This window comes from Aptenodytes patagonicus, chromosome W (assembly GCF_965638725.1).
Source record: "Aptenodytes patagonicus chromosome W, bAptPat1.pri.cur, whole genome shotgun sequence".
NCBI lineage: Eukaryota > Metazoa > Chordata > Aves > Sphenisciformes > Spheniscidae > Aptenodytes > Aptenodytes patagonicus.
The window spans coordinates 101,061-164,625 of NC_134981.1; the positions used below are offsets into that span (position 1 = coordinate 101,061).

General features: G+C 42.3%; 2 protein-coding genes across 2 annotated transcripts; both read left to right on the forward strand.

Annotated features, from left to right (window-relative positions):
- Positions 1-7,251: 7,251 nt before the first annotated feature.
- LOC143172287 (protein ERGIC-53-like) lies at positions 7,252-32,767 on the forward strand. The gene is made up of 14 exons (XM_076361542.1): positions 7,252-7,477; positions 9,063-9,217; positions 9,307-9,414; positions 12,748-12,809; positions 13,525-13,624; positions 18,095-18,218; positions 18,593-18,651; positions 19,264-19,396; positions 21,075-21,268; positions 21,381-21,451; positions 27,119-27,272; positions 28,010-28,131; positions 29,765-29,833; positions 32,154-32,767. Exons 1-13 carry the CDS (start codon positions 7,264-7,266, stop codon positions 29,799-29,801), a joined length of 1,533 nt encoding a protein of 510 aa, XP_076217657.1. The 5' UTR covers positions 7,252-7,263; the 3' UTR covers positions 29,802-29,833; positions 32,154-32,767.
- A 2,140-nt stretch (positions 32,768-34,907) lies between these two features.
- Positions 34,908-55,846, forward strand: LOC143172059 (complexin-4). The gene is made up of 3 exons (XM_076361292.1): positions 34,908-37,978; positions 41,014-41,101; positions 55,130-55,846. Exons 1-3 carry the CDS (start codon positions 37,812-37,814, stop codon positions 55,355-55,357), a joined length of 483 nt encoding a protein of 160 aa, XP_076217407.1. The 5' UTR covers positions 34,908-37,811; the 3' UTR covers positions 55,358-55,846.
- Positions 55,847-63,565: the final 7,719 nt, after the last annotated feature.

Here is a 63,565-nt window from a genome sequence, read left to right on the forward strand (position 1 = left end):
ACTTCAGCTGCTCCAGTTCTTAGCCCAGATTACATTTTGAATGTATATTTGTCAGCAGTTTCCACTAAGAAATTTATCTGAAGCTTGAGCACACCTTCCTTTTCATCAGCTCCACTACAGCCATTATGACACCTTCAAGCACCAGAGCAAGCTTGCCCAGAGGTTTGAGGCATTTGCTTTGTTTTAAGGCGGAGACAGATCACATAGCTGTGATGATCCTGCCTGTGAAGATCCTGCTTGGCTAACCTAATCTCATTCTATGACAAGATGACCCACTTAGTGGATGAGGGAAAGGCTATGGATGTTGTTTACCTGGACTTCAGTAAAGCCTTTGGCACTGTTTCTCACAGCATTCTCCTGGAGAAACTGGCGGCTCATGGCTTGGATGGGTGTACTCCTCGCTGGGTAAAAAACTGGCCAGATGGCCAGACCCATAGAGTTGTTGTGAATGAAATTATCCAGTTGGTGGCCAGTCACAAGTGGTGTTCCCCAGGGCTGAGTATTAGGGCCAGTTTTGTTTAGTATCTTTTTCAATGATCTGGATGAGGGGATTGAGTGCACCTTCAGTAAGTTTGCAGACGACACCAAGTTGAGCGGGAGTATTGATCTGCTCGAGGGTAGGAAGGCTCTGCAGAGGGACCTGGACAGGCTGGCTCGATGGGCCAAGGCCAACTGTATGAGATTCAACAAGGCCAAGTGCCGGGTCCTGCACTTTGGCCACAACAACTACAACGCTACAGGCTTGGGGAAGAGTGGCTGGAAAGCTGCCCGGTGGAAAAGGACCTGGGGGTGTTGGTCAACAGCCGGCTGAACATGAGCCGGCAGTGTGCCCAGGTGGCCAAGAGGGCAAATAGCATCCTGGCCTGTATCAGAAATAGTGTGGCCAGCAGGAGTAGGGAAGTGATCGTGCCCCTGTACTCGGCACTGGTGAGGCCGCACCTCGAATACTGTGTTCAGTTTTGGGCCCCTCACTACAAGAAAGACATTGAGGTGCTGGAGTGCGGTCCAAAGAAGGACAGCGAAGCTGGTGAAGGGTCTAGAGCACAAGTCTCATGAGGAGCGGCTGAGGGAGCTGGGGTTGTTTAGCCTGGAGAAAAGGAGGCTGAGGGGAGACCTCATCGCTCTCTACAACTACCTGAAAGGAGGTTGTAGCGAGGTGGGTGTCGGTCTCTTCTCCCAAGTAACAAGTGATAGGACAAGAGGAAACAGCCTCAAGTTGCGCCAGGCAAGGTTTATATTGGATATTAGGAAAAATTTCTTCACTGAAAGGGTTGTCAAGCATTGGAACAGGCTGGCCAGGGAAGCGGTTGAGTCACCGTCTCTGGAAGTATTTAAAAGATGTGTAGACGTGGCGCTTAGGGACATGTTTAGTGTGGTTTAGTGATGGACTTGGTAGTGTTAGGTTTACAGTTGGACTCCAGTTTACAGCTGGACTCGATCTTAAGGGTCTTTTCCAACGTAAATGATTCCATGATGATTCTATGATGGAATATTTCTGTTTTGTAAAACATGCAACTATGGTTCACTGCTGGCTTCAAGTCAATAGCAAAAATTCCACGGATTTTAGTGGAAGCATGCTCTGATCCACGGTAATTTTTTATGTTGCTGCTAAGTATTGATGTTGGAAAGCTGTTGGGAGCTTTCCATCCAAAAGCAAGTAGGTTAATCCTGTAATTAATGTTAAGAACTACATTTTGCCAGTTATTAATCATAAGAACTCTTTTCGTCCGAGTTTTAAGGAGTCTGCTAGTGATCTATCTAAAGCGTAAGGTGCAAGGTCCTGCACATGGGTCGGGGCAATCCCAAGCACAAATACAGGCTGGGCGGAGAATGGATTGAGAGCAGCCCTGAGGAGAAGGACTTGGGGGTGTTGGCTGATGAGAAGCTCAACATGACCTGGCAATGTGCACTTGCAGCCCAGAAAGCCAACTGTATCCTGGGCTGCATCAAAAGAAGCGTGGCCAGCAGGTCGAGGGAGGTGATTCTGCCCCTCTACTTCGCTCTGGTGAGACCCCACCTGGAGTACTGCGTTCAGCTCTGGGGTTCTCAGTGCAAGACAGACGTGGACCTGTTGGAGCGAGTCCAGAGGAGGGCCATGAAGGTGATCAGAGGGCTGGAGCACCTCTCCTACGAAGACAGGCTGAGAGTTGGGGTTGATCAGCCTGGAGAAGGCTCCGGGGAGACCTTATAGCAGCCTTCCAGTACCTGAAGGGGGCCTACAAGAAAGCTGGAAAGGGACTTCTTCCACGGGCATGTTGTGATAGGACAAGGGGTAATGGCTTTAAACTGAAAGATGGTTCACTATGAGGGTGGTGAGGCACTGGAACAGGTTGTCCAGAGAAGTTGTGGCTGCCCCATCCCTGGAAGTGTTCAAGGCCAGGCTGGATGGGGCTTTGAGCAACCTGGTCTAGTGGAAGGTGTCCCTGCCCATGGCAGGGGGGTTGGAACTAGATGATCTTTAAGGTCCCTTCCAACCCAAACCATTCTATGATTCTATGATAAGGAAGGATGTGCAAGCCACAGATTGCAAGAGCACTACACTGTTCAATCTAGGAAGAGAGAATGTAAATTATTTACATGGTAGAAAGGAAAGACCACCTCCCTTGACCTGCTAGTGACGCTCTTCCCAATACTGCCCAGGATGCTGTTGGACACCTTTGCCGTGAAGGTGCAATTGCTGTTTCACGTCCAACGTGTTGTCCACCAGGACCCTAAGGTCCTTCTCTGCAGAGCTGCTTTCAATCTGGTTGCACCCCAGACTCTTGTCCTACACATGGTTATTCCTCACCAGGTGCAGGACTTTACATTTCTCTTTGTTGAACTTCACGAGATTCCTGCTGGCCCATTTCTCCAGCCTGTCCAGGTCCCTCTAGAAACAGACCCACTGTTGCAACCCAGGCCTAGGAAACAGGTCCACTTTCTTCTTTCTTCTTCTAGGTGCAATAGGGCTAAGAATGGAAATGGGAGTGTGCATGGGGTAAGTAGTGAAACTTTGGTTGTTCATGATACTCCATATTCTGAACATTTAAAGCCTTAGCTGTGCTGAGTGTTGCCTTTTTCATTTTGTAATCCATAGAGGTTTGTTTCTGTTCTTGAATTGGATAGACAAAAACTTTTAATCAGGAGGAAAGCCTGAAAAAGCCATGAGAATAACACTTACAGAAAAAAAGCAGTCTGTGATTTTCCTTTTTCCAGAAAACTAAGTATTTTGAAGAATTCTTTCTGCCATTGCACAGCCATGCATAAAAAGCTTGTCAGGACCACTGGTCTATTACTTTCAAGCATTACCATAGCCACTGACAGAGAGTAACTGAAACACCTGCATGTTTTCTTTGCAAAGTCTTCAAATACTTGCACCTCCAAATTAAAAATTCCCTTTTGGAAAGCCGATACATGATTAAAGCCTGGCTGTTGGAGTGTCTGTGGCTGCCTGGAAGTGAACTGAGGGCTCATCTAATGGATAAAACAAATTATTTTTGTGTTTGAACAAATACAGATAATGCTGACAAATACTTTCCTTATCATGGGTCTAGACTGCAACAAGCACAAAACTCTGCAGAGAAAGAAATAGGTGATGTTGCTGAAGGATGGTAAGAAAAGGAGAGGAGGGCCATCAACTACCAAGCCATTCAATGCAAGATTAATCTTAAACGAAGGTATGTATGATAGACATGTCTGCTTCAGACTTAGCTTGCTCTACCATCGATATGAGAAACCCAGTACTTCCATGGTAGTTGTTCAATGTCTTTTAGGCATCCACTTAAGATGAGCTGACCCTTGCCCTTTTTAGTACTCACTTCTCTGTCCTAGCTATACAAGGAGCCCAGGATGGTCACAGTAGAGGTACCTGCCTATCCTGCAGATGTAGCTGTCTAAAAAGTAAGGTGAGATTAATCTACTGTGTAACCATATACAAGGCACTTACTACCTACCTTAGGTTACGACCACACTCCAAAACTGTGACATGTGATGGGGTCATGTCCTCAACTAACAGTTATACTGGGCCACATTCCCATGTGTGTGCGATTTTAACCCGCAAAAACCTCTTTTGCTAAGTTTAGTGATAGTTTATGCTGTTGAAGAAGATGGCTTACATGCATTGGTAAAAGTCCTTCATGCTAGTAAAAATTGTGCATAGTATTGTGCATTCTATAGAAAAATTGGAGTGCAATGCCTTTGGTACGATGATAAATAGGTCCACGTTAACAGAACATTATACAAACTGCAGTGTATACTTGTAGAACTAGCCTGCTGAGAGACATCTCTGGCAGAGATCATATTTTCTGAGATAGAAGTTATCTCAGGGAGACCACAGTGATCTTGACAGTAAGCATTGCAACAACATGGGCTTTAATGAAGACTTTTCATGCAGTTTGCACTGCTGGGAGGCTTCCCAGAATAGCTACACGGTTACACACATGTTCACATGTATGGGTCAAACTTCCTCGGCATTAATCAAACCTCCTTCGCACCAAGGATGAGAGTTTAACAGTGTAAGTGCAAGGGCCACAAAGGGAAGAGATGAAGAAAACTGGTCATTCGCTGCCTTTTTAAATCAAATATTTTAAAGTTTGATGTCCCTAGACTTTCTGCCACTTAGCCAATGTATGTTTAAAATATATATTTGTACATGTGCAAGTTTGTGTGCATATACACATGGACATACAGTTTGATTAATTCATTTTCTTCTTCAACTGAGGGAAACGAGTAGCTGAACTGAGATAGTTATTTTAGTGTAGAGGAGCCAGTCAGTAGAGTGATTATACACAAAGTGGAGTTTTCCTTTTTGACAGTATGGTAATTAAGAAATAACCATATGGTGATCTAGGAAATCCTGTTCCTTGACTATGGACTGCTGTCAAGCAGTCTGGAGTTTTGCATGCTCTGTGACAATTATGAAACAACCATGAAGTATTATATAAAACAAAGGGGCACAATCAGTCAAATGACAGAAAAGTTGATAGCAAGAATGATATATGCAAAAGTAGCTGCATAATGTTCTATTTTACCTCCTAATAAGTTGAGACAATTTAATATAACATCATAAAGTTATGCAGTACAGTGTTTGTTCTCTTAAATCATGTATTGCTTCTATGCTAGTGCCTCTAAGTGGCAGAATTTCAGACCTGCTTATGTGTGTGGGTGAGTGGGTAAGAGAGAGATTTGTTTCAAGGCAAATTTTTGAAAATGAAAAGTCATTCATTAAAGCCCATGTTGTTGCAATGCCTACTGTCAAGATCACTGTGGTCTCCCTGAGATAACTTCTATCTCAGAAAATACGATCTCTGCCAGAGGTGTCTCTCAGCAGGCTAGTCCTACAATTTTTGGTTTTCTACTCTCTTTCAGTGTGGTTCAGTTATTTTATTGGCATGGTAAGTTCCAAGATCACTGCCAAATGTATGAAGTAGACAGGATAGAGCTTCATGCTGTTCTGTTTGGATCTCTGAGTCATACACCATTTTATCTTCCTGAAGTAATTGCAGCATACTGTATTGCTCCAGTATTCTAGAATTTTACCTGAAAAATTACCTTCTAGATCTTTAAAGAACAGAAAAACAGCTGAGTTTTGTGTGTCTATTTAGCTACCAAGAAGAGACTCACAATTCCCTTAACATGTCCCACAGATGTACTCTAAAAACCAAAATATACTCTTAAATTAGAGATATTTTAGAATATAGTTGGATGGAAGACACTATACAAAACAAAACATCAAGTACTTCTTTCTCTATATTAACAAGTATTAACTTATCAAGAATACTCAAGATAGTTATATAAGTTACTCTAAAATTTATCTCAGAAATATTTTGCTTGCATGTCTCAGGCAATCAATATATTTGCTTAATCCTTTGGGTAACTGAGAAAGAGAATGTACCTTTACCAGTGAATATGTAAGGTTTTTCTTTCATCCATGCTGAAGTAGATGTGTGCCATTTTTAAAAAAAGAACTTAATCTCTCCTGAATGACTCCAAGATCATCCTCTTCTTCAGCAGGCTCTGAACCTACTTACTGACTCTTAAATTGCTCATACTCACAGATTAGGTAAGAGGAAAAGAAGGGATGTCAAATGGACATGAAAAGGTAGAACAAAACACAAGGGTGGAAAGAAACTGAAAAAAACCACGCCTGATAATTGTTTTCTTCTGGAATGAGGCTGTAAGGCAGAGCGATAGATGGTATTTAAACATGAAAAAGGAAGTTCTGTTGGTTCAGTCATCGATTTAACAGGGGCACACTCTAGTCAGGTGGACTGTCGCTCCAGTGAAACAAAGCTGACACCCCTGCTCTGTGATGCTGCACACTGACAAACCTCCGTATTTCTCACCTTTATAAATCTGACCCTCTCTGAAGCAGCGTCCGGATCACTAACCAACTTTCACCACTGTCAGCTCTCATAATTGAGGGCATGAGTGTCACCAGAGGTTTGCTTTGCTCACTTCCACAAAAGAAGGTTGGTCTCGTGAGAAACTACCATTTTTTCTGCAGAATTTCCGACTGTTCTAAAAATGAACAGATAGAGCCTGTGCAAGTGGGATCTTTGCTAAGGAAGTCATATTGAGGGAAAAGAACAGATTATTTACCCTTCAAACACTCTGCAGACTGTTAATCGCATGCAGCCGCGCAAGAGGCCGCCGTACAAGAGAGAACGCACGACCGCCGGAGGGTCGGCTAAGCCCCAGCTGCCAGTGGAGAATGCCGCCAGCCTGTAGGGCATTCCCACAGCCGCTCGCACCGCCGCGGCCCTGCGGAGCCTCGCGGGCACCCCTGAAGGGACGGGGAACGGCCTCGGCAGCGCCGCTCCCCCTGCGGCTCACGCGGACCCGGGGCTGCTCGGAACCGCTAGCAGCCCGGCCTCCTCCCAGATGCCGAGTCTCGGGCTCTCCGGGACCCCTCCGTTCCCACAGAAGCGCCGTCCCGCCGGACCGCTGCAGCGTGTGCCCACCCGGCTGGAGAGCGGAGGCCTCCCCCGCGCGCGGGAGGCGGAGGAGCCGGAGGCCCAGCCCAGCCCGCTCCACTCAGAAGCGCCACGGCCAGCCTCACCTCCCCGGGCCCGCCCCTCCGCCCCGCGGGGCCCGCCGATGGGGCGGGAGATGCGGGAGCCCTTTGCGGCGGTGGGCTGGGGGCGAGGCCCAGCTGCCGGCGTCGCAGGGCCGCACCGGCCCGGCCCGGCCGCCGCGCCGCCTTGCCCTTTGCCCGGCCCCCGCGCTCGGCCAATCGGGCGGCGCCCTGTTGGCTGTGCCCGGCGTCCCGCAGCACGGTCCAAGATGGCGGCGCGCGCGCAGCGGGGTGGCCTGGCGGCGGCCCTTCTCACCGGTATCCTGCTCGCTTTCGGCCGCCTGCCGCTCGCCATCGGGCAGGCGGCGGCGGAAGGCTCGGCGGCAGCTCTGCCGCACCGCCGCTTTGAGTACAAGTACAGCTTCAAGGGGCCGCACCTGGTGCAGGCGGATGGGACGGTGCCGTTCTGGGTGCATACGGGCAGTAAGTGCCGGGCGGGGGGCGGCAGCGGCGGACTGCGAGCGGGGCCGGGCTGCGCCATGTTCCTGCCGTGCAGGCAGCTGTGGCCGGCCCCGTGGGGGGCACGTAATCCTTGTTATTTGAGGAAAAGGTGCGGGAAGGAGCCGCCACAGGCCGGGGCCGTGGTCGGCGGGACTGGTCAGCCTTGGTTGGGTTCCGGGGGCCGCCAAGGCATGGGGTGAAAGCGGCGGGAGCTCTTGCGGCCTGCAGCTGCCGAAAGGGAGAAGAGCCGGACTCGTCGCCCCCTGTCCCCCGCGCCTTCTGCCTCCCTCGGCAGAGCCCTGCCGCGGGCAGGGGCGGACCGAGCGCGCCGTTACGCTCGAGCGCCGTCCGTGCTCCCGCCCCCGGCTCCGCGCACCCGGCTCCGCGCACCCTTTGGGCCCTGTCCTGCGGATTTCCACGTAGCTCCAAAGGGACAGAGGAGATACGGTGATAGCGTTAAAATGTCCGCAAATTCTCCCCCGGTTTCTTTGACGTGCGGTTCGAAGTCACCTGTGACCTTTCTCGTGATGTGGTAGCTCCACTGGTGTGAGGAGTTGACTCAAGACGGTATGAAACTCTTCTTTGTGAAGTGATGATGTGTCACTGGTGGTCAAAATGAAAGTCGGCCTCACACCGGTACGGTGTACCTAAGACAAGCCACTAATACTTGTGTATGGCTAGAAATCCTGTTGAATTTCGTAATATAAAAACTTGAAATGGAAATTGTGCCTTAGCAAATACGACTTTATTGAATGTAGTTTATGCAATTTATGTATCCTGTGCAGTATGGGTTAAGGACTTGATTGTACTCAAAAAGGCATCTAGTCTTCCGTAAGTCCCCCCCCCTTGTAAAATGTATTGATATTTACTGTACATAAGGTTCTACCTTAGTATAGTTTCTCTGCAGTAACTTCTGCTGTGTTTTTATTTTTTTGACAGACTTTAATTTAGCTTATTTTGGTTAATTCATGAGTGTTAATTTTTGACTCTTACTTGACATTATGCTACAAGTGACATGAAGGAAACTATCTATAGATGAGCTTTTTTCCCTGCTTTTTAAAGCAGATAATCACAAAAATAAATGTTATTTAATACAAGTGAATGAATCTGTCCTTCTAAATGTATGCCTATTATTCTTTTAAACTATTAAACCAGAAAATTAGAACATCTGTTTTTAAAAAGCAGAAATCTGATTTGTAAAAAGTCATGTGGGATACAGCAGAAAGCTAGACCTAATTTTTTTATTATTATTATTAATTTAGTATGTATCTTAACAGCAAGACCGATGTTCTATTTAAGTTGTGCATTGTGGTCCGAAATGGAAGGTGATTAAGTCTTCTGTAAAGCAGTAGTAATCAAGTTGTTGAAAGTAGGGGTGTAGGGGTTTGGGTTTTTTTCTTCCCCTCTCAAGTGGTTGAGTACTCCACTAAAAAGTTATTTTGAAAACTGTTCTCTGGTTGAGGAGACCAGAAAATTTTGTGAATTTACAGGATTTGTTAATTGGCTAGTTAAGCACTTGCAATACTCCCTCTTTCATATATTCAGTGTTGGTTCCTTTCCTTTCTAGATGCCATACCAAGTGCAGATCAGATTCGTATAACAACATCTTTGAAAAGCCAAAGAGGATCAGTGTGGACAAAAAACAAGTCAATATTTGAATATTGGGAAGTCGAAGTGACCTTTCGAGTTACAGGAAGAGGCCGCATTGGAGCTGATGGATTGGTATTAAGAATTTGACCTAACTGAAAAAAAACAGACATGCTTTAAATAGTGAATCTTGACTTACGACTCTTACTTGCTTTCTGTAATAGGCAATCTGGTTTACAGAAGAGCAAGGCTTGGAAGGTCCTGTTTTTGGGGCAGCTGATAAATGGAATGGTGTTGGAATTTTCTTCGATTCCTTTGACAATGATGGAAAGGTTAGTCGGAAGCAAACTCTTCTAGCAAAGATTATAAATCAATTTCCTGCCTGTTTTGTACATATAACTGTGGAAAAAAATAAGATGTTATTTTCCTACTCTCTCCTCCTTCATTTCGAAGGGATAAATTAAAATAGTCAAGTTTCCCTTATAGATTTTTTTACTAGACTTTTTCACATTTTTTTTTTTAAGCTTGAAAGTTGAAGCATAACACATAATGAATCTCCACTGAATGTTGGTTCATGTGTTAGGTTTGGAGGGAAAATGCCATGTACATATGTACAAGCTGAAATTTGGAATGTCCATGCACAATTTGAAATGTTGATATATCTGAAGATGTGTGCTTTGGAAGAGGCATATTGTACCAAAATATGACCCTGTGGAACCACAAATTTCTATGTCTCTCTTCAGAGATGCTCTTTTTCTTGCAACAAACCTGTCTTGAGTAGTTCAGCAGCAAAAATTCTGTAGCAGATGGGGGTGAGAGTTGCTGTTTTGAATTTCCAGTTTTCCAGTCCAGAATGATCCTGGGAAACTTTTAACATTACATAGTAGCTCTGTTCTGCTTCTGTTGCTTTTCCTGCACTACTTTGGCTTGCTTTTAGATGTTTTAGATGTATTTTTGTAGGTGTACAAGCTGTTTCCTGCAGATGGCTTTTGATATACAGCAAACTTCATCATATATAAAAGTTGAAAGACTGAAGGTGACGTTTATTTTTCTGATCTTCAAAGACAAGACACAGAATTAGAGTATTGTTCAACTTACTAAGAATTTTTAAATCCTTCCCCCCCCCCCCCTTTTTTTTTTTCTGACTTCTGGAATGAGTATGGACGCTGGCGTAGTTTGGCTGGCTGAAGATGCCATCTATCAAAAATTGCGTGTGGACAACACTGTTTGCCAGAACATTGATAGCACTGGGACTCTGGTCATGACAAGTTTAGTCAGTGTGGTGTGAAACCCTTTTTTTAGAAAGTGATGATGTGTCACTTCTAGTCAAAACAAAAGTCTTCGTCATGCCTTCATTAGTCTGACATGTCTTAAATACTGGAGTTTGTAAGACTTTTTTTAATGACAACCTGTTACTTTCTTCAGTCCCAGTATGGAGGAGTTGTTCTTTGTGCTGTTTTAGTGTGTTTGCTGGAAGATGTTTGGTGCTGTAACTGGTCTTCAGCCTAACATGCTAGCATCCAGAAGTAGACTTCATCTAGTACTGCCAACTCAAAACACCGTGGTTATGATGCTGACTGGAAAACTGCAGAGCTTTTTTTCTCTAACTCCTAAGGCTGTAGGTTGTACTAGAGTTGAATTTTTATTTCTCTGTAGAAGTAGTGACAAGAGCTTTTTAAAAAGAGAAATACAATTGCATAGCTCTGAACACCTGAAATTACACTAAATGTCACAAGAGTTTACAGCACATCTTTCCTGTGACCTCTGGAAGCAAAAAATTGAGAAGTTATTCCCCACTTTAGATTCTCTACTATCTTTCAAGCTCTTGTATGTGCTTGGATCCAGACAAGATCCCCAGCAGAAACTGGACCGCCTATTGACCATTAGCATTGAATACTTTTGTTAGTAGCTGTCTACTATGCTGTAAGGTAGATTAGACTTGAGCTGCATTCATGAGTGCTTCGAAATTGAACTGTTTGTACACGCTTTGTGCAGAATATATGCAAGTATGCTCTGAAGTAATTCAATACTACTGTTGTTAAACTGAAATAAACAATAAGAAGATGACATTAAAGTATTCCAGTGGTACTGAGCAGGTAATACTGATGTCAAAGCAATTAAGCTAACGAAACTCCATTGCTGAGAAGTAGAAACACTGGTGTATTTCTGTATACTGATGTACTGTTCTGTTATTGTCACAATCTGTGTAATGAAGGAAAAGATACAGATAGTTTGGTTGTAGTGTTTTTTTGAAGACAAAGGACCACCCTACCCCACCACTGTGCATTGAGAAGGACGTTATTTCGTGACTTCTTAAAATCGGCGTCTTGTTGTTTTCTTTTCTTAAGAACTGGTAATCTGTCTAGTGGGACAGTATATTCCTTTATGTTGTGGTTTAACCCCAGTAGGCAGCTAAGTATCACACAGCTGCTAGCTTACTCTCCCCTGGTGAGATGGGGGAGAGTATCGGAAGAGTAGAAGTGAGAAAACTCGTGGGTTGAGATGAAGACAGTTTTAATAGGCAAAGCAAAAGCCACGCACTCAAGCAAAGCAAAACAAGGAATTCATTCACTGCTTCCCATTGGCAGGCAGGTGTTCAGCCATCTCCAAGACAGCAGGGCTCCATCACGTGTAACAATAACTGGGGAAGACAAATGCCATAACTCTGAATGTTCCCCCTTCCTTCTTCCCCCAGCTTTTATTGCTGAGCGTGACGCCATATGATCTAGGTATCTTTTGGTCAGTTGGGGTCAGCTGTCCTGGCTATGTCCCCTCACAACTTCTTGTGCACCCCCAACCTACTTGCTGGTGGGGGACTGTGAGAAGCAGAAAAGGCCTTGAGGCTGTGTAAGCAATAACTAAAACATCGCTGTGTTATCAACACAGTTTTCATCATAAATCCAAAACATAGCCCCATACAAGCTACTATGAAGAAATTTAACTCTATCCCAGCCAAAACCAGTACACTTTAGGAGATGATGAATTGAAATGTTGAAGGGGGAAGGGAGATTAACTCTGAAATATTGTGCTTTTGTAAAAACTTGAGTTCACTTCATAAACTCCTGGAGGCAACCGGAATAGCACTGTAAATCTGTTAAATCTGTAAAATTATCATTTTAGCTTGTTCTCATCCTCTAGCAATTTAAATAACTGGGGATGTGTTTAACAGACTTTGTTTAGTCTCTGACAGATAGCTCCTGAGGCTTTTCTAATGAGTGTGACAAGGTCAGTCGGATGTCAACATAGTGTCTGTTCGGATGTTTTTCCCAGTGTTACGTAGCCAAAGTTGGATGTATTAAGTCATCTATTAGTTTTAAGATCTATATCTTCGCTACATATGAATTTTTCCTATCTGTGGCTTTTGTATTTCTGTATTTGTTGAATGATGGTAATTGGTAGTATATCCAGAAAGTTAATTTGTGTGGTTTTTTTCACCCCTAACTATGCAAAGAATGTAGCAGTCTCTTGCAAAGCATGCAGCGTGACACAGTGCTACTCAGTCATTTTGCTTATGTAATCCTGAAGTACAGAAAGAATAAAAACATCTGTGGTGTATCTGTAGTGTAATGACTTCAGGTGCTTTATCACAGAAAGGCTATCAGTGATGTTACTTATGTTTCACTTCGAATTAAACTATTCCATTTGTCTGCTATTTCTTTTTCTAGAAAAACAATCCTGGAGTGATTGTTGTAGGCAACAATGGAAAACTTCTGTATGACCATCAGAAGTAAGTTTATTTTCAGTGTTAATGATAAATGTTTGCTTTTGAATGATGAAATGTTGCATGAAACTCTTTGAGAAACATAAAGGTTTCTTTCATGTTAAACTTTGTTTCCTTTACATTTGAGTTTTTCTATTTGTTAAAACACTGGGCAGTAACAGCACAGAAATTGGCAACTGATGGATATTTAAATGGCATGTGTTCTTTGGGATGGGTGAACTCAGATAAATGGAGGTACAGACTTTTTACCGCTTCATTGCTTATGGGTATCTTCCACGCACAGCTAATAACTGACAGAAGTGACTAACTGAAAGCTAATTGCCTGTTACTAAAATTAATTGGTTTAATTTTGATTTCTGTTTGCTTATTGTCAACAGCACAATTGACAACTTTTGGGATTCTCTGAGAAGAGAGGTGTCTAGCTTAGTTCGTGCAGTCCAGACTATAGCTTATTTCCATCTCACTTCACAGGTGTAGGAATATACCTTAGAAGCAAACAGATTTCCCCATTACTGCATTCTATCTATATTGTGTCCTGTGTAAAGCATGTAGTACTGTTGATCCCAGACTTCAGAAAAGCTCAGTGCAGTTGTGGGACAGCTTTTGAAAAACTTGCATATTGAAAAACTATCATGATGTTGCTTAGTGATACATTGATGCTTTTTTGTCTTAGCTGATAAATCATAAGATATAGTTTTATGCAAGTTGTCTTCTTGCATAGTGATGGTTCCACGCAAGCATTGGCATCCTGTCAGAGGGACTTTCGTAACAAGCCCTATCCTGTTCGAGTAAAGATAACATACTACCAAAAAACATTGACTGTAAGTACTCTGAAATAACATCATTATTCATATTTCTCACGTTTTTAAGTGTGAGATTGTTGCAACTATTTGAAAACCCAAAGACCCCATATGTTAATTCCAATATTCTTGAAAATGTTGAGCTCGGTAGCAGAAATTGGAAGGAGGTGCAGTATGTTCAAATTCTAGGCAAGTTCTTTTAGCTATATTAGTGCATCTGTAGTTTCCTGAGCTGACTCAGCAGGTATTGCTGATTTTTCTGATGTTACTTAGGAGTCAGTTGTGCTAACATACTTGTATGTGCTCAGACCCTTCTGTTGCTGTTGATTTGCCTGTAGAGGTGTCCCAAAGCCAGCATCTGTTCCTCAGCTTCCAAGCAGTTGAGCAGCTCCTTAACTTGAGCTGATCTGAGAGCTGCAGAGGGTTTTGTAGCTGATTGTAAGAGGTTCTTGAAATGTGACTGAAAAAACGAAGCTCGCTCTTTGACAGTAGATTTAAATTTGCTACTTGAGGCTTCCTACCTCCAAGAAATAGTAGGGCTTTGAACACTAGAGAAGATGGAAAACAACTGGTATGAGAGAGTCTTCAAGACTTCTTAAATACTATTCAGATGACTGTGAATTCCTTCTAGATAAAGAGAGAAAGATACTAATGTGGTGCTGGGTTACGACAGTTATGAAGTATGTGTTTCTTGGCTTCTGATTTCTTCTGAAAAGGTGCTATTCATAGGTATTAGCCATAAAACACATAGCTGTCATTTTGTAGTAGAAGTTTCTCTAAAAGTAAACACGCATGCACCTAAAAGAGGTGGACCTTGTACTGTGTTGTAATAGTAAAAGCTATCTGTTACTCTTGAATGAAAATTAAATTTCAGACTCCAAGGCTGCTCTCTTTCTGAATGCGCCTGGTCCCTGATGCCTTATCTAGGAACTCCTCTGGCCCAAATGTTGCTGCTAACCTTAGCAGTTCTGCAAATGCATCCGTGGAAGGAAGAGAGAATCTCTCTAAACTTAGAATCAATCTAGGAACAGTAAGGGATGACTCTTCTAGATCAGACCAAAAATTTTTGTTGCCCAGAACCTTATTCGGATATGTACTTTCTATAGACTAGCCTTTAATGATCCCTGAGTCAAGGATTTCTTGAACCAGAATTGATATTATTACGCCATGATCAGTTTTAGAATAGAATAGAATAATTCCATTTGGAAGCGACCTACAATCATCATCTAGTCCAACTGCCTGACCGCTTCAGGGCTGACCAAAGGTTAAAGCATGTTGTTAAGGGCATTGTCCAAATGCCTCTTAAACACTGACAGGCATGGGGCATCGACCACCTCTCTAGGAAGCCTGTTCCAGTGTTTGACCACCCTCTTGGTAAAGAAATGCTTCCTAATGTCCAGTCTAAACCTCCCCTGACGCAGCTTTGAACCATTCCCATGCGTCCTATCACTGGATCCCAGGGAGAAGAAATCAGCACCTCCGTCTCCACGTCCCCTCCTCAGGAAGCTGCAGAGAGCAATGAGGTCGCCCCTTAGCCTCCTTTTCTCCAAACGAGACAAACCCATAGTCCTCAGCCGCTCCTCACAAGACATGCCTTCCAGCCCTTTCACCTGCTTTGTTGCCCTTCTTTGCATTCAAGTACACATTCAGGTACCTAAACATCCTTTTTAAAATTGTGGGGCCCACAGTACTCAGGGTGAGGCCGCACCAATGCTAAATACAGTGGGATAATCACCTCTCTTGACCAGCTGGTTATACTGTGTTTAATGCAGCCCAGGATGCAGTTTGCCCTCTTGGTTGCCAGGGCACACTGCTGACTCATATCGAGCCTACCATCAATCAGCGCCCCCAGATCCCTTTCTGCAGGGCTGCTCCCTAGCCACTCCTCTCCCAGTTTATACTTGTTTCCAGCATTACTTTGTCCCAGGTGCAGAATCCAACATTTGTTCTTGTTAAATTTCATGTCATTGATGATTGCCCAATGCTCCAATCTGTCTAGAACCCTCTGCAAGGCCTCTTGTCCCTTGTGTCAACAGCACCTCCTAGTTTAGTATCATCAGCAAACTTACTAAGGCTGCGTTCAACTCCTGCATCCAGATCATTGATAAAAATGTTGAACAGCACTGGCCTTAGGATTGAGCCCTGAGGAACACCGCTGGTGACCAGTCACTAGCCAGATACAGCCTCATTCACTGCAGCCCTTTGAGCCCTGCTGTTCAGCCAGTTCTTTACCCAGTGCACCATGAACCTGCTCATCTCACAGTTGGACTACTTGTCCAGACAGATACTGTGAGAGACAGTATCAAAAGCCTTATTGAAATCCAGAAGAAGTACATCCACCACCTTCCCTTCATCCACTAGGTGGATGACCTTATCGTAGGATATCAAATTAGTTAGACAGGACTTTCCCTTCGTGAACCCATGTTGACTGTGCCTGATGATTGCATTGTTCTTTAGATGCCTTTCAATAGCACCCAGTATGATCTCCATAATTTTTCCAGGCACTAGACTAACAGGTCTGTAGTTTCCTGGGTCTTCCCTCATGCCCTTCTTGTAAATTGGAATAACGTTGGCTAGCTTCGAGTCCGTGGGGACCTCCCCAGACTCCCAAGACCTTTGGTAGACAGTTGAGAGGGGTCCTGCTGTAACATCCGCTAGCTCCTCCAGTACTCTAGGATGAATCCCATCCAGCCCCATGGACTTACGAACGTTCAGCTGGTACGACTGGTCCCTTACAATTTCAGTGTCCACAAATGGGAAGTCACTGCTCCTGCAGCTGTGGTCCTCCAACTCGGAGAGGACCAGGCAGCCTAAGGTCTATCAGTATTAGTACAGACTAAGGCAAAAAAAAGAGTTGAATGCCTCTGTCTTTTTTTCATCCCTATTTGTAAGGTGACCATCTTCAACAAGTATTGGTCCAATGTTTTCCTTGGACCTCCTCATGCTATTAACATACTTAAAAAAGCCTTTCTTGCTGTCTGACACAACACTGGCCGGTTTCAACTCTTGAGCTTTGGCCTTTTCTGTCTTCTCCCTGCATATGCGAACCACAGCTCTGTAATCTTCCTGCAAAGCCTGACCTTGCTTCCAGAGATCATACAATTTCTTTTTCCTTTTGAGTTCCAAGAGGGGTTCCCTATTCAGCCAAGCTGGTCATCTGCCCCACTTGCTTGACTTCTGACACAATGAGATTGCCTGTTCCTGTGCGAGGTGGTTTTTTTTTTTTTTAAAAAAAAAAAAGGTGGTTCTTAAAAACTGACCAACACTCATGGACCCCTAAGCCCTCAAAAGCAGTTTCTCAGGGAACACTGGTAGCTAGCCCCCTGAGTAGCTTAAAGTTTGCTCTCTTAAAATCCAGGGTAGCAACTCTGCTGACCTTTTTTTCTCATCACACCAAAAATTTTTACATCAACCATTTCATGATCTCTGTGGCCGAAACAGCCACCTGCCATCAGACCTCCCACGAGTCCTCCTCTATTCACAAACAAGTCTAGGAGGGAATCTTTCCTAGTTGGCTCACTCAGTACTTGTGGCGAGAAATTATCTTCATCTTCAGGAATTTCCCAGACTTGCTTGTCACAGCAGTATGGTATTCCCAGTTGATGTCTGGGAAGTTGAAATCTCCCGTAAGGACAAGGGCTACTGATCCAGAGATTTCTCTAATTGCCTATAGAATAACTCATTATTGCTATCATCCTGGCTGGGTGATCAATAGTGGATGCCCACAACATCTGCTTTGTTTTCCATCCCCCTAATCCTCACCCAGAGGCTCTCAACCACATCATCTCTAACTGTAAGGGCTGTACAGTCAAACCTCTCCATTACATACAGTGTGACACCTCCACCTCGCCTGCCCTGCCTATCCATCCTGAACAGCCTATAGTCCTCCATCCCAGCACTCCAGCTGTGGGACTCGTTTCACCAGTCTCACTAATACCAATGACATCGTAGCTCTGGGAACAGACAAATGCTTCCAGTTTGTCCTGTTTGTTTCTTATACTGCATGTGTTGGTGTACAAGCATTTCAGGTGTGCTCCTAAGCCCTCAGTGCTCCCTGGAACAGCGTAAATGCTCCCATTAGCACCCTCAGGCAATGCCATGCCATCCCTTGGCTTACCTTCATGTCTCCTGATGGTATCCCTTTCCCCCATGTGTTCCTTTCCACGTACTAATTTGTCTTGCTGCTTCTTATAACTGAAATGAACACATTTTTATATGTGTCTGAATTCTATGTGGTATGTTCTCTTAGGTGATTAATAGAAAATGTTGAATTTTGTTCACGCTGAACTTTGAATCAGGCCTTTTTTTCCTTTTTAAAATAGAAAGCTCATGCATTTTCTTTGTAAAAAGTGTCTTTCAGAAAAGAAATAGTTTTTGGTTTCTAGTATCAGCTGCTGAATTATCCGATAAGTTGTATTTGTGACCGTTACTGTAAACTGACAAAGCAATTAACACAGATTTATGTGGTAAAATCTGTGTTTATCCTTTTAGGTATTAATTAACAATGGCTTCACTCCAGATAAAGAAGACTATGAATTTTGTGCAAAAGTGGAAGATATGGTGTTGCCATCACAAGGATATTTTGCAGTATCTGCAGCAACAGGGGGACTTGCAGGTAGCAAATGTTAAAAATTGTGACAAATGGTATGGAGAATTGCAGGGCTTGCAAGAGAGTTGGGTTTTTTTTTTACTGCTAGTGTTGATCCATTATACCCATTTTTGACATGATGACGTAATTAATCCTCTCCCATTCCGAAATTACTGATACGGTTAGGCCTTTTCCTGTTAGAGCAGAAGGACTTTCAATCTGTCCTGACAAGACATTGTGCAGTCTCATTCCCCACTGCATAAACTCTTGGGGGGACTTTGTGAGGATGCAGTTGCCTGAAGATCCTTTGCAAGTGCAAGGTTGACTTGGGAAGTACCAGGATTTGTAACGTGTAGCAGTAGCAATTAACAGTGTTTTTTTGTTTTGTTTGTTGTATACAGATGATCATGATGTCCTGTCTTTTCTGACCTTCCAGTTGACTGAGCCTGGAAAGGAAACAGTAAGCATCTTTATGCATAATTAGTAAAATATGTTATTGTATATGTTTTATATGTAGCACCAGATTATGGCATTTCCTCTGAAGTCATACTTGGCATCCCTGTTTCAGGATTTTGGCACGTAGCTGTGCTGTCATCTGTTTTAGAAAAATGAGACTAATACTCTAATGTTTTGGTAATATTTTAATTAACGTTTTCAAGACCAGAATTCTTGAAGCAACGCTGAATCAACAAAAATCCTGATGTTAAAACAAAACATGCAGAGAAAACAAACTAAAAAGTACACTTTGTTTGGAAAGTGGAAAAATAATCTGTTCTTGCTTTCAACTTCCCATACCTCTAGAACACTTCTGTACTGCTAAACAGCATCTATCTTTGTAAAACTTGATTTCTTTTTAATCGCAGAAAGTACACAGGTATCAGGAAAAAGCTATGGGTCTCCATAGGAATGTCTCGTTTCTCACTCCAACTTAATATATTAATGTGCTCCACTAATTGTGTTACGTCTTCAAATCTGAAATCTGAACAGCCTTGCTGGAAAATAAGTTATATAGGAGTGGTGATGAACATGAAAAAATCTCCCCCCCCCCCCGCCCTTTGATAATGTTTTAAAGCCAACACCAGATGCAGAAATTCCTCAAAAAGATAAAGAGAAGTATCAAGAAGAGTTTGAACACTTTCAGCAAGAATTGGATAAAAAGAAAGAAGAATTTCAAAAGGAACATCCTGATGTGCAAGGACAGCCAGGCAAGTTATTTGAGCTATTTTTCAGTTGTCAAGGAAAACATTAGCTTTCCAGGATATTCAGAACTAGGGCCTGATACTCTGACTGATCTTACTAAGCTCCTACTGATGTTACTAACTTTATTTAAGAATCTTTTGTCTTTTGTTTGTGAAGTATTTTCTGAAATATAAAGTCCCTTTTGTCATGTCTGGATTGAGAACAAAACAAATGAACGGAAACATGATGGGAACAATGAGAATCTGTATGGAACAGTAGAAGGGAGAGAAGGTCATGAATCCCTCTGTAAAGTGATGATTAAGGAAGCATGGCCTTTTTGGTTATTTGAAAATAAATTTGAAAGGTCATTTCTTTGGTCTGTTTCTGCACATTCATAATAAACATTTTTTTTCCATCTTGTTTTATGGATGGTTATTAAAGATGGGCTAGTGGATGTGCTGGAACATGTGTTTACTTGGAAAAACTTTTTAATGCTTGCCTAATATTGGACATGGGTTGAGTTCTGTCAATTTCAGCACCACAGCATTAGCAGGCGTTCAGTATTGGTATTTGGGTTGGCTAATATCCGAATTTCTAGCTTGATGTTGTTAAAAACAGTGGCCTTTATTTTTACATTTTAAGCTATTGATAAGAAATTTAAGTTTGGCTGGGTAGGGCAGAATTGCCTTTTCCACTATTGATACCACACATCTGCAGCTCTCAGCAAGCATTGGTTTAAAGATATTTCAGACTGAACAGCATTTTTCCACTGATTTCAAATGATATTTAATTTAGGAAAATTATAATAATGACTCTTGCCCACTTTTTTTGAGTGTTTAGCCAAAGTGCTTTGACTTTGATTGTTCTGCTGTGGAACATGGTGGGGGTTTTGTTTGTTTGCTTTGATTGTTTTTTTAAATTTTTTTAAATTTTGTTTTTTAGAGCTGGGCAAAAAAGAATCTGCTTATTTGAAAATATAATGGAAGCCAGTCTATTTCTTACTTTTCTGGATTGAATTAGCTGTATTTGAACGCACCCATATCAGGAATGTACTTTAGGCATCTAGACCTGAAATTTCAGGTTGTCATCTTTTTTTTTTTTTCCCACAGTGATAAGTTATGATTGTTCTAAAGGTCCTACACCATTTTAACTTCATCTGTGTTTTTGAAATATTGTCCAGCCTTCCATTGATAAGAAATAATAATCTTTTTGTCACAGAGTCTTTTGGACTTTCTTCTTTCCTATGTTGAAGCTGTGGAGGAACTCACTCAAAATGTACAGTCACTTCTCTATTTCAAGCTACTTTTTAAAGCTTACTTTTTCTAAAAAGTAGCTGTTACCTAATACCTGGAAATCTCTTCTGAAGGATAGTTGGTAATGTAATGCTAGCTTACGCAAAGATAGTTGCCTCCTAATAAAATGGAAACAGGATGCTGTTATTATGTTGCACGTTATCCAAGTATTGAAGTAGGAACTCTAAGATGGAGTCTGGGTTTGAATGTGTGGTTCTCTCTGTTCAATTCTTCTGATCCCATTTGGGTATCCTTTGCCATGGCAATGGTGATAAATAAACACCAAATATGTCAGATTATGGGGAAAGAAGTATATCCATGTGGAAACTTTTAAGGGTGCAAGAAAAATGATACAATGCAACTTATGAGGAATGCATATATGTAAGAACTACCTGTGCTTTTTTCTTATCAGCGGATGATCTTTTTGAAACTGTAAGTGATCGTGAACTGAGGCAAATCTTTGAGGGGCAGAATCGAATTCATCTTGAAATCAAACAGCTTAATAGGCAATTGGACATGATTCTGGATGAGCAGAGGAGATACGTCTCTGCAGTCACAGATGAGATTGCTAAAAGAGGCACTGGTTTTCCAGGTCAACAAGGACAGGTAAATAAATGAAAAAAAAAAAATACTGTGATTGATAGCTCAGCCTAATTTCAGCAGCATGATTGATTTGCTTTTTCCAAGATACGTTGATCTTTTTCTCCTCCCCCACCAGGTTTCCCAGCAAGAGATTGAGACAGTTGTGAAAACTCAAGAAGAGGTCATTAGACAAGTAAATGAAATAAGGTAAATGCTTTGTAAATATTAAGGCTGTGTTTTGAATTTTATATTATTTGCCACCTTTTAAATCCTATTTAGTATTTCAGTAGGAGAATATTGACAAACTTGAAATTTCTCTGTGTCAGTTCCTTAGTGATTGACTCTCTGCATACATTTGATTTCTATAATAAAGTAAGTTCATGTCCCTCGGGTGGCTAAGCCCCCTAATTTGCCTCTTTTTTTCATCATGAGATTCCACTTCAACAGGTAAGTCCAGTCCCTCTAAAAACAATCGATTTCTGCTAATGTGATAACCTGCTACCTCATGGAAATTTGTTGCTCTGATTTTGGAGTATTGATAACAACATGAGCATAAATGCCTTTGATTTACACCTAGTGAACCTAAAAAAGAAAAGGTGTATTGGAGTCTCTTGTCCATATACTCAGTCTACTCCTGATATAATGATTATATGAGTTTATTATTATGTAATATTACGAATAAAATCTATAATATCATATTTAGATAATATTATATGAGATATATTTGGGGTTTTGTTTAGTGTAAACAACCTATAAAGGCATGTAGGTAATTCTGAGAAGCAGTTCTGTACAAATGAAAATGTCTGTGCATGTAATAAGAGTTGTTGAGATTTACTGCTTATTCTTGTAATTATTATTTCTTTTTTTTTAAAAGTAGTTCACTTTCTTCAGTATAGACATACATTTTGTCTTTGGGTTTTTTCCCTAATTTTGCTATGACTGCCTAAAGCTCATATATTGTTCCACGGTAGTCTGTTGTGTTACTGATTTGGATATCACAAAAAGTATTTACAGTTTTATGTCAAGTCTCTCAGAATTCCAGTGTGTACAAGCCTTTGAGAGGCCTTTTTTTTTCCTTCTCCTCTCTCTCTCCCCCCCCCCCCTCCCCCCCCCCTTTTAATTTCCATTGTAGTTTAACCTTTTTTATCAGTAGGAGTAGGGCTAGGCTTTGAGAGAGCATTGCTTCTTGATGGCAGTTGAAACAAGGGCCAGATCTGGAAAACATTTAATATCCTCTCTTGACCTGAACTTTGAAAAATAAGGGGGCAAAACGTGCAGTTTCCACAGTCCTGCACCTGTGAAGCAGTAACTCCATCCATCAGTACAGCCAGGGGACTGATCAGCTGGAAAGCAGTTTTGCAGAAAACAACTTGGGAATCCTGGTGGACAAGAAGTTGGACATTGGACAGCAATACACCCTTACAGGAAAGACCACCAGCAGCATCCCAGGCTGTGTCATGCAGCGCATTGCCAGAGGGTCAAGGGACATGATTATCCCTCTCTATTCAGCACTGGTGACACCACATCTGGAGTCCTGTGTCCAGTCCTGGGCACCCCAGTACAAGAGAGACATGGACATACTGGAGGGAGTCAAGTGAAGGATCATGAAAATGATTAAAGGGTCAGAGCATTTGTTGTACAAGGAGAGGCTGAGGGAGCTAGGATTGTATAGCCTGGAGAAAAGGCTTGGGGGTATCTTATCAATGGGTATAAATACCTGATTTTGGTGGTGGTGAGGGCGATAGAGACAGAGCCAGACTTTTCTCACTGGTACCCAGTGACAGAATGAAAGGCAATGGGCACAAACTGAAATACAGGAAATTCTATGTAGACATGAGAAAAGAAACTTGTGAAGGTAGTTGAACACTGGAATAAGTTGGTTGCCCAGGAAGGTTTTGCAGTCTCCATCCTTGGAGATATTGGAAATCCACTGTGACTAAAAATTCCTTGGTTTGTTAGGTGCTAAGACATACTGTCATACAGCACTTAAGGGGAGGGGAAAAAAAAGGGGGGGGGGAGCACTCTAATTTTAAATTACTGTCACTTACTTTGCATAGTGAAGACAGAAATGTGTTGGGGTTTTTTCATGTGCCAATGTGTTGTGTAGACCATTTTGGTAATCTTGTCCCATTTCTTGTAGGATAGAGAAAAATGGGAAAACATTTTTAAACTCTACTGTGATAGAAGTGCCTGTTTGTTCTTTACACATGGACTGCATGCTCTTACTTTAAAAATACTTTTGTTATTCTAAGGGTGTGAATATTTTATGGTCTAATTTTTATTTACTGTGTGCAAACCAGGACTATCAACTGATATATCAATGTCTTTTGTAGCAAAAGATAATCACATTAAAGGAGACTGACAGTTGCAGACCCGTTTTCTTGCCTGGATGAATTCAGTTGTGTGGCAATCTTGGGTAACTTACTGGAATCTAACCGTACTACATTAAGACTCCTGGGGGTTGTTTTTTTGTTTGGTTGGTTGCATTTTTGTCAGAGGACTTTCTGCCAGTTAACTTTCTCAGGAAACTTCTGTATGTGCAGGGACACCTGCAAGTTCCCAAGTGATTGATAATTTTTGCTTTTCAAGGTGCAGTTTTTAAAATTGATTGAGAGGTATGCTGTACCTTTTCAAACTACGTTACCAAATGAAGTAAAAATCTTATCTTGAAGGTGCTATGCTGCTAAAATGGATTTGAGAAAATTCCTGTGTTTGATAGGAGTGTCTGTGTACTGCTTCCAAGATGTTTTATGATTGCTGTCTTTAGCAGGAATGTCTTTAAGTTGGTTTAACCCTTCATTTACAGTAGTTAAAACATTCCTTACCTTGGGCTTAAAAAAAGGAGAAAAACAATTCCTACAACTTGATGTAGTACATAAGCAGTTGTGGTTTTTTTTCTTGTATTAGTTCAAGGGCAGCTCTTGTGATTTATCTAAGTAGGTCAGTTTTTTGTAGAATGAAGATTAGAGTGCTTCCATTTTTGCACTTGTTCTTCCATTAAAGCTTTTGTATTAATATTCTTGACAAATCTTTATACCTTGCAAGCAAATTAAATTTTCTTGTTAACATTGGCAGTCTGCCCTTTTAGTGACTACTTATTAGGTATGAGTTTGCGTAACATCATCTTAATATTTTTCTTAGATTAAAGAAATGCTTTATTTATAGATAGAAATGAACAGCCCGCTGTTTCATTGCTGGTCATCCCAGAGGAGAAGGACTTACTGTCTAAGTAATTTTCTTGTCAAGATTTGTGGATTTCTTAATCATCTGATTACAGAAGAATCTTGCATGTTCATACGATAGAAACTATCAGCATGGTATTGTTCATGCAAAAGTAAATGTAAATTAAATTTGATACAGACCATGTCTATTTAGGGAGGTTATTTTGCTTTTAACAAACAGCGGATCAGTCTGGGGGAAGGTGGGTGTGCAGATTTCTGTTAATTACATAGGGATGGTGGTAATAGGAGGAACAAAATGAGTGTCACACTTGTGTTCTAGCACTGAAAATAGTGGGGCAAGATAAACAATGTGATGGATGTGGATAGACAGAATTACTATCAGCATTTATTAGGCAGTGGTTGCATGGTTTGCATGGATTATTTAAGAAAAAAATCTTCCAGTGAAAAATTTACTTCTAAAGTAGGTTATTATAACACTAATTCAAAGTACAGGTAAATATTATTCAATTTACTTTAAATAATCTATACAATGACAATACAAAAATATAAAATAATTTCTGGATAACGTACATGCTGATTTAAGTTAGGACAGATGAGTGGTTTTTTTGTATAAGTTCCAAACCAGAAATGTAGAATGTGAGAAGGTGAGAGCTGCTTTGATTAGTTTTGTTTGCAGTGGCTTACAGAAGCAAACAGCTGTTTTTTGGTAACTCCTTTTGATAACTTTGTAATATTAAAAACAAGCTTATTGAGGTAAACATTGAGAGTTTTGTAGAAATCCATGGCTAACTCTATCTGGCCTAGAGTGCAGTACATTATCTGGAATAACCGGAAATGTAACTGTGAAAAGTGATTGATCTTCTAATGTGCTGGAAGTGGGATTGAGCTTTTACAAAGATGACAGGAAAGGGTGAATTCTTGGAGCTTTTGTTACTAAAAGTGAAAAGAATTTTTTTTGGTTATGTGGGAAGTATGCAGAATACTGGTAGTCTAGTATGTTAAGTTGATTTGTGTGTTAAAGTGATATTTTTAAGAAAAACTAGTAGTCTAGTTTGAAGAAAAGTATATTGTTAATACAGCATTTAGTAGGGGCTGTAATTACTAAATGCCCCTTTGTTAAAGTGGTGTATTTGCAACTTGATATAATTGTGTAGATTAATTTAGCGTGTGGCTTTGACTTAGTATGTAGCTGCTTCAAGTAGTTTAAACATGCTGCATAGTTCTTATAATAGAGCAAAAGCTGCAGTAACACTAATGTAGCATATCTATGCTTGCAGTTTTTACTTCTGGAGAGTTGTCATAGGGCCTTTGAATAGATATGTACCTCACTAGTTTTCTCTTTTCTCCTGTTTTATTTTTAGTTCTGTGTTTTTTGAATTTTAATGGCATGAAGAGCAACTGATGCGAAGCTAAAAGATGGGCAACATCTTTATGAAGATTATTTGTAAACATTTAAGTTTTGATACTTAACTTGCTGTTTTCACAATGAATATGAGCCATTTAAAAATCAGTAATTTTGTATAACACTTACAAATATGATTATATGTTGTTGTTGCCAGTTTACTCAATGAATAGTATTCAAGCCAGGTTGTTTTGTTTTGTTTTCTTTTCTTATGTGAAGGTCACAATTGAAAGTGTTTAAGGTCAGGTTGGACAGGGCTTTGAGCAACCTGATCTAGTGAAAGATGTCCCTGTCCACAGCAGGGCGGTTGGACCAGATGATCTTTAAAGGTCCCTTCCAACCCAAACCATTCTGTGAGTCTATGATAAATTGCTGACCACTGTACAGAGTTAGGACTTTACCTTGAAGGCATCAAAGTAAGCTCTCATCTGAACAAAATGTAAAGTTTTAAGTAAATTAAAAAGAAATCCAAAGACATAAATTTTGATTGTTTATTCTGTTAATAATGAAGAGATTAACATTCACATGATAAATATTTTAGCTGTAGAATAATCCTCTTTGCAACTGAAAAGAGACATCACAGTAGGGGAAAAATTATATAAACATATTGATTAGAGATTAAGTATTTTTCTCTCATTGACTAGTTTTACCTCAAACAGAATTAGTTGTGGAACCTCAACTTTTTACAGATTTAATTTGATTTGTTGTAGAAGCAAAATAAATTCACATGAAGACAATATTAAGTATTATGACAATGCGTATGGGAAATGAGTTTCTCGTATAAATGATAATCATGAAACAAGGATGTATCTAAATCTTTTCTTATCCCTAAAGCCTCTTCTTTATTTTTATTTCTTACATGACTGCTTTTATTTATTTATTTTTCAAACAGCTTTTGGTTTTCTTCAAAGATTGCATTAAACTCTGCTCATCCTAAAGCCTTGGCAAGAGCCTCAGATAAAACACTTGTTTTAGACTTCATCAGTCAGGCAAAGCAGATGTCTAGCAATAGAATATTTCCCAGATCTTGTTTTCAGTGTGACTTTGAGAGATGGTGCACTGTACAAATAGAAACTGTCTGCGAAATTAAATATTTTAAAAAATCATAGTTTGATTAAGGAATTATTTCTTGATAGGTATTCTTGGAAGCTAGAAAAAACATTTTCTGCCTTTTGGGGCAACTATGTATTTCAAATTAATTTTAATGGACTAAAAGATGTCCAGATTGACTGCTGTTTGTGGAAAAGCTGTTCTGTGCTGAAAGATGTTTTGTTGTTTGTCTTGTTTCAGAAATTCCATGGCTGATACTCTGAGGTTGATCAGTGGAGCTCAACATCCTGGCTCTGCTGCAGGAGTCTACGAAACAACTCAGCACTTCAATGACATCAAAGAACACCTTCATGTAGTAAAGAGGGACATTGAGCATTTAGTACAACGAAATATGGTAATTTATGTGCTGGTAGTGTAAAGCATGACTGTAATACTTCTTTATCTAGCTGTTAGTGAAAAGCTAGGATGAGGCAGCATGCAATTTAGGGAGCAATTAATCCTTCATTAAGCTGCTTCGCTAGAACTGCACTGCCTTGACCTAACTGCATGATCTGTGTTTTGATGAGAAGTTTTGCACAAAGAGCATGATTTTTAGTCTTAATTTCCTGTAGAAACAAGGTCAAGCAATTAGGTTTTCTGGGTGCTTTTTTTGTGTTTGTCCCCCTACTTAACAGTTCTGTACAGAGGAGATTCTCTATTGCTTCTGCATAGAAGGGAGAGCTTTAATCAGGGGAAACTTTGATCAGGCTCCACTTAAGGTTTCTAGGTGTGAAAGATGGCTGGGTTCACATTCAGGAGCACCTTAGTCTAGCCTAGGTAGCAATTAAGGTGAATTAGCTTATGATCCCATAGAAGGTTCTTGATTTCTGGGTTAATTTACCAAAGATTTATTCTTTCCCCTATAACCCTTAATTTAACATCAGTCAGTTTATCTGAGAAACATAAAGGGGAAAGTGAGATAGGGAGTAAGATTACGATTTTTCAAAGTAGTGTAATTTCTGTCTGTTTTCTGCTTGCGTTTCAATTTTTAGATCATGTTCCAAAGACCTTGTTTTGTTTCTTACGTATAAGTCTTTTGATGGCATGTCTTGTTTGCTCTTTTGTCAAATATTGTTTTTTCTTGGTTTTTAGCCATCTAGTGAGAAATTGAAGTGTCCAGACTTGCCACCGTTTCCATCGTGCTTATCTACAATGCACTTCTTCATCTTTGTAGCGGCGCAGACGGTGTTATTCATTGGTTATATCATGTATAGGTAAGTATGTTTTTCTTTAAAGACAATAGCGCAAATGATTTTAGAACTTCTGACAGGAAATGCAATTGCAATGGTATGATTATGTTAATCTTCTTTAAAACAAGCAATCATTCAGATTGGAAGACACCTTGGGAGGTCTCTAGTTCAACCTTCTGCTCAAAGCCGGGTCGACACTGAATTCAGACCAGGTTGCTTTAGTGCTTAGACTTGTCAGGTCTTAAAAACCTCCAAGAATAGAAAATTTACCACTGTTACGGATCCCATTGGAAATGTTTAATTATCATAATGAAATTTGTTTTATTCTCCCCCCACCCCCACAGTATATCTAGTGGGAACCTGCCCTGTTTCAATTTGACTGTTGTGTCTCTGATAATGTGCATCTCTGTAAAGAAACTGTCCCTGTCTCCTCAATAACATCTTGTGGGTATTAGAAAGCTGCTGTTAGACCCCTTGAAGCCTTCTTTTGTCCAGGATGAATAAGCCCAGTTCCCTCCCTCTCTTTTGAAGCATGTGCTTCAGCTCTTGATCACCATCCTTGTGGTCCTCTGCTGGACTTACTGAAGTTTATTAATATCTTAACAAAATCTGATGTGATATTTTTTTTTTTAGCTGTGTGTACCTACAAGCTGCTTATCCCATCTTACAAATTCCTCAGTGAACTTTTTTTATGATACATACCCCTTCATCTGTCTCCTACATACGATATTGATAGCGTATGGACTATTCCCCCCCCTCCAAATTAATTGGAATGTTTCCTCTGTTCTCTTCTTCCTCCTTGTAACATCATAATGTTCAAATTAAATTTGCGTTGATGGAAAGGAAAACCTATTGAGAGTAAGGACTTACTTGCTTGGTAGTCTTCCCTCCTGCTTCTCACCCACACTAATCAGGATAAGGAGTAGGGACCAAAATAGCTGCATTGCCTTTCAAAGATAAAATGCTGTTTGCTACCTCTATGGAAGCATAACTAGTATTAATATAAAACCAATGCTGCTGATAACACTAACTTTCATTGTGTGTCTGCTTCTCTACAAAGTGGAGAGAGTGCATTTCTTATGTATGCCATGTTATGCCATCAACTGGAAAGATGGCTTCCAAGACAAATGAGGAGCTGGTCCCCTCCTGTTCTTTTTGATGCCCTTGTAATTCTAGTATCTGTGTGTGGTTGATCCACAGTATCTGTATCCACTAAGAAAATAAGTATGTTCTGTGCCAGAGGGAAAAGGAAATCCCATTTCAAGTAAATTCTTTCACTGCTTAGTTGCATGTGTTTCCTTTTCTATGATGATCTTTTGGCCAATCAGATACTGAGAAGCTTTGGAAAATTTTAGTTGAAATATTTTAAAAATCAGTTCATATGTTTTTTCACAGTTTCTGGCTTCTGTCCAGTATGTTGTTTCCCTCTGTGTCTGATGTACAATTGGAACTATAGCGATGTGACCAATGTCTTTGTAAATAGAAAAAATTATATTCTATTTTTGTGATATGACTTATATTGGATTTCCCTAAGTGCCTGTTGACAAGGAATGGAATCTTTTAATCCCCAAATACAAGAAATATTTATTTATTTAAACGAGTTAGCTAGTTTTATACTGTAAGTACTTAATGAATTCTCTTCTGCTTTTTCTTTCAGGAGTCAACAAGAAGCAGCAGCCAAAAAGTTCTTTTGATGACCTGTTCCTTTTGTGTGTACATAACAGCAGTATGTATGCACAGAAAATTATACACTTCTGTAAATGAGGGAAATTTTAGTGCTTGATATACTTCAATATTGTAAATTATTGAATTTTGTTAAACAAAATGAGTTCTCATTTAAACTTGATGCTAAAGTTAAAAACAGACGGGGGAGCAGCGGAGCAAATGCTAGATAGGGGAAGACTGCAGACCCTATCTAAGAGTTATGTTTTCAACTAACTTTCTTATAAATACTGGAAGTCAAATGCCATATTCCTCCTCTTTTGTTAAGATTTCAGAGGAGGGAATTGAAACACCCAGGTTTGGTTGTTGTTCATAATGAGAATTGCAGGTGGATGATTTGTGCAGAAAGCTTGCCACTAAGTGTCCTGACATATCAGTTTAAAAAATCAAAAGCAAGCAAACAAACAAACAAACCCTAAACAACTGCTTTTCTCTTTTTTTTTTTTTTGGGGGGGGGGGGTGGTGGTGTAAAAATTTGTTACAAACATTTCATTTCTTTACCACTTGGATTTAACAGTTTAAGAATTATTTAGTTAATTCTAATTCTTCATGAAATATAGATTTAAGCACTTTTTAATATATGGACACAAAGACAGGCCTTTAACAGTCTGGCTGTTGATACCTGATAAAGAAAACAAGCTATACAGAACAAGCAAATAAAGGCTTATCTCCTTATTTTGGGTTTTGGTTTTAGGCAGTGAGAGAAAACATGATAAAGTAGTTTCTTCAAGTTTCAAGTCTGTCTGTAATTTTGTTTGGAGATTTGTGGAACTTTTTCAGTAAAGATATCATTGCTTTATACCTCTTCAAATCTGATTTTATTAAGGATGTATTTAGTGTATGAATACGTCTTTACTTTTATAAAGCTGTCTTGTGTCTTTCCTGTATCAAATACAGATGCTTTAATTTAAATGTTGACATGGCAGGTATTCTAAACTACAGATACTGAGTGTTAACCCATTTCTTCACAAGCTGTTGCTTCAGACATGTTTGTTAATCCAGCAGCTATTGTAGAACCAGTTTTGTGTGTCAATTCCTGCTTTAATATCAAAAGCATAAGACTGAATGTGTGTTTTTGATACTGCTTATCAGGTGAACATTTGCTTCAGGAAAGAAACAAAGCAGATAGCCCAAATTAGGAATGTGAAATGAACTCATTTTGCCTTGTTTACATATCTGTGGTAACTTTGTCCTTGAGTTCTTTGTGTGTAGAGTTAGAATAGGGGGTTTTGTTTGGTTGTTTTTTGGGGTTTTTTTTAATTCTATAAAATACACAAATGCATCAGGATATGTCACTTTTAATTATTAATCTGTTTGTTTGAATCTGCAAAAATTATCTGGAATCTAGCATACTACTGCATTCCTACAATCTACTCCCTTGGAGTGCAGCACATGCTGCCAAATTCAGTGTAATGAAGAACACTTCAGTATTGTGCCTGTCAGTTTGGAGAAATGATAAATCTATGCAATATATTTTGTTACTTAAAATACAGTGTCCAAAAAGTGGATGTTTGTGCTACACCAGTAAAACGATACTACCTATACACCTATTTACATAGCTACAGTATGTAGTATACTATAAGTGGTACAACTTTATAGATTCATTTCTAAATTTGAGAAGATTTTGCTGTGCTAATTGGAGAAACTACTGCCTCAAGCTAATCTTGCTGGATAAATAGGGTAAATCAATGAAAAAAAAACTTTTCAGGTAAGCTAGAACAACACATAAGAATTTATCCATTCAGTTCTTTCAACACCAGCAAATATTTACAGGTGCCTTGAGTCTAAGCTATTACAACCCTGACTCTTCTAAGTAAACTTAATATATTTTCTTAAATTGTTTTGAAAATGTACAGTGTTGTTCCTTTCAATTGCAAGCCTTCCTGCATCAGTGCAACACCTAAACAAGTCCCTCTCTCACAGCAGGCTTTGCAAGACCCTTTATACAGAAAGGCTAGCAATTGTATTTGGATAAGTAGGTGCATATATCTGGTGTAATGAGGAACAGCTCTAATGTATCAATTGGAGGAAGCCTGTATTTTTTGTTGCTGTGAATTTATCCAACCGTAACTTTGTTTTAAAGCTGGAGCAGCCCATACTTTTGTGTCTTTTGTTAGAAAGAAGAGAAGGCTGGGGATGGTATCTAGAGGAAAACTTGAACCTACAATTGTATCTTCAGTATGAGGCTCAGCTTGTGTGTTTATGCTGCTAATAGATCTGACATATCTCCCATGTGCAACTAGGAAACTTTTGTATTAGGGAGCAGAAGGTCTAAAGCATAACATCCAAAAAGTGATAACTTTGCTTCATGCTTCATTTCACAGTCGTCTCTGCTTGGAACTTCCATAATTGCCTCGTCACTCACTGGATCAAAGGAAAGCTCCCAATTGCCCAGCTCAAATTTTGTCCTGTCTGTTCTTGAAGTGATAGCAACAAATTTGGACTTTAAGAATATTTGTCAGTCAATGTAGCCTCCTGTTATGGCTGGCTACTAGAAGTTTCTTTCAACACTGATAGTGTGTTTGATTCTTATCAAGTAAGATTTCAGGACTAGGAGAAGACACCTTGGAATCCAGTTTGACAATATGGGGGAGACCAAGTCTAATAATTGTATTTGAAGTGTGGAGGATAAGTAGCAAATATTTGGCAGTGACAAGAGAATCTCATTGTGCAGGTGAGGGTATGTTAAATACATGGTCACACCTGACTTTTTCAAAAGTAAAATTCACAGTATGGTTTGTAAATTACCTATCTTTCTGTTTGAAGAAAATTTGACATTTATCAATGCATCAATTACTGTAACACCGAAGACTGTCTACTGTTTTTTTTTTTAAATTCAAACAGCTGACATTTTCATATGTTTGTTTCTGTCTAATGTAAATTGACACTTGGAGTTCAGAGATAACCTTATTTGAATAAAGATGCATATTTTTAGTAAGCTTTTTTCTTTTAATTTGGTACATGTCAGTGAAATCCAAGCAAGTGTATTTGAAGCATTCTTTACCCTCTGTTGTTCAGAGAGTTTGAACGCTTTGAGATCTGTGTTCAGTCCTACCTGATACTGAAGAGTTAACGGCGTTCAGAGGCTGAGGCTCCGCCTGGATTGAAGAGGCAGATGACTGCCATTGGTTAGAAAGATACCTGAATCCAGCCTCAGTTCATTCTGTGCCAAGGGATTATATCCTCTGTGTTGCAGTCTAATGCAAGAGTGACTGTAACCTAAAAGTAAGAGATTCGCTCAAAAGCTTGTGTTAAGAGTATCAGACTTGCCTTGAGTATCAGACACTTAGAGTCAAATGTAAAGTAGTGTGTCAACTTCTAGGTCTCTTAACAGCAAATCGAGTTGCTTGCTGGCTGCTTTGAGTATACAAAGTACCTCATTTTTCTGAGCTGAAGATTTGTCTATAGCTCTGAAGTTCTTTCTCCAGATTCCCCAAACTGCGGTCACCTGGGTGCTCTGTGCCTGTTTGTTGGAATACAACATGTCTACCCAAAACAAGTCAGTCTGTGTCTCCTTGTTTGTTTTTTGTTTTGGTTTTTTTTTTTTACTGTTCTGTCCAGTAAACTGTTTGTCTGTGGTAACCTCCCACAATATGAGTGAGAATTCCCTCTTTGACCATCATTTTCCCCCAGCCAGGAGCAATTTCTCCAATAGGTGGAGGAGAGGAATCTTCAATTAAATCTATTCAAGCTGAGAAAGCCCTAAAACATTTATTTCTCTTTCTGTGCAAGTGATCTAACGTTCCGACTTGCATAAAAGGCAACGTCTTCTAGAGGGATGAAGGGGGGGGGAGAGTCTTGGTCCTTTCAAAGAACACTTAGCTACTTCTGAATTATGTGGTTGCAGTTGTCTGCTGTGACTGTGTTTTGGGAACATAGTCTCGAGAAAAGGCTGGGAGTTTGGATGCTTGCCTGCCTATAGCATTTTTGTGCTGGCCTCTCTGTGAGGCTTTTAGATTTTGCTCTTTGTGATTTGCCTGTTTCGAGACTCTGAATTCTATTCTGGGGCTGGAGATGCCTGCGTTCTTTGAGTATGGAATACAGGCTTTTTTTCGTATCGTCCAGTTCCATCAGATAACAGGAACTGAGCCTTTAATTTTGATTTCACTTAAGCTAGAGGGAAAGGATGTTGATTTAAAAGCAAAAGAAGTGGCAACCTGAGTACTTAATTAGCAGCTGTCCATATTTTTTCATTAAGCCTGTGATCCCTATAATCAACAAAAAGCAGTAAGTGGTTTGTAACTTCAATATAGGCAGTAGTTAAAGCACCTGTCAGGAACGGGAATTATTCTGGAGGTACTAGTCCTTGTTAACACCCAAGGTAGGTGCTTAAAACTTGATGCTTTAGGTACTCGGTGAGCCATCGGTTCCTTATCAGTCTGTTTATTTGTTACTTGTATACACAGATTTGTGATAAATATCTAAACCCACAATGAAGTGAGCAATTCACTAGCTAGCTATGTAGCGTCTTCCAGAGTTTTATCACGAGTCTCTTGTGTTTCTCAGCAGTTTCTAATAGGGCCAATAACTTTTAAAGCACTTTTTGTTGTCTTCAATTTTGAATCTAACATTGGAAAGCTTTTTTGCTGTTAGGAAGGTTCATGAGACCTCTCTCAAGACCTGGAGGGCAAGAGCTCTCAGGTTCTCAGCAATCCCTTCCCAAGACAGTTTTCAGCTTTCTTGCCTTCTCAGTCAATTCCGTGAAAGCATCTCTTTGAGGAAGAAGGTGGTGTTAGCAACATTTCTATAAGGATCAAAGTCTATAGCCAAGACTTGTGCCCAAAATTACAGAAGCTTCTCTTCAGTAAAGATCAATAGCACAAAGTTTAACAGATACACTTCCCATACACTTAGAGAAGACTATTAGACCTAATACTGTAAAAATCAGCGCTGCATGTCGTATTTGTGAAGTGCACAGTACAGACACACTGGTGCTCCCTGTTCCTGTTAGGAGAATTTTAAATAAAGATGAGCCAACCACTGCAAGTGGACTCGAGAGGCATTTGGCACTAAGTAGTGATGTTGTGGGACAGCGTTCTAACATTTAATCAAGAGGCTGTTGAAGCACAGAGAAAATGCTAATCATCAAAAGTTATATTTATCTGATCTTAAATATCTCTTCTAGCATGCTTTTCTGTGATGCCTACCATACTGTTACTGAACTCGTGCATTTTAGGATCAGTGCATAAACAGTGCTAATATATTACTTTAACCTGTTCGATGGTTTTTGCAAGCTGCTGAAAACCTCTTTATGATCTGTATGTGGTTCATGCAGTATTTCTTGGCCCCTTTTGTGCTGCGTACTTCTGTAAGATACAGCTTGGCTATGGAGCTGAAGCAGATTGAGAAGATGACCTTCCAGCTACTGATGTCCATGTTGCTAGTTTCTGTTGTTAGCTTTGTGTTGTAAGCAGTGGATGCGAAGGTCAGCAAGACCAAAACTTTTATCCAGAGTTGTGATGCCCTCTTTCTCTGGCCACCATCTATTTCTAGAGATGCCTGAATTGACTTCTCCCCTCATTTAAGATTTTCTGTCTCCCACTCTTGAGATCCACTGTGTTCTGAGCAGTGTGGGGCAAGTCACTTATGTGAGTCAGGCTGTAGTTTAGGAACTAGGGATTGGCTTTTTTCAGAGGCTTGCTCTTGGAGCAGTATTTAACTCAAATAATTTTCTAGAAATAACCCTTTATTTTCATTTCTTCCTTTTAAAGTTGGCTGCGTAACAGAGAGGGATTCTTGTGGTCTTGTTCTGGGTCATGGGGTTGCCACTACTGCTCGGCAGTCAGAGTGCTCATCCAAAGACTGTCCTTCTGAAAGAGATGCTAGATTAGACCTGTTTGTAGGACTTTTCAAATACCAGCAAAGTGAGCAAGGTCTTGGTTTTAGCAGAAGGCAAAAGGGTTGCAGGTTAGAACCATCTCTGCTTGTCCATATTGTCTCCAGGCTGGGAAAATGGTGTAAAAGTACCATTGAGCAGAGTCGGACAGCACTTACCAGATGATAGTTGCACAATGATAAGGCAATAGCATAGGTCATGCTGCATTCTGCTGGAACTAGCATGCCTGCACAGCTACAGCTGACCTGCAGTGGACCCACAGCACTAGCTAGTTGTCAGCTCTTTTGAACAAACACAGCCTTCTCTAAAATGCAGAAGGGTGGGAAATAAGGGATGCTGTCAGCCGTTCTGCCCTTTGAATGCCTCCGAGAGGCAGCAAACTGAACCAGGGAAGTCTTTGGGTGTAACAGAAAGTCAGACTGACTTTGCCAGGCCCATTTTGAAGTAACTCTCTGAGGTAGGAGCAGTGATACCTTGTGTATAAACTTAATGCTGGATTTCTAGTTTTTAAATTTTGCCAGAAAACAGATTTTATTTAATTTTATGCATTCAACTTCAGATTAATGCATGCTCAAGTTTAGCATTCTCTGCTTAAATTGGGATTAGCTATCTAATGTTTATGATCTCAGTTCCGTTAGCCATTTGGGCAAATACAATACAGTTTTGGTAATCAAGGTCAGAGTTGGCCAAATGTAAAAAGTTGACTCTTCCCATAAATTCTTGCAACTTTTGCATAGTTCTGAATTGATTATAAAAAACAATTTTGATTTAAGAAAAATGCTTTCTAGGTATTTGTAGTATATCAAAGTAGTTTTCTTGTGATTTGGAATTCTTGCTTCTGAGTGATACTCTATTTCAAGAGGAAATTTAAAGTTTCTTTTTTAATCACTAATAATCCAGGATTACAGAACGTCCCGGGTTTGGTTTTGTTTTTTTTTTAATACTAACAGGTCTGCTTTAATTAGAAAGGCTCTAATACAGATTAAGGCATTAGGCAAATTGGAATCTTCCCATCTCTCAGTGAAATTATGAGAGTGCTGGGAGAACCATTTAGATAATCAAAATTACAGAATGTTTCATTAAGGCATGTGCAGTCAGTCACAGTAGGATAAATGCTCAAAACCCAAAATCATGAACTTTTGAGACCTAGCAGATGATTTCCCCAAATAGTCTTACGATCTAGGTAGCAGAGCCTGCAAATCTTCACCTGCAAAGAGCTGGTGAGGCTAATGATGTGAATAAAAGTTTGAAAGATGAGGACCTATACAAGCAATCCACAAACAAAAGATATCAAAGCTGTATTATAGCATATAGAATCAGTCAGATTCATTTCTCCTTTACTGACAGTTAAGATTAAAATACTAGGTGTTCTATGCAGCACCAGTCAAAGTAGTGATCTAGATGGAGACAGCCTGGTGAAAAGTTGAAATAAACCCTAAGGAATGAAAAGTAGGAAGATGTGATTTGCTTTTTTTGTGATTACTTGAAAAAAAAGTAATTATAGCAGTAATGCCCCATTCATCTGTGAGACAAACCAACCATGTGAAAAGTGGATGAAGAAAAATCATTCAATGTACTTTCTGTCCAATGTGATAAAATATCAATGGATAAAAAGGGTTGGGGTTTTTGTTTAATGAAGAATTCCAGTTTTGAAATCTCATTTGGTTGTGTAAAGCCAAAAGGGTTTTCTGCTCAGTAGCCTGAATTTTACAATTTTACTATGGCCATTTAGTCAACCAGATATTTAATTCAGATCCATTGTGTTCCAGGGAATGTTTTCATCTCTGTGAAAGTGAGAATTTCAAGACTGAAGAAGTCAAAATGCTATTGCACACTATAATTGATTTTTGTGTGTGTGTGTACAATTAGCTTAAGGTATTAATATAAAAAGTAGGTAGCTGCATCTAATGATTTTTTTTGGAGCAATCCGAACCATCTGCCTCTAGATATTAACGAGTTCACTCTTTAATCCAGATTATGGCTGACAAACTGGTTTTGGCATTCACGTTTCACTAGCATTGTGCCCTTGAAGAGCTGATGTGGCTGTAGAAACTCTCTTGCTTACAATTGTTGGTTTTGAAAACATTTTTGGTTTGGTTTGGCTTTCTTGTAGTTGTTTGCTTATAGCTCCTTTTTTCTTGAGAAGATGGCCTTTCTAATGAAAAGTATGTTGAGCAACCAGGTAAAGAATTTGGGACTTGGAGGTGGAGGGGAAGAAAGCAAAGAAGAAAGCACTCCTTCTGATCCAGCAGCAGCTGCAGGAATGACCAGAGAGGAGTATGAGGAATATCAAAAGCAAGTGGTTGAGGAGAAGTGAGTACCTGTTCCCTTATTATCAGTATGGGGCTGATTCTTGGTAACTTTGTGCAGATAAAAATAACCCAAGAAAAAGCCAAACATTCTGCACTCTTCCCTTTTTTTAAAGCAGAAGAATCTTTGCTAAAGAGACTTCCCAAAATAAAAGTTCACCAACTGGAAATGATAAAATATGATGTTTCCCCCTTCCCCCCCCCCTCCCCCCCCCATCCTGCAACTCTCTCCTACACTTTCCTGCTATCTCCACACCTTGATATGCTGGATTCATTCCTAGTTGATGTTACTTTATCTATCAAATTTTTCCATAGGTACAAAGCTGCTTGTAGTGCAGGAGTTAATTCTAAGATGTGTATGATTTCTTCTCCTAGAACTCCATGTGGAGTACACTTTCAATACATCATCTTTTCTTTGTCCACATTTATTATGGCAGACATGAAAAAGTAATGAGTGCTATGTTAAATGGATGATATTTATCTAGAGAAAAGTTTTAAGATGGTTATTTTTTGTAGTTGCATTTTCAGTTATTTTTTCTAAAATCTACTAAATAAAGCAGAAGTTTTCAACTGATTAAATCTCAATTTTATTTTGTCTGTAGTGATAATCTTTACCACTTGCTGTGTTTAAATATCAAAACAGAAGTAAAATAAAGGACTTAACATGTAGGAGTTCAAATAATGCATAATTATAAATAAAACAATTGACTTTTAAATCTCAAATGCATCTGTGCCTCTAATGGTCAATTACATAATGGTTGTGTAAATCCTTCATGTAAGATGATTATGGGTGAAAGGTTAATGACTGATGGAATTTGAGGTATCCAGGTCTGTATTTAGCAGCAGCCATTTCTATCATAAAACCTTGAATAGGTTATCATTTGGTTTGGAATAAAATACAGAATGTTTTGCTATGCATTTTGTCAAGGGATATTTAAAAGAGAAATAACCATCTGCGGGCAGGAAGATGCTTTATTGAGACTGAGAAGCAAAACGGGATTCCTGGAATAGGGAAAATGCTTGGAAAAATATTTCTATAAAGTTTTCAAGTGTGGCATGTGTCTGTTACATGCTGAACTGTATTGAGGAATTGGTGCAGGAGTACTTCTGAAAGTACAGTTTGGAACTATAATAGGAACATTTGAAGTACTTTCAGAGAAAAAAAATTAGCTCAGGACAGTGCACGCTGGTGTGGTTATGTAAATATGTGTCAGAAATCTTCACAGAAATCTTCAGTCTGTCACAGGCAGAGCATCTGTTTCAGGGCTCTCTGGATTTTACCCAGTTTTCAGCTGTACAAGAGTGGAGATAGAGAAGTAGAAGTGCCTTCCTGGAGTCATACTCGGGCAGAGTTTGGCCTTTGATGCATGACCATCCTGGTTTGGGTTCTTCTCAGGGTTTGGGTTCGGTTTTTGGGTTTTTTTGGTGATTAAACACACAAAAATGCACAGATTGCTGTTTCTCAGGAAAATGTGTAATACACAGGAACAAACGGGTGGCTTGTGCTGGCAGTCTCCAGCACAGTCGCATAGGATTTGCTTCCAGCATCACAAGTTTAAGCAAGAGGGGACCACCAGTTTGTGTTGTACATCACAGGCTCTTGACTGTCATGCAACTACTCTTACACCTGTGTCCTGTTCCTACAAAGCTTCATGTTCCAGGGAATAATTAGATCCTCCAGAACAAAAAGGTGTAAGATTAGGCCAGACACGAGGGCCCAAGCAATGGTGGGAGACTGGCTGAGTGAGTTTTGCCAGGTCTTCCCACGATGACAGGACAAGTGAAAAGCTCAAATCTACCTGAGCAGAAAATTCCCTCCTGCCCCTCAGCCTCATAGGACACCTAAAGGGATGTTCTGGAGAAGGAGTGGGCAAGAGAGGAGGAAGGCTGAGAAACAGCGGGAAAATATGCCAGAAGGGCTCAAAAAAACTCCAATCTTCCCATCAATGACTGGCTGAAAGAAGTTTAAGATAGCTTCCAGTTAATGTGAACCTTTTTTTGAGAGAGAGAGAGAGAAACCCAAAAACTCATTTGTGGAAGCAGAGGAAAAATAACATTTCATCTTGCAAGTAGCTTTTATGTGACAAAATACCTGTACTGGAACAAAATCAATTTTACCTGAGAATTTCCATGACAATGCTTCTGTGAAAAAAAATTAAAGGGAAAGGGGGGAAGGTGAATGTTATCAAATGTTACCAAAAATCTTTGAGGAGACACATTTTGCAAATAAATACATAAGTAATCTAACCAAAAATTGTGCTGAACAGTTCTTAAATCTAATGAAAGCATTTTATAAAACCACAGATAAAAGAAGTACTTTTCCACACAGGGAAGCTGTGGAATTCATTGCCGTAGGATGTTCTGAAACAGTAAATGGATGCAGAAAAGACCAGGAAAATTAATAGGTGACAGAGGCCATCCAGGACTATTAAAGACAATGATGTAGAGACAATTTCCAGCTCCAGTACCCTACACCACTGATTTTTGGTAGCTGGGCAGTTTTGATACAGGATGCTTCTTAAATTCTTTCTCTAAGTGTCCACTACTGTCTACTGTTGGAGATGGGACTCTAGGTAAACTTTTGGTCTGACCCAGAAAGTCCATTCTGCCATTGTGTGTGTGTGTTGTTATACTATGAGAATGTCATGTTGGTAGAACATTGTCAGGTAGCCGCATGTCTATAAGTGCCCCAGTGGAATAAGCAAGGAACAAGCGTCTTTTCTGTTCTGCTTATTGGAATTGTTCATTGTTACAGTAAGCAATAACAGCTAGTACAGGCACAAACTCCAGACAAATAGTATTGGCTTATCCTTCATTCTTCACAGGTCTCAAGGGAACTGTTCTGAGAACAAGCTTGGGGTACAGGAAGTCTGGCCCCTTAGCATCACTTCATTGATATCGCTCCTCTTGTGCCTTTGGACAAGTCACATAACTTTGGGAGTAACTCCTGCGTGTAGCTTTTTGCAGCCGAGCAACTGGTTCAGTGTAAAAGACCGTATTTTATTAATATCATGAAGAAACATTTTTTCTCATTTCCAGGATGGAAAGAGATGCAGCGTTTGCACAGAAAAAAGCAGAGCGAGCCTGTCTGAGGGTTCATCTGAGAGAAAAGTACAGACTCCCTAAGGTAAGCCTGTAGTTTGTGATCTCATCTAGTTCAGTGGCCAATTTTAAAGCAAACTGACTACCAATGCAGAGTTTTGAAAATGGCAAATTGCCTTCATTAGTGGGATCCCCACTGCAGCTCAGTACAGAAATGGAGGAGGCCAGAGCCATGGTTTTCCCTAGTGACTGCTTCTTTGGTCTTTTTTCTCTGCTCAGTAGACTAATCTAACGGAAAGATTCTTGTAACCCCTCTCTATACTGTCAGATCTGAAACAGGTGACTCAGCAAGTTGAGTATCTGGTCTGATTGTGTCTCACAGTTAGTATGTGTTCTTAGCAACATGCAAAAGTTTAAGAAAAAGCTATAAGCAAATAAGCAAAGTCCCTGAAAACTCCTCTACAAGCTGTACATTTGAGTTCTGCTAAACTTCTGAAGGTTCATTTTTACTATCTTCTTCCAAGAAGTGCAAGCAAACTGTCCATTCTTTTTTCTTTAGTGCTCCTGACACTGTCAAATATTCCCAGGAAAACCAAAATATAGACAACAGAATCTTCAAGCAACAGAGAAATCTGAAGGTTTGTTAAAAGCAGGCAGCAGCTGTAATAGCTTCTAGATTGTGACAGAAAGGAAAGTTAGCATGTAGGTTGACAGTATTTTCCTGACATAAAAACACATGGATACAAACCAGGATAGTTCTCTACTGTATTTAAAGTGTTTTCCTGGTTTAGAGGGAAAACTTTCTCCCTTGTTTATTTTCTGATCGTCTTCCTTGTTCTCAGGGATTTAATTGCAGAACTCTTGTTTATCAAAGGTTTATCAAAGTACAGGCTTTAGCACTAAGCCTATACTAAACATCCACAGAGCTTGCCTATTAAAAAAAAAAAATTTTGAAACTTGAATATTCTGGAGATGATTTCCTGTCGCAAGATGGTGATGCCTCTATAATGAAGAAAGCTGGTATCTCTTCTAGGACTGTGGGCTGGAATTAAAGTAAACTAAAGGAGTGAGACCAGAGAAGGATTCTGCAAAAGAATTAGGGAAGATTAGCCCATAGCAGAAATGTTAAGTGAATTCTTTGCATTCATCGTAACTACAGGATCACTATGAAGGTCCCTAGATAGGTTTCCCTATAACAGTCTCTTTTATGGGGGTGAATCAGGGGAATTTTCTCAGGTCAGTGTTGATGGAGGAAGTTGTTAAACGGTGTACAGTACACCAGGGCCAGAGGGTATTTACCCAAGAATTCTAAAGGATTTCAAATTATGAATTGCCAAAATTACTGAGGCATGTAATACTGAGTCTGACGTTTAAGCTCAGAAGATGGGAAATGTGAAGACATTTTCAAAAAAAGTCTCCAAGAGATATACAGGGAACAACAAATCAGTAACTGACTTCTGTAAGGGAAATGAAGGAAAACTACTAAAGATAGCTAGCAGATATATGGACAAAAATTATATGGTGGGAAGAAGAGAAATAAGACTTTTGTACCTGACAGTCCAGCCTTTCAAATCTATTAGCATGCTCTGAAGGGATGACTAATCATAAGGGTGAAAATGATTAGGTTTGGTTTAAAAAAAAAAAAAGTTGGACAAATTCCTTCCCCAAAGACTCTTTAAAGAAAACCAACTGTGGTAGAGTGTGAAGGAAGGTCCATGAAGTATTGAATATTATTTTCCATTCATTTTGAAGAAGTGACTGAAGACTTGTTTGTGTAAATTAGTATCGGGGCCTGCACTATTGTGCATTTAGGGGCTCCCTAAAATTTGAGGTTCTGCTCTAGGGCCACGGAATTGAAAGGCTTTGTGTATGTCCATGACTTTCTGGCACTTGATTGTGGCGTGTGGGTGTGGCCCACTTGTGCTGTTCAGTGTTGTCCAGAGTGGGTTGCACTGTTAGCTCCAGCACGGAGAAAGTAACTCTGGGTTTTGTGCTTGGAAAAGTTATTATTATGTTATTTTGTCAGCTGCTTCCATGGGCAGGAGACAGGTAATATGGGACAGAGTAGCCTGTGTAGGGGTTTGGATCATGCATCTGCTCTGAACTACTACTACCGTGAAGATGTTAGCATTTTTGAAGATTTAATTTATATCTCACAAGGAAGCATTTGGTGGTTCTTAGCAAGTTGAGAGCTTCTTTATATTACTAGTACTTACCTGCCAGCTCTGAGTCTTTACCATTTATTTTCTGATCAGTACTTTCCAGTGCTTTTCTGATAAATTAAAATGGAGGAAGGTAAAGAATCCATCTTGTCTAAATTTAGCTGATAAAAAAATTAGTACTTAACCCAAGCAAGTCATTTAGAGACTCTGTCATCAATGGAAAGAGACCAGCACTTCTAGCCTCATCTATCCAAACTTTCAAATCATAGAATCATAGAATAGTTTGGGTTGGAAGGGACCTCTAAAGGTCATCTAGTGCAACCCCCCTGCCGTGGGCAGGGACATCTTCAACTAGAGCAGGTTGCTCAGAGTCCCGTCCAACCTGACCTTGAAGGTTTCCAGGGATGGGGCATCCACCACCTCTCTGGGCAACCTATGCCAGTGTTTCACCACCCTCAGCATAAAAAACTTATTCCTTATATCTAGCCTAATCTACCCCCCTTTAGTTGAAAGCCATTCCCCCTTGTCCTGTCGCAACAGGCCCTGCTAAAAAGTTTGCCGCCATCTTTTTTAGAAGCCCCCTTTAAGTACTGATAGGCTGCAGTAAGGTCTCCCCAAAGCCTTCTCTTCTCTAGGCTGAACAAGCCCAACTCTCTCAGCCTTTCTTCACAGGAGAGGTGTTCCATCCCCCTGATAATTTTTGTGACCCTCTTCTGGACCCGCTCCAACAGGTCTGTGTCTTTCTTATGCTGAGGGCTCCAGAGCTGGACACAATACTCCAGGTGGGGTCCCACCAGAGCAGAGTAGAGGGGCAGAATCCCCTCCCTCGACCTGCTGGCCACGCTTCTTTTGGTGCAGCCCAGGATACGATTGGCCTTCTGGGCTGCGAGCGCACATTGCTGGCTCATGTCCAGCTTTTCATCCACCAGTACCCCCAAGTCCTTCTCGGCAGGGCTGCTCTCAATCCCTTCATCCCCCAGCCTGTATTGATACTGGGGGTTGCCCCAACCCAGGTGCAGGACCTTGCACTTGGCCTTGTTAAACCTCATGAGGTTCACACGGGCCCACTTCTCGAGCTTGTCCAGGTCCCTCTGGATGGCATCCCGTCCCTCTGGTGTGTTGACCGCACCACTCAGCTTGGTGTCATCTGCAAACTTGCTGAGGGTGCACTCGATCCCACTGTCTATGTCACTGATGAAGATATTAAACAGTACCGGTCCCAATACGGACCCCTGCGGGACGCCACTCATCACCAATCTCCATCTGGACATTGAGCCGTTGACCACTACCCTCTGGATGCGACCGTCTAACCAATTCCTCACGCACCGGACAGTCCACCCATCAAATCCATACCTCTCCAGTTTAGAGAGAAGGATGTTGTGGGGGACTGTGTCAAAGGCCTTACAGAGGTCCAGATAGGCGACATCTGTAGCCCTTCCCGTGTCCACTGATGTAGTGACTCCCTCATAGAAGGCCACGAGGTTGGTCAGGCAGGACTTGCCCTCGGTGAAGCCATGCTGGCTGTCTCGAATCCCCTCCCTGTCCTCCATGTGCCTTAGCAGAGCTTCCAGGAGGATCTGTTCCATGATCTTCCCAGGCACAGAGGTGAGACTGACTGGCCTGTAGTTCCCTGGGTCTTCCTTTTTTCCCTCTTTAAAAATGGGGGTTATGTTTCCCCTTTGTCCAGTCAGTGGGAACTTCACCAGACTGCCACGACTTCTCAAATACGATGGACAGTGGCTTAGCAACTTCATCCGCCAGTTCCTTCAGGACCCGCGGATGGATCTCATCAGGTCCCATGGACTTGTGCACCTTCAGGTGCCTTAGATGGTCTCGAACCTGATGTTCTCCCACAGTGGGCGGCTCTTCATTCTCCCAGTCCCCGCTTTGCCTTCTGCGGGTTGGGCGGTGAGGCTCGGGCACTTGCCAGTGAAGACCAAGGCAAAAAAGTCATTGAGTACCTCCGCCTTCTCCATATCCCAGGTAACCAGGTCTCCCGTTTCGTTTTGGAGAAGGCCAATGTTTTCCCTCGTCTTCCTTTTATCCCCAACGTACCTATAGAATCTTTTCTTGTTGCCCTTCACGTCCCTGGCGAGATTTAATTCTATCAGCTTTAGCTTTCCTAACCTGATCCCTGGCGGCTCAGACAATATCTCTGTATTCCTCCCAGGCTACCTGTCCTTGCTTCCACCCTCTGTAGGCTTCCTTTTTGTGTTTGAGTTTGTCCAGGAGCTCCTTGTTCATCCATGCAGGCCTCCTGGTGCTTTTGCCTGACTTCCTCTTTGTTGGGATGCATCGCTCCTGAGCTTGAAGGAGGTGATCCTTGAATATTACCCAGCTTTCTTGGGCCCCTCTTCCCTCCAGGGCTTTTGTCCCATGGCACTCTACCAAGCAGATCCCTGAAGAGGCCAAAGTCTGCTCTCCTGAAGTCCAGGGTAGTGAGCTTGCTGTGTGCCCTCCTCGGTGCCCTAAGGATCCTGAACTCCACCATTTTGTGGTCACTGCAGCCCAGGCTGCCCTTGAGCTTCACATTCCCCACCAGCCCCTCCTTGTTGGTGAGAACAAAGTCCAGCAGAGCACCTCTCCTCATTGGCTCCTCTACCACTTGGAGAAAGAAGTTATTCTATCGGCTTTAGCTTTCCTAACCTGATCCCTGGCGGCTCAGACACACTCCAGGAACCTCCCGGATTGCTTATGCCCTGCCGTATTGTCCCTCCAACAGATATCAGGGTGGTTGAAGTCCCTCATGAGGACCAGGGCTTGTGAGCATGAGGCTGCTCCTATCTGTCTATAGAGGGCCTCATCCACTTGGTCTTCCTTGTCAGGTGGCCTGTAGCAGACCCCCACCGTAATGTCACCTGTCCCTGCCTTCCCTTTAATTCTGACCCACAAGCTCTCGGTTGGCTCCTCATCCATCCCCAGGCAGAGCTCCATGCACTCCAGCTGGTCATTGACATAGAGGGTGACACCCCCTCCTCGTCTCCCCTGCCTGTCCCTCCTAAAGAGCCTCTATCCCTCCATCCCAACACTCCAGTCATAGGAGCCATCCCACCACATCTCCGTGATGCCAATAAGGTCGTAGCCCTGCAGGCGTGCGCACGTCTCTAACGCCTCTTGTTTATTCCCCATGCTACGTGCGTTTGTGTAGAGGCATTGAAGTTGGGCCCCCAGTGAAGCTGTCTTACTGGCTGGAGTTCCTTTGTGCTGCTCTTCAGGCTCTCTCCTGCTGACCTGTGTTCCTTCTCCAGGCTCTGGGCATCTATTGCTGGCCCTGGCATCAAACTGGTAGGAGTGGGATGGAATGAGGTTCCCCTCCCCTGGCATCTCTAGTTTAAAGCCCTCTTCACCAGCTTGGCAAGCCTATGACTGAAGATGCTCTTCTTCTTCTTTGACAGATGGACCCCCGTCAGACTACCTTGTTTTCTTGTACCTAATTTGCATTTTAGATGAACCAAAATATATTATGCTGGTTGAGGTGGGGTTTTGCGACTGGGACCAAGAACCCAATGCAATTCTTGAATTGAAGCAAAAATCCTAGGTTGACTTAAGATCAATGAAAGTTTCACTATGAAAAATGCTTCCATCATGTTCACTAGCAATAGAGACCCTGAAGGCTGTTCAAGCAGTGGGATGGCATTGCTCAAATTCATCAAGCCTTGTTCTGAAAATGACATTTATCAGGTTTCCTGTCCTAGCTCTCTGGAGTCTCACCCACAGATACCAAATTCAAGCCCAATAAACTGGGCTTTCCCAGCAGATTATTTAAACCCATCACATATTCCCACTATCTTCAAGGACTGATCTTTGACTTCATAGCCACCTCTGCACACATCATCTCTGCTACCTTCTCCCACAATGCTGAACCTTTTCAGACAGCTCCTCCAGTTATCGCTTTTCATTCTCCTCAAAGGAATTTAATGAATAAGTAGGGGGTTCATTTGATCACTTCTGTCTACATCCAGATCTGTGGGGACGCTTATGTTGTTTGGCTGTCTGTGAGCAGTGGGCTTAATGGTTCCAACTTGTCCCCTTTCCTGTCAGGGGCTTTTGGTGGTGTTTCTGGCCCTAGGTTAGTACAATCCCTCCAGCTTGACAGGAGGAACCAGATGTGAAGGGTTCCTTGTGGAGGATGCATTTTAAGAAGGTCTACCATTTGCCAGTGAAGGGTTTTTTGTACAGTTTCCTCAGTGCTCTGTGAATCTAGTGTTAAATCTAAACTCCTAAATGAGTCAGTGCTGGGGCATGCTCTCCAGTGCTGGAGTGCCATCACCCCTATGGTTAAACGATTTGACAGTCCCTAACACAGTTTGGTCTGAGCCAACTAGCCCCTTAGATTCCATTACCTGGCATGACTTGAGAGCAAAGGCAAATATGACTGAGGAGTTATAAAACCTATCTTAGAACCTGCAAGCAATAGAATTGAATATTTATGCATTTTCTGTGGCAAGCACAACTAAACACTAAAATATTTGCAGCCATCTCTGCTGAAATATTTAAAGAATTTCCCACTGAAACATGAGAAATGCAAGAAGGAAAGGACTGAGCAGTCAAGCAATTAAAAATTAACAAAGTCACCTAGGCTCAGAAAGTCATTATATAATGTAAACACAAATTGTAAATCATGCATTTTTTCTACAGTGTTAGTTTGATGATGTTTCTAACCCTGAGCCGTCAAAGGCCCTCTAGTGCCATGTTCATAAAATTGCACCACTCAATCTTTTGCTTGAACACTAAAGGCAAATTACAATTTGGATGAAAAGTGAATCAACCTTGTGACTTAGATAAAATTTTACCATCTGTATTTAACCAGTCTGGCAGGCCTTATTCATAATCAGGGATGAAAATTGTATTTTTCTCTAACTTTGAAAACATGCTTTTTGCAACCAAAACGTTGCTAACTGACTTTTCAAGAAAGAGAAGTGCTGTCTTAAAAAAGTATGGCAGAGTGTTTTGAGACAGGTACGGGGGGGGAGGGGGGGGGGGAGCAAGGGAAAAAATGCTGCAGAGAAACCTCAATTAAGCTACCTCTACCTGCCCTTCAAATGTGTCAATGTTGAACAAAGCTTTTGTAAGCAAATTTGAAGTGAATACAGTTCTATATAACAACTCATTTCAGATCAACAAACTCTCTGTAAGGACATTTGGCTTTTAAAATTATCTGAAGGCACAATTTGTCATCTTCAAAAATGAAGGCCTATCACTACACCTGTAGCTTCTCGTTCAAATGACCCCTTTAAATGGAAGTAGTATTAGCCCGTGAGTCTTTCACAGATGGTTATCAAGCTCACACACTTACTTGTACTTGAACTTTGATCTCTTTTTCACTTCCTAGAGGTGTTGCTATTATGGCTGTAGGTGCCTCTATAGAAATGCGCATGTCTGCACTGTGTAGTCTAACATTTCCAGGCATTATCAAACTTGGGTATCTCCTACAAACTGCACAGAGCATCTGCAATGCATCCTGCTCATCTGGGATGAATCATAGGTGCGGAGCTCTTTCAGCTCAGCAGTGCAGTCCCAGGTGAAACAGACTGTGAAATTGCCTGTGAGCAGCACGAGGCCCGTGCGATCACAAGGCCTGGTGTAAGCACAGGATCCGCTCCATGTGTGTAAGGTTGATATTTGTTCCTGCAGTAGATGTCAGGGAATTGTTGGCACTCACTCACAGCTATAGCCTGGCGTCAAAAAGACTAGAGAAATGCACCGCATCTTCAGATTCCCTCCAGACAGAATATCCATCTGGAAGAGAAAGGGATATGCCTGCAGAAACATGGATATATGTTAGCTCTGTGCATGACCAGTGTCATATATAGGGTTAGAAGGAGCAAGGGCAGATTATCCTCTATGGTCTTCTGTATTCATCAGTTGCAATATACCATTTGTTCTGGGCCGTGGGTGCTCAGCATAGTGACAAGAAAGAGGAAAACATATTGCCTGAGGGCGAGTTTAATTACAGAAAGATTAATTATGAAAAAAAAATGAAGTACAAGATTTTAAGTAGTTGATTGGATTGTAGGCCTAAATCTCTAAACACCAGCATTTTAATTAGCAGCTGAGTAGTAAAATATCATTAGGCTTTGTTTTCCTTTTGGAGGCATATGCTGAGCCAGCTACTGAACAGCATTTCCCCACAGCCTCACCAGACTCTGAAAGGCCCCAGTTTTAAACCCCAAGAAGGGCTAGTTTCAAAGGCTTCAGGACACTTAATGTGCCCAGCTCTCAATTAAAAGTCAGTGGAGCTGGGTGTGTGTCTGTGATTTTGAAAGTCTCCCATCCGGAGTGCTTTCTTCAGTTCTGAGATGGTGTTCAGGTCTCCACGGTCACCCTTGGCTGACCCCTGATGAGCGCACTGCCATCTCATAGCACCCAAGAGCATGCAATAGTGATTTGCCCCATCTCCAGCAGGATCCTGACTTTGGTACACACTAAGTGGCCTTTGGGGCCAAATTTCAGTAATAACAGTAGAAGACTTGCCTCCAAGGTACGACAGGAGCCCTAAGCCAGCAAAGAAGATATTAAGCATATACTTAAATTTGCTGATTTGCGGCGGTTGCAAGTAAATTTTGCAGGATATGCTTTTCTGCATTTGTGTCTACCCATATAGCATTTCTTGGTTGAAGGTCTGCTTTATTTTCATCAGCCCTTATGAAAAGATATGTTATATCAGGAAGAAAATGAAATTATTATGTGCGCGCTATATGTCCCTGAAACGAATTCAACTCTATGGTACAACATTATGGCAGCAAAATGCTCTCAGACCTGTGATAATGCAATAATTATTTTGAAAAATGAAAGTAATTTCAGGTAGCCTAGTATGGGATAGAAACCCTGAATATTACCAGTATCAATCACTAGCACACATTGTAAATGAAAGCATGAAATTCAGGACTAAGCAGGGCCCCCTTTTCAGTGCAAAATCTAAAGCTCCATGCTATCTGGGCCAGATTTATAAGGGAAAGCAGTCCCTTAATGAACCTAATCCTATTAACAGAATTGTCAACTTAGGTTTGTCATCACAAAGATGTTTTTAGCCGTGAGACATTCGATCTATGGACAACTTTTTCATCTTCAGAGTATTCAATGCATAACCTCCATACAAAACATTTTTTAAAAAATCATATAAATACCTAAATAAGTATTTTAATTTTAAAAAAACACACCAAACTCTCTTATTCATGTACTGCCTTTTTCCTGAACTGGCATCCAGTAATCAGTTAGCTTCTGCAAGGTCTAAACACAGGGTATTGAGGTGATGGTGCCTGTGCTGCAGGAGAGGAACATCTGACTACAGGCCCGACCAACCTGTCCAAAGACCTTGTCTGCAGCACGGCAATCTCTCCCCATGGGCCCCACCACCCCTTTCACATCACTGATCTGCACATATATCCACCACGTTATCTCAAATGCCACTACTCTCTGTCAGAGTATTGTCACATCAGTGCCGTTCTTCTGTCCAAGTGTTGGGGGTTGTGTTCTGATACATGTATTTCTAGCACCTCAGGAAGGGACTATGTCGTCTGCTCCAAGCAGGTGGATCCCTTCCCCTAGTCAAAGCACTTCTGTGGGCACTGCTCTATGAGATTCTCAGTCACTGAACAGCAGGATGTTTTTCATTCACTGATATTTAGAGGGAAAGAGTATTCAGATGCAATCAGATGTCTTTTCAATAACAAGTGCTGCTAGAGACACTAAAAAGGAAAGCTTCTTGCCATGAAAGGGACATGTAGTCATGTAATCTCAAACAGCTCTTGCTCTATTGTGCTGTGATGGGAATATTGTTAAGACTTGATTTAATGAATAGCGCCATTCCAGAATTAAAGGGTTTTTTACTTGTACGCAACCATTACATAAGCTCTAGCTGTGCCATGGGGGATGCATATTGACCAGGCAGAAAGAGAAACTTGTCTCAGGAGAAGCTCTTCAGTGCATACAGGCTTTAGATAAGTATCTGAAAACAAGTATTTGCTAAGCTTGAAGAATTCTTTTGCTGATCTAAATGTTTTCTTAATAGGCCAGAGTGAAACAGCTGTGGCTCCACTGTGGAAAAATGGAGTCACAGTGTGGATGTCAGGAGGCAGCGGGATCAGGATTGCTTGCTGAGAAGGTCCAGGCCAGGGCTACGGGGGACCCCAGCACAAGCAGTGCCCTCACCCACAGGCACAGTCCCGCAGGCTCTAAACGCAGTACGCAGAGCTGGGGCTCGCAGCAGGATCCAGCGACAGCCCAGTAATTGTCAGGGAAGGCAAAGCATGGTCTATCCTGGAAAGCCAGTCAACAAGCCAGGCTCAGCAGGGGACCACCTTGGCACAGGCACAGCTGTGATGTAGCTTAGGGCAGGACTGGGGGCCTGACCTGAGCTGAAATGGGATTTCTGGACCCCAGGGGTAAGGGGGTTCTTATTGAAGCCAGTTTGGGCAATGACATGACAGTGCCTACGAGGCCCTGACAGCTCGGGTGTCAAGCAGCCTCCGCACACCTTTCCTGTGCTCCAAACTGTGATCCCTGTGTAGGGATGGCACAAGAGGGTGTTTGTGGGGGAGAAGGCTGGTGTTTCCAACCTGTGGCTCCTCGTACCTACTTGTGAGGTACCTGCAGCCCTTGGATGGCGTAGGTCAGTATGGGGCTGCTGTATTGCTTACCAAAAATCCCACTTGCAGGTCAAGGCAAGATGAACTCTGATTTTGTATGTAACTGGTTCATTATAGGTGATGAATCACAGGATCAGGTCTGGATTCACCTACCTAAAGATCTCTGCGTGTAGGCATAGGTAAATTTTATGACAGGATGTTAGACATAAGGAAAGCAGTACATCACACAGTGATGCTGGAAAGCAGTCTGGCTCCCCTGTAGATTAGCCTGTGAGCTTTGATCTCTTTTGTTTACAATCAGACTTCATATAAATGGATGTTTAGACTGTCTGTTTTCTGCTTACACCTGTGTATCATGTATGTATAAAGAACTCTGCATTATATTGCACCTGTAACAAAATGGATCTGAGTCTTACTACATCAGATGCATAATCAGGGTCAAAGTATATTACCAGGCACTAGGACTCTATCGCCTATGCTGTTGAATTGTCAGAAGGGAGTCTGACCCAGTTTTGGCCTGGGCACTCTCCCAAGCAGTTCCCAGGGCCAGTTTGGGAGTTAGGACAGGCATTGCCAATAGGCAGTTAGATGGGACCACCCTGTTTGGTAGGGTGAGAGAGTTCAATAGCATCGCAGTGGGTTGTTCCAGGACAGCTGGCCTTGGGGCAAGAGACCAGTGCCAGGCATATTTAATTTACTAGAATAGATGTTGCTTCTGTGTTCTCAGAGGTCCTAAAAGGGTGGCTGAACACTTGCAGAGACCTGGAGACTATGGAGATTAAAGTCATCAGGAGAGAGGCCATCCAGTCGAGTGCAGGTTTGCCAGGGTCCAGAGGGGCTTTCTGTATGAATTTATTAGAGCCCATGGCCCCAGCTGTCCTGTCCATGAGGTCTGCCTATTTTGGGTGCTCTCTGTAGTCCAAGCTGAGTGTATTCTGATGCGGGGTAGTGCCTCTATCACTGTCAGAGCCATGTCTGGCCTTGGGCAAGTAACAGTCCCCACATGTGCACGCTGGGACAGCAGGGATCTGCACACCCTGCTCACACTCTGATTGCAAGCTGCTGTCTGAAACTAACAGACATGATGCATTTCCGCACCACATTTCTGATTCTGACTTTCAGAAGTGGGTGCTTGGAGCTGCAGGCTCAGTGTGTATTTGGACACTTGCAGCATTAGCCTGACTTTAAGAACATCCTGTAGGAAAATCTTCTGGTCTCTCCTTGTGAGAAAACAAGCTTTAACTTATTTCCACCAGACTTAAAAAAAAAACCAAAACACAACAGGTAAAATCAGAAACTTAATGCTACACTTCCATTTCAAATCAAAGTAACAGAACCAGATCTGTCAAATTTTAGAAGAAAGAGAAGAGGCCATACACACCTTATGTACTTCTTGGCTTGCTGTTGAGTGACCCTACCCTGTTGAAGTTCATACTAGTCTATTCAAGGATAGGCTAAATGCCAAGTGGGTAGAGACAGGTGACTTGGGCAGAATTGTACTGCTTTAGACTATATCTGAATACGTTCTTCTTTGGTCAGAGAACACTTTGAACCCCCAAATTGCATTGTGCATCACATCTCAGACTTCAGTAGGACAGGGGGCTTTGGTGCAAGAATGTGCCAAACAATTGTTCGCATCACCAAAGTGGCCTTTGTGTGCACTGTATGGGTATCTCTCCACATAATATACAGTAGCATGCAGTGATGATGTCTTAAATTATAAATAGTTCTAAAGAAAAGAACATGTGTGATTGTCTGCTTAGGGGGACTTTTTCAGTGATTAACCCAGTATCTTTCTTTATCATTCTCTACTGCTACTTGGGAGAATTCCAAAAGGGCTAATTCCTCCGATAGCCAGCACTTGCTGATTAAAAGCTTAACACGTTTAACTTAAAGCTTAACACAAGCAGGATAACAAATTTTTTCCTGCTACGCAATCAATAAAGAATACTTCTGCCGATTGGGATATTGTTTCTAGCTTCCACAGATCTGATAGCAGCAACCCTTACCCAAAGGGGTCAAGAGACATCCTCACCCATTTTACCCACGTAGTAGTAACGATCATGAAACACCTCTCCATATTTTCATAAGATATATGGGGAGAAATCAGGTTAAAGGGAAGTACAGTTATTGCAAACATAAAGTTGTGCAAATATAGGTAACAGTAAATAGTGGCTATGTAGCCAAGCATCCCAGTCTGCCTGTCCCTGCTAAGGTCTGAAACTACACACACATTGCTCATATATGTCCTTCCATTCATTGTTGCATTCATTCATTCATGCAAACCCAAGATCCCTCTCACTCTCAAAAACACCTCCTGCTGACAGCATTGCTGCTTATTCATATCAGGCCTTTGCTGCTGTCATGCTTCATTTTGGCGATGTAATGAGGCATTAATGCTTATCTTTGATGTGTGAGCTGTGTCAAAATACCCTGTTCTTCTGAGCTCTGAATCCATCAGAATCCACCACAAAAATGTGAACAAAATCACCATTGTTTGAAAAATTGACATAGCCCCACTGATAGAGCATTTCAGTGGGCAGGCAGGAAGCAAGTGTGTGTAGTGCTGACTGCATCTCAGCCCTTTTAATTGCTTAACCAGTTCCTTCTCCTGTCTCCTTTTGCTTTCTCAGACTCACACCCCATCTCCATCCTCTCTTTTGTTGTCCAAGTCCTCCTATTACCCCACTTACCAGCACTGCAGCACTGCTCTGATTATGTGCCAGACAGCCCCTGCTCTTCATCACAACTCAGAGATGACAACCAAAGACCTAGATATAGTTTAGGCATGGTTTGGGGAAGATGGAGGCCTTTTTTCCAGTAATTCTTTCCTAAGTTTAATGCATCTTTCTTCAGGAAGGCTTCAGTTTAGTGCTGATATCTAAAAATACCCACCACCAAATTAATAGGGGAATGGTAGCCACACAGTTTTTCTAAAGCTATTGCTTCATTGACCAAATCGCACAACAGATGACAGCCTAGGCAGTATATTGCAGCATGTCTTTGGTGGATACGAATAACTTGTGGTGGATTTCCTGCAGTATCAGCATGTTACCACAGTTAACACATATGACAGATTTCTAAAATGGCAAGTGACACTGAGGTCTTCAGTTTTGACACTACTGAAACCCTTCAAAGAAATACAATTGACATTGTCTGAAAATTCTTAACACTTGTATGGGGGCTGATTGAGCCCCTGAATTCACAAGTTGCATCTAAAAACTTTGACTGAAAAATCTGTGCATATGTTTCAGTTCTCCCTAAAACAAACAAGTGAACGAACAAAAAAGAGACTCATCAGTAGATCCTGGGATAGCAGAAATACTCTCATGCACTGTTTTTATTTTCTGCTTTTTGTATCAGAGTGAATTGGATGAGAATCAAATACAGATGGCTGGAGATGATGTGGATTTGCCAGAAGACCTTCAGAAGATGGTGGCAGAAGATCAGGTGGAGGAAGAGGACAAGGACTCTATCCTGGGACAGCTGCAGAACATCCAGAATATGGACATGGATGCGATCAAAGAAAAGGCACAAGCCACCTTCACCGAAATGAAACAGGCTGCTGAGCAGAAATGCTCTGTGATGTAGAAAAGACACCACTATCCAAGGGTTGTGAATTCAGTCTTGTCTGACAGGGGCTGCAGAGTGAGAGCAGGCAGAGGAATGCGCTTAGCTCTATAGCATTAAATGTAAATATAGAAAAGTGAGAGAGAGAGAGAGAGAGAGAGACTTTAAAACCCCGAGAGGGGGGTGTCAAAATTTATATGCTGTGACTGCTTAGTGCAAAGTTAGAACTGATGCTCATTTTTTAACATAACATTTTTCCCCATGGAAAAAAATGGCTTTAAAAAAGCTAATATTGGGGAAAAAATGTGCCTTTTCCCATTTTTTCAAAGTGATCAAAATGCTATTAAATTGTATTTTTTAGCAAAATTGTGTTTCTGATGCATAATATGTAGGTAGGTAACCACTCATTTAATACTGCTTTCAGAAATAAATACATATATTTCTAATAAAAACATCTGTTTCAAACATTTTGAAACAAACCCAGTATGCAAATGTTGACATTTTCTGCAAAAACTTAAAAAAAAAAAGGTTTTGACCATCTCTGTACTAAATATAGTAAAAGGCAAAAAGTGAAGCATATAAGTCTACAGCTTGGGACAAAAATGTCATCATATATAGAACTGAGTGAGGACTTGTAAGAAACCAAGGCTTGGTAGCTATCAGCGAACCACAGTCAGTGAGCAACACAGACTGCTCCAGGCTGCTTTAATTTCACAGCCTCTACGTCTTCAAATGCAGTTCAAACGTCAAGTGACAGCAGTGGCCCTCTGCTTGGCTGCTATGTGTGCCAAATGCTGGGGCTTGGGGTACCAGCAAATAACTTGTATAGGGTAAAATAAGCTCACCACATTTATTCTAGGAGTTAGCTCCGTACAAGGCTAAACCTTGTATCTGGCTCACCTGAAAGATTATGCCAGGGTAGGGCACCTAAACCCCGAGAAAAAGCATGGCTTTCACTAGTGCTAAATCTGATTGAGTCTGTGGGACACACAGGATCCAGTTCAATGGTTTTAGATTCAGGACCAAGCAAGATTTTCTTTGCTGTTGTTCAGAGTTTTTTTCTGGGGAAAACCTAAGTAGGTGCTGACCTGATTGCCTCCCACTCCCCAACAAGCGGAGCTGATGCTGGCTAACAGCTGGAATGTGGCCCCATACAGAGCAGCTGGCTGGTTGAGGGATGGCTACTCACTGTAGCCTGCAGCGCTGCCAGGGCCGCTAGCCCAGGAGCCCCAAGCAGCCTGGGCAGGCAATGATGGGGCCAGCACAGGTCATCTCCACCAGCCCTGTGGAGCAGGGTCCTGTGGTTAAGGCAGATGGGAGCATCAGTCTGTCTCTCACTTGCATAGCCATAGTAGTTATCATGCATGATAATCCACACAAAAGCTGTACAGCCCTTGCACATGGATGATGTATACAATACTACTCCTGAGGGGCTCAGATATCCTATAAAATGAAGGACTTTGTAAGTCTTCCAAGAGCTAGCCTGTGAATGAAATTTGCAAATGAATACATGTAGCACCTTCCTACAGGTTTCTAAGTCTCTCGTTCTCTCTGTCTCCACCCAATCAAGTAAAAATATTCATTTTTAAATTAATAAATGCACTAAGTATGGTTTGTCTCTTTTCTCTCCCTCCCTCCCTCCCTCTCTGCCTGCCTTCCTGCCTGCCTTCCTTCCCACCTCCGTCCCTCCTGCCTTCCTTCCTTTTCTCTGTCTTTTCACTCTTTTGTCTCTTTCTCTCCTCCCCTCTCCCTCTCCCCTCCCCTCCCCTCCCCTCCCCTCCCCTCCCCTCCCCTCCCCTCCCCTCCTCTCCTCTCCTCTCCTCTCCTCTCCTCTCCTCTCCTCTCCTCTCCTCTCCTCTCCTCTCCTCTCCTCTCCTCTCCTCTCCTCTCCTCTCCTCTCCTCTCCTCTCCCCTCCCTCTTTCTTCCTCAATCCTGGCCTCAGGTATTGGTCTGTGAAGTGCAAAAGATACAAATACAATGCACTCCAGAAGTGAAAGCCACTCTGTACTGAGCCCCCTTTGCCTGGGTTGGGTCATTTCCTCCAGCCCCACAGAATGGTGGTGGCTCTGCCAAGCCCCAGTGAGTTACAGTGCTTTGCTGAGAGAAGCTGGGTGATCCAATGGACCGGGTTTCTGGAAGGTCCCATCACCGACAGGGTGGATCAGCTGGGGGTTGCAGAAAACAGCTGGGTGTCCCCAGTATTAGGTACAGGAAAAACACCTGCCTTTGTATCTGGCGACGTAAACCATGTCCTGTAAACACCTTTATTGCCACCATTGGTCATTCCCTGGGCACAGTCACCATGAGAGGACTTAGCCATCCTATCTGGCAGCCCCAGCTAACACCTCTTGCTGCTGCAGGCCCAGATGGAGCAAGGCTGGCTATTGCTGAGGGTCTGCATGGCTGCACCGGGCCTGGTTGCCGACAGCTTCAGAAGCAACTCCCAGGTGAAGTGCAATACTGTTGTGGAGACACCACAGCATGCGTTTGGTAAAACGATGGTTTCACCAGGTAGCCCACCATGCCTGAGCAGTGCAGAGCATCTTTCCACACTTGCCTGGGATGGTTTCTCTCCCTGCAGAGGGGGACAGTAGTCACCCACAGCTACACAGCTGCAATGCCAAGGGGCAGACAGACACAAAATCTTAGGGAGGATTTGAGCCTGTGCCATGCCTGCAGTGTTTTACTGGTCACTTGGGAAAGGAGGACAAATTCTCCTTTTTGGCAAAGCCACCTCTGCAGTGAGGCAGAGAGGAGGGTGAGGGAGGGAGGTTCACCTTTCTCCTGCTCCAGCAGGCTGCTGGGTGCTGAGACTGCCAGGAAGGGTCACCCCATCACCTTCCACTGCAGTACTGGCACAGACGCTGTGACATGGGAAAAGGACAGAGAAAATTAGCTACTTTTAAAAAGCCCATTATCACCAATGGGTATAATGGTGCCCTCCTCCATGGCTGCAAAAGGACAGAGAGGGTAGTGTGTAGCTTTATGTGTTCATCATATATGGATCATGTTTTATTAATCTGCGCAAATACATTTATTTGTATGTCTTTAATCTACTTTCTAGTAGAATCCTTTATAGCATTTCAAGCTGATCACCATTTTTTCCCCTAATGTACTGGTGAGCACACAGGCAAACACTTCCTAAAAACACTCCTCCGACACATATGTTGAAATGTTCTTGTTTGTTACAACACTTCTGGGTGGCAGGAGTGCAGATTCAAAGCATATCATTATTGAAATCTTCCAGTGTCTTGAGCATATGACTTCGTTTCTACCTTCATTTCGTGTGTGGGACTGTCTGCTGCTGAGCCAATGGGGGAAGGACTGTACATCTCCAGCTCCGCTCTAGCCAGAAGTCACTTGAAGGGAATCGCCTCCAGACTTCTGGGAAATCTGTAGCATCATGAAAAATACTGGCCCAGGTCTGTAAAACATGCAGATCACTTTTATCACTTTGGTGCATTGAGGAGGAGAGCTCTGGGCAAAAACCCTGTTCTGGGCTGTCAGCAAGAGACAGGGGTACATAGTTTCTACTTTCCCTGAATGCAGCCAGTTTGCGAACGAAAAATGAAGTTGAGATTCCTTCCTACAAATAAAGCAAGATACAAAACCGAACTGGTGCCTGTATTTTGCTTGCCAGGGAGTGAATTTCTCTCATGTGACTGTGTGGGGCCAGTTCTGCTGCCTTCCCCCATCCAGCAGCTTGTTGGCTGGGTGCCTTATCCTGCAGCTGCCCTGGCCCTGAGGTGCATCCTCAGCACTGGAATGAGAAGGGTATTTGAGGAAGGGTGACTAGGACAGAGGTGGGGAGATGTGTCAGTATTGGTTGACAAAAGTGAACCTCTTGCTTCCCCCACTTGCTGTTTACTTGGAGGGGAGGACAGGAGATACATCATGACTTTCTGGATGTCTAGCTTATTTAAAAAATCAGATGAAAAGTGAAAATATCATAAACTTGTAGGGCAAACCCATTGCAGATCACTCCAGCTCCTTTATTCCTGCTGCCCAAATGAGGAGCTGGGTGAGGCACTGGTACAGTCTGTGAGGAGAGACCAGGTCATTCCTAGAGGAGCGTGTCCATTTCAACAACTGCCTGCTTTTTTCCCATGGTGTTGCTAATAGAAGAGCGTGCCTCTCCCCCTCTGGAAGGGAGAAGCGGGGTCAAGGTTGCCTTCTGCATGGGCCTGGAGGGGTCTATTTCTGCTTTGCTGTTCAACAGAAAAATTCTCCAGACAAGAAAGCAAGAAAGCCAGAAAGGTTAGATGGCAAGAAAGGTTAGAAGGGACCTTCAGAAGCTACAGAAAACATCTGATCTTTTTGTCTTGCTCTAGTTCTTTACATAAGCAGATTTTTTTTTTTTTTTTTTTTTTTTAATATAGCTCCTCCCTGCGCCAGGCTGCCGTGATGCCCACTGCCAGCAAGGGCCTGGTAGACCCAGGTGTCCAAGACAGCTCTGTGCCATGTTGAGCTGCTGTATCAGCCCTGGCAAAGGTCAATCAACCCTCGATGGCTGCTTTAACGCTTTTTGCCAGAAAGACTTCTTTCTCCTACAAGTCTGGTAGCCAAAGAACTTTTTGTTTATTTTCTCAATGGCACTTCACCCACGCCCTCTGCCCACGGGCCCTGAGCCTCCAGTTAAGCTCAGGACTGGGCCTTCAGTCCCTGCCTGAACTGTGCTGTAGCTGTGCCTGTCTTCAGCTCAGCCACAGCCACGTCTATGCCTGGCCACCGCGCAGACCCTGACCTGCAAACTGACTTGCCAGCTGGACCTCGGACCTGCCTGGTGATCGCTGGGCCCAATCCTGACCTATGGATGGACTTCCCAGCTTGGCCTTGGACCTGCCTCCCCATCGCAGTCCTGCTTGACGATCCGGACGCTCCGGTGCACCCAGCCACCATCCCCAGTCCGCCCCTGCACCTCCCTGGGGCAGTGTGGGGCTCAGCCCTGCCCTGCCAGCTGCATATCGCACACAGTCCCGTCCTTTTGGGAGCCGGTGGAGTTACCAGCTTAGGGACAAGGAGAGGTGGCAGGTGTTGGTCCTGTCCTCTGTGGGACAGCTCTGTGTAGGGGGGTTCTTGGATGCAAGAGATCAGCTTAGAAAAGCTCTTTCAGCAATCGCTATTCAAATATAAGCTGCATAGACTTGTTTGAAAACCTGTTATCAAATATCTTCCTCACTGTAGTCCCAAGAAAATATGCCTTTTCTTCTTGCTCACTTCTTTCTTACTTAAGAAACCCAGAAGTTGTCAAGTTTACCTTCCTTGTTTTTTCCAGAGGATGCCCTGGTCCATTCAGAGAGGGATGTCAGTGGATCTTGTATTGTAACAGGTCATTTCTTTAGTGGAGAAGACCTATCTTCAGCATGTTCATCAAGCATCAGAGCTAGCAAATGCTAACTCAATCTCAAACACTCTGCCTCCAAGACTTCTGATCTGATTTCTGTCTCTTGGGATCCTTCTCTCACATGTCACCACAGAATTTAATTATCTATGCGGAAAGACAAGTGGGCTCTTTTAGGAGGTCTTTACATAATGTAGTTAAAATAGTTGCTGGCTCAGCTCAACTGGCCTTTGGTTTTTGAGGATCAATCCATTTCCCTCTGTATTTGTATAAATTTGGTAGGTGTCTCCATACTGTTCTGTTACTTTACAGACTGAATTGTCTTATCTATAAAACACCAAAGTAAACAAGCCTAAGGCTTTTGACCTTTGAATTAAAATGTGCCTGGGACTTCCTGAAAATCTTACTGAAAGCATCTGGTGGTTTAAAGGAGCTAATTAAATTCATCAGCACATATAGGATCAGCATTTTCACGGTTTAAAGGGTCAGAGAAGAAAGTACAGTCAGAATCACCAAACAAGCGATTAATGAGATTCCAAAAAAATGTCAGGGCTGGCAGAGGCGAGTGGGGCTGGGAGGTGGCTGTGGGCTGGTGCGGGATGGGGGCCCTCCCCATCCACAGTGTGGGACGCTCCCCAGCCCTGGTGCTAGCCACAGCCACACTGATCTGCTGCTGGGAGGGGAGTGGGTTGCCTTAGGCACCATTTTTGGAGCCAGAGACCTAAAAACTCTCAATCCGGAGTAGCGGAGCTGGGCTACAGCGCAGGAGGTGCTGGTTCCCGCCCTGAGCTCCCACGCACAGACAGAGTTTCCCTGGGATGCCAGGGCCAGGGCTTGCGCCTGCCCTGGGGCTGGCATTGGGCTGTGCACAGGAGTGGTGGGGCACAGTGGGGGGCCAGCACCATTGCCCCAAATCCCCCTGAGACCCCCCATGCAGGGGGGCATGATGGCCAGGGCACAGCTGCAAATCTGTCCTGCCCTCAGCAGGAGCCTGATCCTCACTGCAGCTCACCGCTGCCCTACTCCCTGCCAGCACCTGCATGGCTCATCCCTCCAGCACTGGCTGTCCCTGTCCTCAGACACCAACTGCAGGCCTGCGGAGGCATGCAGGTAGGAGGTGGCGGGGCCACATAGGGTACATGTCACTGGGCATGCAGCTCTCTAGACGCTTAGCCCTGGGGACAGAGCATGGGAGAGCCTGGAGTGGAGCAGGCAGGCAGACAGGGAGCACACTGACTCTGTTCCAACTCTTAAGAAAAAGGAAAGAAGGTCTTTCTCCAGTGTCTTGAACTGAACAGCCTTTCTCCTGAGGCTGCTAGAACCTTAAGAGGCAGCCACTGCATGTGTGTGCATATGCATGTATGCATGTGTATGGGGATGCACTTGTGTGCATGTGTGCACAAATGCATGTGTACATATATGCATGCATCTATGCACATGTGTGCATGTATGTGTACATGTCTGTATATGTGTGTGTGTGTGTGTGTCTCTGTGTGCATGTGTGTGTGCGTGCTGCACGGAAGAGGAGCAGATTAAAGCGTTAGGTCACATGGGAGCTACTGCTGGACAGACCCTACCTGGGATTTGGGTTCTTATAGTTAATAGGATCGCTGGAGCTCAAGGCCGTCATCCCATCAAGATAAATGTCTCTAGTGCCCACTTTTAAGCAATCCGAATTCAATTAGGCTAATTGGAAAACAAGTAAAGAAGGATTGCATTAATATAGCCTTACAGCATGAACCTCCACTCCCTCCCTCCAGAGGGATGGCTGAGCGTGGCGAGCCTAACTGTCCGAGCCCTCACACCAGACCCATGCTGCTCACCACCCAGAAAGGGCTGCCCTGCTGCCAGAGCAGCCACGGCTGGTTCCATGCCCACAGCCAGGACAGGTATCAGGGGCAGCACGCTCCATGGAGGCTCAGGCACTGTGCTGCACGGGGGCCTGCTCAGCACTGTCTGTGGGATTCCTGCATGCCACAGAGCACTTTGTAAGTGGTGGAGAAAACACAACCAACTCTCCTAGGGGCAGATAAAGAAAAATCTCACCAGAAAAAAAGCAGGAGGTGACTGTCAAGGCATGAGTGATGCAGTGATGGGAGGAGGCAGCAGCTTCCTCATATGTCGTGCTTTCAAGAAGGTTCTTAAACTGCACACTTAGGAACTTCTGGGGAGAAAAAAAGCAAAGCCAGTTTTTCCAGTTTTTAACAATCTGTTGGATGACACAGAGTATGCAAACTGCAGCAGGGTACAGGTACCCACTGGGTGAGTATTTCTCCCTTTTTCTTGCCCCCCGTATTCCCCCTGCCCCCTGTCGATTTGCTGCCTGACCTTGAAAGTCCTGTTTATCTTTCAGGGAGGCGCTCCCTGCTGCACATCACTGGTCTGGAGAGTGATGTCCCACCTGCAGAGTGACTTCAGCTTCAAATGTCTGCTCTGCAAGGCAGTAATTATTTCAGCTTGACATAAAGAAAAGACAGGAAGCAAGAATCTGTGGCATTTTATGGTGCTGATTTCATTGTGTGAAGCCATGTCCCATACATATGCTTCAACAGCACCAACAGGATCAAAACTATTCTCATTTAGTCTTCACTATGTATGCACAGGAAGGAGGTATAGCAGACAGCTGCACTTTAGAGGTGGTCCGTCTTGAGAATTTTTTGTTAGCTTCCAAACATAATTTCAGCAGTAATTGTAAATAATAATAATACATTGCAAAAAACTAGAAGAGGTGATGGAATAGGGGCCATCTTTTGACAAGGCAAGTAACAAATCCCACCGATTTCATCCCCTAATGAATATTCTCAAATTCGATCCTGATTGCCCCTGTAAATTTCCAAAGGTAAATGGCCTTTGCGAAGCTGTGATGTACCATAGTACCAATTTCTGA

What these genes read in the sequence shown, in the direction of transcription:
- LOC143172287 (XM_076361542.1), top strand. Translation starts at nt 7,264, where the DNA reads ATGGCGGCGCGCGCGCAGCGGGGTGGCCTGGCGGCGGCCCTTCTCACC. An exon ending in GTTCTGGGTGCATACGGGCA is followed by an intron (nt 7,478 to 9,062) that starts GTAAGTGCCGGG and finishes TTTCCTTTCTAG; the next exon opens with ATGCCATACCAAGTGCAGAT. An exon ending in ATTTAGTACAACGAAATATG is followed by an intron (nt 27,273 to 28,009) that starts GTAATTTATGTG and finishes CTTGGTTTTTAG; the next exon opens with CCATCTAGTGAGAAATTGAA.
- LOC143172059 (XM_076361292.1), top strand. Translation starts at nt 37,812, where the DNA reads ATGGCCTTTCTAATGAAAAGTATGTTGAGCAACCAGGTAAAGAATTTG. An exon ending in AAGCAAGTGGTTGAGGAGAA is followed by an intron (nt 37,979 to 41,013) that starts GTGAGTACCTGT and finishes TCTCATTTCCAG; the next exon opens with GATGGAAAGAGATGCAGCGT. An exon ending in AAAAGTACAGACTCCCTAAG is followed by an intron (nt 41,102 to 55,129) that starts GTAAGCCTGTAG and finishes TTTTTGTATCAG; the next exon opens with AGTGAATTGGATGAGAATCA.